This window comes from Lactuca serriola, chromosome 5, assembly GCF_051521515.1.
Source record: "Lactuca serriola cultivar US96UC23 chromosome 5, Lser_US96UC23_V15, whole genome shotgun sequence".
NCBI lineage: Eukaryota > Viridiplantae > Streptophyta > Magnoliopsida > Asterales > Asteraceae > Lactuca > Lactuca serriola.
Window position 1 is genome coordinate 49,836,189 of NC_136412.1, and position 72,089 is coordinate 49,908,277.

At 38.0% G+C, this 72,089-nt stretch overlaps 3 protein-coding genes and 1 pseudogene across 3 annotated transcripts; 3 read left to right on the top strand and 1 right to left on the bottom strand.

Annotated features, from left to right (window-relative positions):
- The first annotated feature begins 12,199 nt into the window (after positions 1–12,199).
- On the top strand, positions 12,200–12,317 carry LOC145056253 (5S ribosomal RNA; annotated as a pseudogene).
- A 24,350-nt stretch (positions 12,318–36,667) lies between these two features.
- Positions 36,668–38,595, top strand: LOC145052455 (protein CANDIDATE G-PROTEIN COUPLED RECEPTOR 2-like). Its single transcript, XM_079000282.1, has 6 exons — positions 36,668–37,193; positions 37,354–37,545; positions 37,632–37,791; positions 37,892–37,994; positions 38,069–38,150; positions 38,246–38,595. The coding sequence occupies exons 1-6, from the start codon at positions 36,909–36,911 to the stop codon at positions 38,321–38,323; spliced, it is 900 nt and encodes a 299-aa protein (XP_078856408.1). The 5' UTR covers positions 36,668–36,908; the 3' UTR covers positions 38,324–38,595.
- A 3,131-nt stretch (positions 38,596–41,726) lies between these two features.
- Positions 41,727–55,273, bottom strand: LOC145052456 (U5 small nuclear ribonucleoprotein helicase). The gene is made up of 47 exons (XM_079000283.1): positions 55,089–55,273; positions 54,928–54,989; positions 54,424–54,592; positions 53,906–54,344; positions 53,750–53,815; positions 53,561–53,665; positions 52,974–53,276; positions 52,779–52,895; positions 52,632–52,691; positions 52,475–52,546; positions 52,283–52,399; positions 51,983–52,210; positions 51,735–51,887; positions 51,577–51,660; positions 51,226–51,300; positions 50,995–51,126; positions 50,850–50,915; positions 50,236–50,301; positions 49,870–50,142; positions 49,557–49,769; positions 48,959–49,114; positions 48,646–48,870; positions 48,458–48,559; positions 48,284–48,364; positions 48,122–48,202; positions 47,798–48,001; positions 47,594–47,710; positions 47,373–47,495; positions 47,186–47,275; positions 46,945–47,070; positions 46,749–46,811; positions 46,588–46,676; positions 46,405–46,495; positions 46,167–46,316; positions 45,883–46,074; positions 45,723–45,788; positions 44,919–45,074; positions 44,675–44,818; positions 44,516–44,583; positions 44,263–44,428; positions 44,121–44,183; positions 43,671–43,766; positions 43,412–43,579; positions 43,143–43,310; positions 42,309–42,449; positions 42,038–42,169; positions 41,727–41,958 (listed from the first exon to the last, which is right to left on the bottom strand). Exons 1-47 carry the CDS (start codon positions 55,196–55,198, stop codon positions 41,878–41,880), a joined length of 6,249 nt encoding a protein of 2,082 aa, XP_078856409.1. The 5' UTR covers positions 55,199–55,273; the 3' UTR covers positions 41,727–41,877.
- Positions 55,274–58,580: 3,307 nt separating this feature from the next.
- Positions 58,581–59,066, top strand: LOC145049503 (dehydration-responsive element-binding protein 2A-like). Its single transcript, XM_078997898.1, has one exon. It carries the CDS (start codon positions 58,581–58,583, stop codon positions 59,064–59,066), a length of 486 nt encoding a protein of 161 aa, XP_078854024.1.
- The last annotated feature ends 13,023 nt before the right edge of the window (positions 59,067–72,089 follow it).

Below are 72,089 nucleotides of genomic sequence, written 5' to 3' on the forward strand. Positions count from 1 at the left end.
TTCGTCTGACATTCTTTTGTTGTCTTCTTCAATCTTTGGAAAACATACGAATTCTTGGTTAGGTTGTTTTCAACAGTGCTTTGATTCGAAAAGAATCCTTCGTTTGACATTCTTTTGTTGTCTTCTTCAATCAATTTTTTAAACTATGGCTTTATGTTTTTAGCATTCCCAGTAGTGACAAATACTTGATTTGGAAAAACTACTTCATTTATGCATGTAAAATTTGGATACACGACACTATTAGTTTCCAAATAGTGAGCACCTTTTTCATTCATCGCTTTGTCAAACTTTTCAGTTCCTCCATAAACTTGTTCAACAACTCTTGGAATGAACGTTTCATTTGAAACATTCTTTTCTGACTTATTATTACACGAAACTTTGACTTCGTCCTCCTCGTCATCACTACTATCTGTTTGACTGTCTCGCATCCCTACATCATCAAAGTCACAAATATTCAAAGTAGAGGGTTTTCCAATGTCATCCTCAACTATCAAATCATTAACAATTTCTTTACCTTTGATCTTAGATGTGACATTAATGATAGCTAACTGAGAACAATCAATACTTTCCTCTTCTTCAATTTCACTGATTTCACTAGCATTATCCGAGTTATCATCAATATCAGCAAATTGAATTGAGAGTCAAGTTTTGAATGTTAATTCTTTTCAAAATTTTCACTTGTTCATCTTTTGTCAAACTTTCATTCACAATTTCAACAAGTTCATCAGCATTTAGAAATTCATCTATCTTAACAATACCATAAGCATATATATCATCTGGCACTTTGTTAAAATCAACTATGGTGTTTTCACAATCATACGATATGATATCAACTTTTTCTCTCTCATAGACAAGAAAATGTAACAACTTACGATGTTGTTCTTTGCTAATCTCAGATGGATGATGTAAAGCAGTTAATTTTGCATACAAACGCTTAGCTGAATTACAATAGATGTTTCGTTGAGCAAGTAACATCCTAACATGCTTATCTAGATTTTCTCTATCAGTATTAACACTCTTTAATTGTAATTTTAGATACTCTACTCTGCTTCGTTTCGTGTCAAGTAACTTTTGTGTCTCTAGCAGTTGATTATTAAGTTTCTTTGCTTCGTTACTAGCAGACACAATAATAGCATCAAAGTAAGCAACAATATCATCAAAAGCAATTATTTCAGAATCATATGCTTGTAAAGGAATGTTAAATGAATCAAGAACAGAACGTACCTTTGTTGTCATTGGATATTTGTCACTCGACTTCGTCATGAAGCATCGACCAGTCACTTCTTCTTCTCCATCCTTAAACTTAGCAAACATGACACCATGAGTGGGATGTCTCATCTATTCATCATCATATCCAGATGACCAGATCTGATAAGTGCCATCATCTTCATTTGCTCCTCTTGCCACAAGCGACATTCCTTTAGCCTTCGTACGAACCTCTTCAAGCTTCTCATAGTAGTACGCTTTGTCCTTCACTTTATTCGTCTTCTCATCTTTCTTACGAAGCATATAATCATTCACAAGATGATTGGCCCCATTGCAATAGTGACAATCTATTCCAAAATCACCTTTCAATTTCTTCTCTATCTTGGACTCTTTCTCTTTTTCATCATTCTTCTCAATATTTTCGAATTTCTTCTTCTCATCCACACCAGACTTCACAAAGCTTCCTTTTCCATCACTTTGCTTCCCTTTATGATTAAAAGGCTTCTTGAAAAACTTTTTAACTCGATTGTTCGAGTAAAAAGCTATGGCTTCATCATTAGAGTTCATGAGAAAACCTTCTTCATTCGAACCCTCTTTTTCAACAGTCTCCACCTCATACGCTTTAGAAACCAGAGCTAGAGGTCCTCCTATGCCATGTTTCTCCTCTTCCATCATTTCTGAAACTTCACTTTCATGTGTTTTCAACTGATTGTACACATCATTTAGAGATGAACAGTTGAAACTTTGTTGATTTTTGATCATCATATTCACACTCCTCCACTCCTTACGAAGTCCCATGACAAAAGTAAGATTGAAATCCATTAAGGACCTTGTGATTCCATACCTATTGCATCGGTAAATCAGCTCATTTAGACGATCATAATAACTTTCAATTGTTTCATTTTCCTTTTTTTTGAACTCCTTCAGCTCTACCAAACATTGCTTAACTGAATTGATCTTCGTCTTCTCACTCCCCTGATACTTCTCCTTGAGAGTGATCCAGATATCCTTAGCAGTTTTAAAACCACAGATGTAGTTGTAAACAATAGGTGGCAATCCACCTCTCAGCTCTCTCATATAACGTTTCTCATTGTTTTCCAGCCTTGTGGATTGATTTTCACCAGCAAAAGTTGTTGTAGATGAACCAATGTTCTAAACATTTGTTGGAGGTTGAACTGTTCCTTTGATGCAATTCCATAATTCCTCATCCAGTCCATTCAGATAGTCTTCCATACGATCCACCCATTGATCGTAATACTTTGGAATCAGCATCGGAATTTTTGTTGATGATCCAAGTAGATGAGAATAAGAAGTCATTGTATTCAAGTTGAAGTTCGCCATTGATGAACAAACGAGAAAATTCAGAAAACTTGATGAATTTGAAATTTGATCAAATGAATTGATCAGAAGCTTGTAATCGATCACTCGATTATACAATTCAAATGCAGAATCTAATCAAATCTGTAGATCAGACGAGATTTTCAGAACCAAAACGTGGAAACTTTTTGAGACGAGAAATAACTCAAAAACAAATGATTCAAAATGAAAATCAGATCATTGCAGTTTGATTCCTGCTCTAATACCAATTGAAGTGGAATTGTAATGAGAAATTGAATAGAATCAAAGTTAAACAAGCAAAAGATCAATTAAGAACACAGAATGTAAATAGAATCTGGTTTTAGCTCTTATTACTCTCAAATGAACAAGAGTACAATAGTAGACAACATTCCAGGAAAACTTATTATCTAACTCTATGTTCAGTCCCTATTTATAGGAAACTGAGAGTACAAAAAATACTAAGTCTAAGAGTTACGCTTCGAACATGAAAATGACTTAGTAAATATATTACATACGAAATACAGTACACACTTCAACTCTTTACAACAAGACTTCGACCCTAACAGCTCGCGGTCGATCATAGCTCCGAATCGACTCAACCAATCTATACCCACAATAACACAGACATCACCCATCGTGATCGGTACCAGATCTATCGGAAACTCAACTTTGAAAATATCAAGCACACATACCCGGATCACATCAGTTGCAAACACTGCATGCTCATCGGCTATAGAGACTCTCAGATGTTGACTCAACGCCTCTCGTCGCATACCAATGTGGCGACTAAATGCTAAAGATACGAAGGATCGACTCACACCCGAGTCAAACAACACCAAAGCAGGTACAGAACTCACAAGAAAAGTACCTAAAAATTATCACAAATAAGCACCATATATAATCAAAAGAATGAACAAAAGATCACATACCAGCCACAACGTCGGGTGCTGCGCGGACCTCCTCTGCGGTCAACTGAAAGGCTCTCCCGCGAGCCTTCGGTGCCTCGGTCTTCACTGGCCGACTCTCAGTAGCTCGGATAGCAGCAGGTGAAGATCCATGTGCTGACCCCTACAATAGTTGCGGGTATTCGGCCTTACGATGGACGGTTTGGTTACAGTGAAAACAGACTGTGAACCCTTTGGGGAAATCCTTGGCTATATGCCCCTCATTTCTACACTTGTAGCAAGCACCTGATCGACAGACTCCCTCGTGACTCTTTCCGCACTTTCCACAAGTGCGTCCCTTCTGGCCTCGCGATCTCGAATCAACGGGCTTTACCCGCTTGGCCGCCAACTGAGACTGTGTCGGCCACTTATCCCTCCTCTGAGACTCTGCCTCCTCCATGGCCTGAGTCCGTAGCTCGATCTCCCTCTTCCGAGCATTTGCCTGGAGCTCAAAAAATGTTTGGTACGTCGAGTTCGTCATGAACTCACGAATGTCTCTCCTCAATATGCTCATATATCGGCTCATACGTGCCTACTCGGTAGACACGTGCTCAGGGTAAAACAACGCCCTCTCATGAAACGTCCGCGTGATCACAGTCACAGACTCAGTCCCCTGCTTGAGGGACAAGAACTCTTGGGCCAACTGTTTCCTTTCCACCGGGGGAACGTACCCGTCTCGAAACATAGCGGTGAACCTCTCCTAAGTCACCACGGTAAGCTCTACTGCAGAGAAATCGGCTGTCACAAACTTCCACTAGTCCTTCGCTCCCAAGCGAAGCGGGTTCAGCGCGAACCGTACCATCATATGCTCTGGACAAGAACATGTATAGAAGCATCCCTCAATGTCAGAAATCCATCTCATCGCTGCTATCGGATCCTGAGTCTCATCAAACTCTGGTGGCTTCGTGTTGCTGAACTCCCGGTACAGCAACGAGTCACCCCCTGTGGCCTAGCAGCAGCAACGGTTTCGGTGGTCGCAGCATCGGTAAGAGCAGCGTATCGCTCGTCAAATGTCTCCATCAGCGTGGTCTTGATAGACCCAAACATCTCCGGTATCTCAGCCCGAATAGCTGCAACCACCTCATCATGAATCATCCTGCGAATCTCATCATCGCTAACACCGCTGCTCTCTGGAGAGTGGCACGTACCCACCATGATGCCTCTAAAATACGACATAAAATAATCAGAGACTCGACCGAGATTACTCACATTTGATCAATCGTTCCTACTTGTTCCTTAGCACCCTAAGGATTCTTACATGGAATGCTTACCGATCCGGTGCTTTCAGTAGTATGGGCCCAATACTACCTTCCACACCGTATGCGTATCCACACCAAGTCCTCCTCCTAGGATCCCAACTCGCAAGTACCCTATACCACTCTGAATACAGCCCACTCTCTAGCATACTTCTCACATGCTACTCTGTGCTACCTACATGCACTCAAAGCAACTCACAGCAGCAGAAATTACTAGGCTAAGGCATCACATATTAGGCCACTCTAGTCCTAAGATATGAATTACTTAGCCTACTCTAGCCTGCATAACACATCGCATAATAACATAACACATAACGTAAGGGTATTTTGGGAAATCACCGTTCGGGCGCTGGCTGATTGTACACACTGCACTTTTTTGGAAATCCTTTTCTCTTTTTAGAAAAATTGTTTCTTTCTAAAAACTTTTCTCAAATCCTCAGTTTGAGTCCAGATATGCTCGAAGGTGTATCTGAATCCCTCAAATCAAGGCTCTGGTACCAACTTGTAACAACATGATTTTTCAAATAAATTTTTCATTTTTAATTTCACAAAACACATGTCATTTTATATAAAACACCATAATAGTCAACAAAGTTTTCTAAACATCATATCAAATACAAGATCCACAATCATAGCTCAATGTCCCAAGTGTGTGTACAATCACGCCGGTGCCTTCCCGTGATCCTCTGAGGTACCTAAAACACATAACACATAACACGATAAGCATGAAAGCTTAGTGAGTTCCCCAAAATACCACATGCATATAAATTAGCCACTCGAGGCTAAAGCTCTATGATGCCTTCCGGCCAATGTGTCTCAGTGGACCTTCCGGCTCCACAACTCTGGTAGACCTTCCGGCCCTACCATCATGACCTTCCAGTCCTGCTCTGTTGACCTTTCGGCCCAACTCGGTTGACCTTCCGGCCCAACCATGATGACCTTCCGGTCCAAGCCCGGACTACCTTCCGGTCCAAACCAGACAACTCATAACATAGCATATCACATATAAACACCTACGACCTTCCAGTCACACATAATTACCACTCTAGGTAAGGTATAGTGAGAAGACCCACCTCGAACTATCTTGGAATAATCTCGGACTCTAATCTCCGGTCTAGCCTCCGTCTAATACACATAAATAGAAATTCTTATTGAATAACAGCACTCATTAAGCTAGACCACCCCCCTAGGCTCTCACAGAAGGGTAAAAGACCATTTTAAACCTTCTTGAATCCAAAAGTCCATTTGTTGACCGAACCCTAAAAGTCAACAAAAGTCAATGCTTGCGAGTACGCTACACGTACCAGATTTCTACGCTGGGTGTACTCGTCCACTACGCTGATATCGGGTTGATTGCACCCTACGCCTCGCATATTGGGATTTACGCTCAGTGTACGTCCCAGTTTCACTATCTCCTCACTTATAGTCTTAATCAGTTAAGACCTTGGCTCAAAATGCAGATCTAGACCCCCTACAGCCTCCTAATCCATAAAGTTGAAGACTTTACGCCTTTGAATGGTTGGTTTGGCCTTAAGCACTCAAAACCTTCATCCATTTTCTTTCTCAATCCCATATACCATGCATGGTTAGCTCTTAATGACCAAGATTGGATTTTTATGACTTTATAACACGAAATACACTAGCAAGGGACATATCTAGGTTCTTAGAGCTCATCAACTCACAAAGCCATTAACTTTTGGGACAAAAACCCTAAAACATCCCATATAAGAACACATAATAGAAAAAGTAAGAAAGTTTGAAGCTTTATACCTCCAAATGAAGCTTCTCACACTGCTAAGCTCATATCCAAGTGCTTGGGTTCTTACTCCTTCTTCTCCAAAGCTTTCTTTCCACTATTATGGCTCAAGAACACACCAACAAGCTCTCAAGGGCACTCTCAAGCTTCAAGTACGAGGATTAGGGTTTTGGATGGGCAAGTCTCTGGAAATGGTGGCCAACAATGAGGCCATATTGTAACATCCAAAAATTTACAACCAATTTAAACTTTTCAAAAACAACCCATATTCATTAAGTTATTACGAAAAGGTTTTCAATTCATTTATTATCAGAGTATCCCATAACATCAACAAAAAACTGAGGAGCGTTACGATCACGCCTTCGCCTTGCCACGATCTCCTGAAGTACCTGAAACAACACACTGAAACTGTAAGCCCGAAAGCTTAGTGAGTTACCCCCAAAATACCAACCACAATACCATACACATATCATATCATATCATAAATAGAACAGCCATGCATATCAAGTCTACAGTGTGACTGGTCCGCCTACACCAGGGCTTCAGTCCACCCGCTCCACTCTCTCTCCGAGTCTACAGTATGACCGGTCCGCCTGCACTGGGCCTTCAGTCCACCTGGTCCGCTCTCTGAGTCTACAGTATGACTGGCCCGCCCGTACCGGGCCTTCAGTCTGTCTGGTCCACTCTCCGAGCCTCGGCACGTCCAGTCCGCCCTCTTGGGGCCTTCAGCCTATCCGGATCGCTCGTCGGGCCTTCGGTCTAACCGGTCCACCCTGGGTATGTTGGCCTACAGCACAAAGCAGCCCGCCTCAACCCAACCCCAATCCAACAACCATGTGCACATAAACATATAATCATATAACATCTCACAACTAATCAAACTGATCCAGCATATCACATAACATAGCAACATCCTAACCAGGATACCGACCTAACCGGTCACTAGTATAACATCATCCTATATACTAGGATACCAACCTTAACCAGTTCTCTAACATATACCATCCTAACTACCAGGATGCAGACATAGCAAAGCAATAACATGACAACAACTACCCGGATTTCCATCCGATAAAGGGTCGGCCTTGGAGCCTTAGACCCTGTTGATATAGTGAGGATAACTCACCTGCAACTGCCGACTTGAAGAAATAAGATCATGCTGCTCCGACCACCAACACGAACTTCACCACTGAACATTACCAATTAACCAAATCCAATAAACACCAATAATTACCAAAATACCCTTGGAAGTCAAACTGGTCAACCCTTGGTCCAAGTCAAAGTCCTCAGTCAAGGTCAACCTTCCTGGTTGACCCTACTCGTCGAGTTCCTATGCTCAAAAACTGTCATGCCACGACTCAACTCGCCGAGTTGCCCCAAGACTCGTCGAGTCCAACAAGCTCTGACTCCCTTCCTTATCAACTCATCGAGTCATCCCTCGACACACCGATTCACAACTCAACCAGAAAAGGTTAGGATTCCACGACCAGAAACGCCGAGTCCAAGCACAGACTCGTCGAGTCCAAGGAATTCTTCAACAGACTCACCGATTTGTTCTTTCAACTCGCCGAGTCCAAACGTGACATCTCCATTCAGACGATTTCAGGCCATCTCATTGCTTCCAATACATAGATTTGGACTCCTAGGGCCAGATTCACACGTAAAGTTTCCAACTTTAGGTGCATGCAAGGCTCAACAAGCTCCAACCAAGCTACAAGAAGGTTTTGGGATAAATACACTCTCAATCAAGCCCCATGGCTGATGCTTTCTGCCCTCATGGCTCCAATACAACCTAGATCTGAAGTTGCAACCTCATATCTAGTCTCTATACCCAAAATAGATCTCGATCAAGCTAAAGAATCCCAAAACAACCACCATGGATGAACAATAAGGAAAAACGCTTAAGGAGGTGACTTCTTACCCCAAAGATGAGTCTAAACTGATGTAGACTCCAGATCTACCCAAGCCCCTTGATGATGGCCTCCAAATCCCCAAGCTTCTTACACCAAATTTCTCTTCCAAGCTCTAATTCTTCATCAATGGAGTCACACACATGAGATGAGAGTTTCTGGATCTTAATTGGGTAGCAAAGAGGCTGAAGGTGGGTTATAATGTGCTTTATATAGGGCACATTAAGAACCCTGAACTTGCACTTCTAAACTCGGGGTGTTACACATAACGTTCTTTAAATAGAGGACTCACTTAGAATTAGGGTTTCATTATGGACCTGGTACGCCCCGCGTACTAGGCAACCTCCGCATCGTGAATACGCTCAAGAGTACGCGTGGCGTACTCTATATTACGCCCAACGTACTCGATCATCACACAAACTACTCAAGGGCTAAAACTGACAGCTTTAGGAAAGAAGAAGGTCCAAGGAGTTATACCTGATTTCGGGATGTCACATACTTGGTGTGTGTGTGTGTGTGTGTGTGTATATATATTGTGACAACCCGAAATTTTCCATCCAGTACAGTCAAACACTTCAATAAAAGTCAAACTCAGTGCTATTATCTTTTAGCACAACTAGGAGTTTGTTTACGCGTTCTGAGCCTTGTACACTTAAGGAATAAGTGTCGGGGTTTATCTGCTAAATCGATAGCTCAAAGATCAAGTCTGGAACACCTTGACTAGGAGTTCACGGCCACCACATAGGATTTTACGGTCGTAAACTCCATGTGGGCCGTAAACTCCTCCTATAAGGTCAAGTTCTGGCCACTTTGTTCATTCTTTTCCTCCTCTTGGCCCAAATGCTCTCAAGTATCATCCCGATCTTCGTCCCCGATCTTCAAAACTCGTAAGCTTATTGTCTTAACTAGTTGTTATCTTGCATAAACCAGTAATATTACATGATTTCATCCGTGAAATCATTCCATTTTGTAGATATTCAAGTTCCACCAAGAACACACACTCGTGTTCTTGGCCAAAACCGACCATTCAAGCTCCTAGATCGTAAGTACTCTTGATCCAACTCATTGTACACTAGGTTTATCATGTTTAAGGCTTAGAAATCATAACAAATCATAGGATTCAAGGAGTTTACGACCAAGGCATGTTCTTGGGATGTAAACCCCTTTTAAGGGTGCAAATGACACCCTAACACTTTAGTGAGCCTTGTATATTAGCATAGAACCTTACACCATTGAGCTAAGGACTTCATTTCACGAAATGGAACTCCTTAACATGAGTTTACAGCTGTAAACTCATGGGGGAGTGGTCCCAGGGCCGTAAACACCATACAAGGTCCAGACTCGTCTTATATTCTGATTATGCAATATGTTGTTGTATATTATGAAAGAACCCACCTGTAATTAAAATTATACTATTAATTCAATGGATGATGTTGTTGCTTGTTTACTACTTTACATTGTTGTGATACACTACATGACGTCCTCCGCCCCAGAACATTTCCGCCGTTCTCGGTTTTGTGGTGTGACAGATTGGTATCAGAGCATTGTTAATAATGAATTAAGTATATCAACCTATAAAAGATATACTAACTATAAATACAATGGGATTAAAAATACTCTGACCAATAGTTTATACTTTAAATAATAAAATATTTGATTGAGTATACGTGTCTGCATTCATACTAAAATCCGTGTCACAATGACAAGAACAAAAGTATTACGATTGTTGAATATCACATGTAAGCTCGGGGATGTAAAGTCAGTCTTGGGAGTGGCATAGCCTGATCAACTATGTTGGCCCAAGGAGTGATTAGCACATGCCTAAGAATGGTTGTGATATGGCAACAAGTCTAAAAACTTACCAACACTACCACAATGAAATACCATAGGGGTATTTGGTTTTACTATAAGTACTTTATACTTGAGAACTAAAGAAAAAGAGATCTTCATTACTAGGTCAATAGTTGCTAAGTGGATACATTAAGGTTATATGTAACTAGGATGATATAGACTCAGAATCTGTGAAATTTTGCTTTACCCCTGTTCCTCATGAATTTGGAGCTAAGGTCACTTATTCGAAGGCCTATCCTCTATGATTACATATAATCAGTATGCACTTTACAAATAGTGACGTAACTAATAAAGATCTTCTTATAATTATCTAGTTAATTCATCTAATAACTACTTCTTGGCCCCAATTCTCGCGAAGATAACATGGCTGGACTCTATCCCCACGGCAACCCGTATCTGCCGAAAGAAATCATTGCTAGATGGTTTGGAGAAGAACCAGAGAATGATCATTCGATCCCTTTAAATGATCACCATGATGAAGACCTTTTGGATGGTGCTAACTCCGAACCTGAAGTTGAGAACCTGCCCAAGTAGCTCCTATTCCAAATCCTAACCCTCGTCCGGCTTTTCATGGTCCGACGCCTCCTTGGGTAGAATGCTTGGAAACATGGAGCGAAGATCAAGATCATCCTATGCCATTTAATGGAGACCGAAGCTTCTACAACGTAAACGAAGGGAACTCAGCAGACAGAGTTCTACCAATCCTGATCCATAGAGTTGCCCGAAATGAAATTCATGGCTGGACGGCTCTCCAACGTATCGCAGAGGTTGAAGCCAACGCAGGGATGCATACCATTCGCACCAATCGCTTTGAACACACTCACGAGAGATCTGAGAGAAACCATGAAACCTTGCTGCAAGCTCTAGCTGAAACTTGAGCTGAATTCATAGAGCTCCGAGTACGTCAAAGGGTGTACGAAAGACACCTACTTGATATGGAACGTCAACTAGCTGAACTAAGGGTTCACCATAGGGGTGACCGTCGCCATCAGGAGATACTTTACTTTCCTTCTTTGTTTTAAAGAACCGTGTTCCTGCCTATGTTCTGTGTAGCACTTTCCTATGTGACTACCTTGTACTGTAAGTACTTTTAATTAGAACTTTATGCTGTCAAGGACTTTTTCTACTCCAGATGTGATGTAAGACCTATTACATCTTAAACATCGATGATATTGTCAGTCGGCTAACTTATGTGTCACTCTTTTGTTCAAATTCTTTCATCATACCTTCATTGGAGTCTATCTGAAACATGCTTTAGTCAAGTCATTGGACTATAGTAATTTAACTCCGGAGACATTTCCAAGTCTCTTTCAGTGGTTGGATCACATTATCCACCAACCTATAGTACCTCGGCGCGAACGACAGATGTCTTAAGACCATTCTATGAACTTACTTCTACTCCTTACTAAGGACTGCATCATAGGGATGTAGGTCAAACCTTCCTAAAAATACTTCCATTCCGTACTAGGACTGCATCATAGGGATGTTGGTCAAACCTTCGAGATCATACTCTTACTTTTTCACAGAATGATCGACGTACATCCAAGGTCAATAGTAGCCTTTACTAGGAAATCTTAGTTCATCGAAAAAGATTCGTAAGAAGATTATGATTATGACTTTCCTCGCTTATACATTCCCCAGTTATATATAACGAAGACCTGGTAGACAATAGAAGGTGAGATTTCTAACTTAGTTTCTTTTCCTCGTTAGGATGTGGGACTAGAGTAGAATCACACATTTTATTATCCGCCCCGTCTTAGTTATATCATAACGTGTATAAGCTAAGTTGTCATGTATAATAACTCCTCTCTTGGCCTGAATCAAAATGATACAAGAACCGCCCGGACAGTTTAACGACTACTCAGCAACAGAATGAAAAGACCAAGTGTCTCACCTTTGGGAGCTCTGGTCTTATGCTTCAAGAAGACAGAATTCAGTGGGTGCGATCATACCAACACTAATGCACCGGATCCCATCGGAACTCCGTAGTTAAGCGTGCATGGGCGAGAGTTGTACTAGTGTGGGTAACATTTGGGAAGTCCTCGTGGTGCAGACCTCAACAGGACTTCCATTAGAAATCATCACTATCTGCCTCGCATAGATGAGACGGTTGACCAACCGCAAGGAACTATTTACCTTTCAAAAATAGACCTACGATCCGAATATCACCAGTTCCGAGTGTTTGTGAAAGGTGTCCCGAGGACAATCTTCCAAACTCGATGCGGACACTGCGAGTCCGTAGTGATACCCCTCGGATACGACGAATACGCCCATGGTATTCATGAACGTAATGAATAAGGTACGCCATTCTTGCTTGGATCAGTTCATCATTGTCCTTGTAAATGACTTATTTATCTACTCTAGTAGTAAGAAAGGGAAAGGAAACATACACCACTTAACCTACCCAACGAACTTAGTAACGTACATTTCACCCTTCACGTCTCAAACTTGAAAATGTACCTTTCCTTCAGGACTCTCATAATCCCACTCGACGAGATCGAGATCAACGAGAGCCTCGCATTCGTGGAAGAACCGTAGTGACCATCGACTGAGAGGTCTAGCGGACGAAGCAACGCTGCCTCCCATTAGTGAAGGTTCGTAGAGATACCAACCGAGGACCCGAATTCACTTATGAGTGCGAGAACCAATCAATTAGGAAGTTTCCTCACCTCCTTGCTCGATTATTCATGCCTACTCCTTTACCTAAATTCTAATTTCGGGAAGAAATTCCCTCTAACGGGGGGATGATGTGACAACCCGAAATTTTCCATCCAGTACAGTCAAACACTTCAATAAAAGTCAAACTTAGTGCTATTATCTTTTAGCACAATTAGGAGTTTATTTGCGCGTTCTGAGCCTTGTACACTTAAGGAATAAGTGTCGGGGTTTATCTACTAAATCGATAGCTCAAAGATCAAGTCTGGAACACCTTAACCAGGAGTTCACGGCCACCACATAGGAGTTTATGACAGTAAACTCCATGTGGGCTGTAAACTCCTCCTATAAGGTCAAGTTCTGGCCACTTTGTTCATTCCTTTCCTCCTCTTGGCCCAAATGCTCTCAAGTATCATCCCGATCTTCGTCCCCGGTCTTCAAAACTTGTAAGCTTATTGTCTTAACTAGTTGTTATCTTGCATAAACTAGTTACCTTACATGATTTCATCCATGAAATCATTCCATTTTGTAGATCTTCAAGTTCCACCAAGAACACCAAGAACACACACTCGTGTTCTTGGCCAAAACCGACCATTCAAGCTCCTAGATCGTAAGTACTCTTGATCCAACTCATTTTACACTAGGTTTATCATGTTTAAGGCTTAGAAAGCATAAGAAATCATAGTATTCAAGGAGTTTACTGCCAAGGCATGTTCTTGCGCCGTAAACCCCTTTTAAGGGTGCAAATGACACCCTAACACTTTAGTGAGCCTTGGATATTAGCATAGAACCTTACACCATTGAGCTAAGGACTTCATTTCACGAAATGGTACTCCTTACCATGATTTTACGACCGTAAGCTCATGGGGGAGTGGTCCCAGGGCCGTAAACACCATACAAGGTCATTTTAGGATCTTAAACCCACCCAAACACTTGTTTAAAGCCTTGGAGCACTTAACCACTTAAGCCCTTAGAGTTTTAAGCCTCTTTTGGTGACCAATTGAGAGTTTACGGCCAGGAGTAAACCCCCTGGGCCGTAAACTCCAGCAAACATGGTCATTGGACCATAAACTCCCGTGAGAGGCCTTGCACTCCTTTGTTGCAACCCGATAGCCTCCTAGCACTTGACCAAAGCGTTTTCCTCGCAATAGGATGTTTATACATGTTTAATTAGTGTTATAATCACTAATTGTTTATATACATATGTCTTCATATGTAATTAGGATCATTGTGTGTGTCTAAGTCTTCACTTGACACCAAGCACTTGTCCGACACTTCCTTCCGATCCGCTCACTGCAGGTGAGTTCATACCCCCTTGAATGAACCTTTTAAATGTTTCTAAATGTTTTTAAATGCTTTATGGGGGGAATACAAGTTGAATCATGCTAGTTATTATATCAATCGCATGTGATTAATAACTAACATGCAAATGGATTTACTATACGTTAACTGTTTTACCAAACGGATTTCTTCAAATGATTTTCATAAATGTTTTTTATGTTTAGAACTCTTTATTAAACTGTTTATTATACACTGCATGTTTCATTTCAAACTCTTTTACAATTATGTTTCAAACAAAGGTTTCTTTATACTTAAACTGTTCTATCAAACAAATACTTTCAAATCGTTTTATAAACTGACATCAAGTCGATCTTTTCTTAGATATTAATCTTTTTCAAAGGTTTTACAAAACTTCTTTTATGCTTTTATATTATCAAATGCATGCCCATATATGTATAGTTATATAAGTAATGTTTAAAGGACTTAGGAAGGCTAACTCACTCTGTTTCCTTTTCCTCGTTGGGATGTGGCTATGGGGTATCGGTTATTCATCCGAATGCCATCTAAATATTAGTTATATATCATGTATACATATGTATACATAAAAGTTTCCTTTCAATCAGTTTACTACCTTTGGGTAGTAAAGGTATACTTCAGGTTATACACGTACATTATTAGTAACTATTATAGGTATAGTTAGGATATACTACTTACCACTCCAAGTACAAAAAATCATCACAAGAGTTAGTTCATTCATGAGTCTATGCTAATATATTACATGTTACATGAGTACGTTTACATAGATACGCTTACATGAGTACATTTACATGAATACACTTACATGGATACACATACATGGATACACTTACTTGGATACACTTACTTGGATACCTTTACATAGATACTTTGTTAAAAGCATGCCTGTATATATGTATAGTTATATAAGTAATGTTTAAAGGACTTAGGAAGGCTAACCCGCTTTATTTCCTTTTCCTCGTTAGGATGTGGTCTGGTAGGGTATCGGGTATCCGTCTGAAGGTCGTCTAAATATTAGTTGTATATCATGTGTACATATACGGACATAATAGTTCTAGTCAGTCAGTTCAGTACCTTTGGGTAGCAAAGGTATACGTTCATATACCCCTAGTAAGCTATTATAGGTATAGTTTGGGCTTATATATGATTTGGTAATAAATATGGATTTCGACCTAGCGATTAGTTGTGGAAGTCACCTTTAGTTCCAAATGGAGAATAGGGACTACCAATCATATAATTACTTAATTACAGTGGGTCTCGTGAGAAGACTACTTACTTACTAGACAGGACTAACCATTCCGGAACCCAACTGTTAGCAACAGAGGTAATGCACATCTACGGATGTCTACGGTTGATACCATTATAGGTATACTTTAACGGACTAACTATTCCTACACCCAGTTGTTAGCAACAGAGGTAAATGTACATCTACGGATGTCTTCAGTTAACACTGTTAGTTATCCTAGTACAAAAGGATAATACTTGAGTTATTTATATTATTATTACCTTTATCTTGTGAGTCATTCATATAACCTACGAGGTGAATTATATTTGAGTATCCTAGTACCAAAGGATATAATGTCTTATATTTATAATAATAGTAGTACAGTCGGGTCTTGGTAGAAGGCTACTTTCAAAACAATCCAGTCTTGGTAGAAGACTACTTTCAAAACAGTCGAGTCTTAGTAGAAGGCTACTTTCAAAAAAGTTATGTCTTGGTACAAGATTTCATATTTACTAATAGGAATCATAGGGATTGCTAGGGTTTTTCAAACGCTTTCAATTACTTACAAACATTTCCACACTTATACGAACTTTCTTTCAAAACAATGTCAGGTCTTTCATTACAAGTTTTACAAATTAAAGACACATTAATACTTATGAATTCACCAGCTTTTTTGGATGATACTCGCTTTTAAAATAACTTGTATTCTCAGGTCACAAATAGATAGGTACGACGACCAGGTTTTGTGAAGACGGAGCAGTCCAGACTCGTCTTATATTCTGATTATGCAATATGTTGTTGTATATTATGAAAGAACCCACTTGTAATTAAAATTATACTATTAATGCAATTGATGATGTTGTTGCTTGTTTATTACTTTACATTGTTGTGATACATTACATGGCGTCCTCCGCCCCATAACATTTCCGCCGTTCTCGGTTTTGGGGTGTGACATATATATATATATATATATATATATATATATATATATATATATATATATATATATATATATAGCTAAGATCGAATAGACAGTAGACTGTGTGAATCTGCTCTAAGCCCACAACCAAACAAGGAACAGGAAATGAAGCGGAAAGCACACATCCTACTGCCTGTAAGATCCTATTAATATATATCACTAATGTATCCACTAAGGAATCATAAAGTTAGAATTATACCCCCCCTTCCTTTTTTTACTAAATGTTCATGTTACTAGGAAGGTTATACGGTGCTGTTCTATTGGTTAGGAAGACTACTAGAAGTATTGAAATCCTGTACTCTAAACGCCTCAGTCGATACTGTTGTGAGTTTTATATATTGCTATGTTTTATTTACTATTGTCCGGTACTTTGTAGATGCAATCTTTTTAAATAAAATCTGGTACTTTGTAGATATACCCCATATATAACCTGGTACTTTGTAGATGTACCCCATATATATATATATATATATATATATATATATATATATATATATATATATATATATATATATCCTTATACCATGTGTATTATCATATTTTGTTTTAAACAATGAGTTAATGATACGTTCCCTTCCTAGGTTACTGGGAGTGTAAAGTACAAGTACGTGAATCATGTATTGTTCCTCTGTTCTAGAATATAGTATGTACTGAATCCCTAAACTATACCTATTATAGTTTACTAGTATGTTTTCTTGAACTATTCCTGATTTGTAGAAAATACTCAATTAGCTACTGACTTAAACATGTACTTTAAAAATGGAGTTTTATAATCAACAAACTAACATATTTAAAGAGTTTTTGAATTTATTTGATCACTTACAAAAGCATAAGAAATCCTTTAATGTGATGGTTATCACAGGTAAATATTAACACAATTTAATTGTGCTCAACTTGTATCCCCCCCCCCCTTAAAAGCATTTAAAACCATTTAAAAGATAGATTATAGGGGTATCAACTCACCTTATGTGGGTGATCCATTTGAAGACTCGAATAAGGATGATAAGTTCCATGAATGAAGTCCTGATGCACAAACGAGTCCTAAATGACATATAATGATACATATTGGAAATTAATTAGTGGATCTAACAACAAAGGTGATTAGGAAACAACCTAGGATGCAAGAATAACTCACCAAAAGAGTGTTGGAAGCAAGTTAGGAGGCTGAAAGGGTGTTCACGGCTGGTCTTGAGGTGTTCACGCCCCAATTTGATGAATGGTTCACGACACAACTTGAATGGTTCACGGCCCAACTAAAGAACACTTGAAGATCTTGGTGTTTTGGAAAGTGTTTGAAGATCCTAGTAAGCTTCTAAGGATTAGCAAGGAAAAAGGGTGTTTAAGAGTGAAAGATGGTGTTCTTGAGGATGATACTTGAGAGAGAATGGGTTGTTTGCGGCCAGGAGAATAAGAAATGAAGATAAAATGCGTCAAACACTTATATATATATATATATATATATATATATATATATATATATATATATATATATATATATAGCGAAGTGATTGAGGCTGAGGAGTTCACGGCCGTGAACCGAGGGTTCACGGTCCGAAGGTCTTCACGGCTTCACAGGTTCACAGCTCGGTAGTTCACGGTCCGAAGTTCTTGGCTCCTTTCATGGCTGCGAAGCTTTGGTGGTCAACGCGAAGGATCTCTATTCCTAAGGCTTTTTCCCTCCAAACACCAACACACTAATTACAAGGCTTTTGCACTCATAGTTCACTACTCCATCTAATTCAAGATCATGAGAGGAAAAAGTTTGACCAACGTTGACTTAACTAGAATAAAATTTCCGGGTTGTGACACATTTCTTCCATACAACTTGTCGAGTTGAGGCCTCCCAACTCGTCGAGTTGGTCACTTAAAACACGCAGTCGAAAACATTTCAACACGATGAGTTGGGGCTACCAAATCGTCGAGTTGCTCTACAAAATTGAATAATTTAGAAGTTTAAATACATACCAGAAACCAGTCATTACAATTCCCCCCCACTTGTCTCAGACTTCGTCCTCGAAGTCCGCCTTCTCGAACAATCCTGGGTAATGCTCCCTCATTTCCTCCTCGGGCTCCCAAGTCCACTCTGACCCCTTGTGGTGCAGCCACTGCACCTTCACAAGCTCCACCACCTTGTTCCTCAAGGTTTTCATCTTTCGATCTAAAATCACCATAGGCCACTCAACGTAATTCAGGCCGTCAGCCGCCAGAATATGCTCTAAGGGTACAACTGCAGAATCATCCACCAAACACTTCTGCAGCTAAGAGACATGGAAAGTGTTATGAATCTAGCTGAGCTTGGCTGGAAAATCTAGACGATATGCAACCCAGCCCACCCGAGCCAAAACCTTAAAGGGACCGATATATCTAGGACCCAGCTTGCCCCGCTTCTTGAACCGAATGGCACTTTTCCAAGGTGAAACCTTCATAGGAACCATATCACCCACCTGGAACTCCAAATCTGACCGGAACTTGTCGACATAGCTTTTCTGCCGACTCTGAGCTGTCTGAAGTCTGCTCCGAACCTGCTGGATCATCTCAATGGTCTTGAGCACCACCTCAGTACTCCTCATGACTCGCTGACTGACCTCGCCCCAACAAATTGGGGTCCTACATTTCCTCCCTAGTGCATCTCAAAAGCAGGTCGATCAATGCTAGCATGATAGTTGTTGCTATACGAAAATTCCACTAATGGAAGATAAGTATCCCACCTCCCACCAAAATGTAATACTCACGCATGCAGCATATCCTCAAGAGTTTGAATCATCCGCTCACTCTGCCCATTGGTCTACGGATGAAAAGTTGAACTCAAGTGGAGACGAGTACCCATCTCGTCATGAAACCGCTTCCAAAATCTAGAAGTAAATCGAACGTCTCGGTCTGAAACCACTGATACCGGCACGCCATGACATGCCGCCACCTTCTGATAACAGAAATACTCTCTTGGATCGGGATAAAATGTGCGCTCTTGGTCAATCGATCCATGATGACCCAAATAGAATCCACTCCACGTGTTGTCCTAGGGAGCTTCGTGATAAAGTCCATCGTGATGTCTTCCCATTTCCATATGGGAATCTCCAATGGCTACATCTTGTCTTCCCATTTTCAAAGAAAATTTTCATTTTTAATTAACCAAACACATTTCCATGAATCAAGAAATTCCAAAACAGTTGTTTCAAATCCATAATCATTACAACTTTATTTTCAAATATCAGAGTGTCCCATAAAATCGCCTGAGAGAGAGTGCACGTCGCGCCATCAAGCCTTGCCCTTGCCCTTGGGCTCAGATGTACCTGAAACAAATCAACAACCTGTAAGCAAAATTCTTAGTGAGCTCCCTAGAGCATACCACACACAATACACATACACATATCTTGTTAGCTAATGAAAGCTACACACATATCACATAAGCCATGCATACATAAAACCTGTAATAATGTCATAGGCTACCCCACATGGTTTTTTACCTAGGACGGCCATGGGCTACCCCACATGGTCTTACATCCAATGTCATGGGCTACCCCACATGGTATTTACCTAGGATAGCCATAGGCTACCCCGCATGGTCTTACATCCAATGCCACAGGCTCCCCCCGAGGTCTTCCATGCAAAACACACATTCACATGACATACCAAAACACATAACAACTAATACATATATCATAATCATATAATGGGTCGGCCTTGGTGCCTTAGACCCATGGGTATGGTCAGAAGACTCACCTCTCAAAGGCTGAACTAGCAAACTGAAGTTAGATATAACCCACGTTGCTTCTCCCAAACTGCCTATAATCAATGAGTAAATAGCTCAGCCTAATCCTATAAATACCCTCAGGGTCAACGCTGGTCAAAGTCAAGGTCTATACTCAAAGTCAACAATCCATATTGACCTTGAATTGTCGAATACAATCAGTCACTCGTCGGGTTCCCTGCTTAACTCATCGAATCGCCGAGTCACCCGAGCGACTCGTCGAGTTCCTCGATGTTTACGGCCGTAAAATCCCAACCAAGCACCCTTGGCTGTGAACCCTTGGTCGTGAACAAGGAAACCCTCTCGACTCGCCGAGTCTCTTGCACGAATCGCCAAGTCCTCTTAATCCATTATGTTTACGACCTTTTCTAGTGGGACTCAAGGTCCCAAACTTCAGATCTATCCTCTACTAGTGTAGATAACACGTAAAGTTGCAAACTTTACGTGCATGCAAGGCCTCACATGGCCATAACACCAAGACTAACCTTCAAAAAAGGTTCTCATGCATGGAGAGGGAATAAGCTTAATAAAAGGTGCAACTTTATGATATTTGGAACCTAAGGAGGTCTAGATCGGGAATCATATCCTTGTGATAGGTCCAGATCTAATTTTGCTTCCATCTCCTCAAGGTTGGCCATAACCTCAAAAAAAAAATCAAAGCTTAAGGTAGCAGATTAATACCTCAGACAAATGCCCAACACGAAATAGATGCTTGATCTAACACTTCTCCCTTGATACTTCCTCTTCAAACTTGGAATCCTCCCCAAAATCTCAAAGATAAGCTCCCAATTGCTCTTACTTCACACACTAGAGGGTTTGCGGTCGTGAACGTCCTTCTATGGTGCTAAGGGAGGCTACTGGTGTGGATAATGACGTTTATATAGGGGCAAACCCCGAAATTAGGGTTTTCTCTAAACAGCTCTGACTCGCCGAGTCGGGCCCTCCGACTCGCCGAGTCAGTTCCGACCCTCGTCCAAGATGTCACGACTCTACTCGAAGAGTTGGACTCCCAACTCGCTGAGTACATTCATAAAATGCCCCTTAAATGGTAAACTCAAGCCAGTCTTCGAAATAGATGTTACATTATATATATATATATATATATATATATATATATATATATATATATATATATATATATAAACGCTTCTCATTTGAACCCTAACTAATGGGGGAACCCTTAGGGGATTAATTTGCGACTGGAGGTGCAGCTGGAAGCTCTGGAACTCGTGGAACAACACTAGACTTCAATTTTGAGAAGATCAAAGGAAATTTAGGTTTACTCTTTACTTAATCTTTTGTTTGAACTATGTGTAAACTATTAGATTTCATTTTGAGCTACTTTCTGCTGTAATCATGAGCTAAAACTCATATCTTCTGTTTAGGGTAGATGACTTTATGACTATGATTTGATTTTTGTGGTTGGATTAATTGAAATTGGTGAGTTTGTTTTGTTAAGCTTGTTAAAGAACCTTATGTGTTAATTACAACTATTTTCGGTTAATTAACCAGCATATTAATATGCATGAACATCTCTTAATTGCTAATCACATATGATTTGTGTGAAAACATTATTATATGCCTAGGAATAGCGAACGTGAAACTAGGGTTAACTAGAAAATAGGTAAATTAATGTGTGAGCCTTGTGTGACAAACCATCAACAAGAGTTTAATTGAATTAGTAATTTGATTAGCTAATTACAAGTCTTACTTAACCCGAATAAAAAAACTAGGAAATTTATTAGTTTAATCACTTGATCACTGCTTGAATTGATTTGTTTCCTAAGGATTAGTAATAGCGAACGTGAACCTAATCACACTAATCGGTAGCCAATAACAATTAATCCATTGCACTTGCCATAAAATCAACCATAGGAGTAAATGAGTCGAATCTAAACAGAAGTCTTCTCCATTATTGAATTTAGTTGATTGTTTATTTGCTTTAGCTGTTAGTTGCTTAGTTTGTGTGTTATTTGATTGCTTAAGTATCTAGTCTTGCAAAACTAGAGAAAAACCCTTTTCTATTACTTATTTTATTTAGATAATATTAGCATTTATTTTAATTGTTTATCATTCCTTGTGTTCGATACCCTGCTTGCTTGAACTATATTACTAATCGATAGGTGCACTGCCTTTCGTGTGTTTATTTTGTGTCTAGTTTAGTAGGATTAAAACTAGTTCGTTTAAAACACATCAAGGTCTCTCCCTACAACGGTTGGACTCAAACAAGAGCTGCAAAATAAGGCTAAACCTAACCTTCTGAAATCATTTAGTACTCGTAATATGTAACTTAGCGTATTTGTTTACTAGTTAGCTAAAGATATCTAGAACTCCTAAAAGCACAAAGCAAGCAGCATTCGAGCATTGAGTACCCATAATCAAGCATATCCTAATCAGGCCATCATATCACTAACTAATAAGTACTAGCATACTGTTCAATAAGCTCATTCAATAGGCATACAAGGCACCCTTCCTAGATCCTTAGCCCTAATCATGTAATTCACATATTCGTAATTCATATCATAATATAAACATTTATGGGTAATTTGGGAGAACTTACTTGAGCTCGGCTGATTGCATGCACAACACCCTTTTCTCTTTTCAAAATCCTTTTTATAACAAAATGATTTTCTTTTGAAAATTTTCATACCAAGTCCTCAGTTTGAGTTCGGACACACCCGAGAGTGTGCCCGAATCCCTCAAACCAAGGCTCTGATACCAACTTGTAACATCCCAAAAATCATGGCCAAAAATTTCATTTTTAATTATTAAATAAAACCATAGTTATCAAAATCATCTCATCAAAACATAAGTAATAGTATCTCATATCAAAACATCTGTCAAATATATCAGAGTAACATCCCAGGCTAAAAACATCATGGTGTGTGTATTGCAGTCATCCCGAGCTCTTCCCTTTGCTAAAGGAAGTACCGGAAACCAAAACTGGAAACTGTAAGCATGAAGCTTAGTGAGTCTCCCCAAACTACCACATACCATACACATAATCACATATAAACATATCGCGGGCCATGCCCCTTCATCGGGCCCCGCCCGGCATCGTACAATGTCGGCCATCAGGCCCCGTCCGGCATCGAGCAGAGCTCGGTATACATATAAGCATATCAACAAATACACATAAATAATCACATAACATAAACATATAAACATTCCTCGGGCCCCGCCCGACATCGGACCAAAATCCAGAAACATACAAACATTCCTCGGGCATTGCCCGGCATCGAACCGCAATCCGGAAACATACAATGCAGACACATGTAAGAATCATGAAGACATCAAGCATACAAACATTCCTCGGGCACCGCTCGACATCGGATCGAAATCCGGAAACATATAAACCTACATCGGGCACTCCCCGACATCGGACCTTAGTCCGGGACATACTAACATACATATATGGTCCGACATTGGTGCCTTCGACCCATTCATACAAGAGGAAACTCACATCGCAAAGTTGAATGCATAATCTCACGGTAAGGAATCTCCAACGGTTGTCCCGATGACTCCCCGAACTATCATTACCAAAATAACACTTAGTCAAAAACCAATAATCCTTCTTAGGGTAAAATGACCATTTTACCCCTGATCTAATTTGGTATATGCCTAAGGCCCAAAACCATAACATGAAAGTCCCAATACTAGGTAGACTTCCCAAGCCCGCTAATGGCCCACCATTAGCCCAATTTTCTAAATTGGGCCCAACCCTTCTAATGTGCCTAACCCAAGGCCCAAAATAAGACATAGTCCATTAAAGCCCAAATGATGATCTACTAAGGCCCATAGTAGCAAAGTCCAAGAAAATGGCCCAATCAGAAAAAGCCCAAACCCCAAAACCAAGTCCAAGGCAAAAAGGTCTGAAGTCCCACTGATGCCCCGAACGAACGACGTTCCCTGGTGGAATGTTGGGCGTTCGCCACCGAATCAAATCGCGGACCCAAATTGGAATGCAGGGCGTTCCTCAACCCTACGCGGCACGTTCACATGTTGGTTCCAAAAATGCTTAATAAGCACTTAATGCTTAAAGCCTTGCTATCCAAACGTAGATCCAAGCCATCTAGGACCTCTAGAATCATAAAGTCACAAACTTGGTGACTTTGCATGCTGCAAAGTCCCAATCTCAAGAAATAGCAATCAACTTCCATAAAAGGAGCTTAATCTCATGCATGAGCTCATCAAGACCCTCAAGTTGGTAACTTTTCTGTCTTAGGGACTCAAATAGCACTAAGGGTGGCAACCCTAAGCCTATAAATGGATTTGGAACAACAAAGCTACATTCTTGGGACCAAAAAGGTCCAAAAACCCAATACAAAAGATCTAAGTATTCATGAAGCAAGTTTTGAACTTTTTACCTCAAGTGAGTACTAAATGATGATGATAACTCAGATCCTTAAGCTCAAGCTACACAACTTCTCCTTCACAAACTTCCTCTTCCTTCTTCCAAGGCTCCAAGCTACTAAAATGGACTTCACAAGATCAAGATCAAACAAAGATGATGAAGATTAGGGTTTTTAGGGTTTTTGAGTTAAGGAGGTTGGTAATGAGGCTGAGGTATGGGACATAATTTTCTTTATATAGGTCCCAAACCCTAAAAGTTAGGGTTTACATTCTGCATGTGAACGCAGTGCGTTCCTCAGGGGAACGCCCCGCATTCGGGCTCTGCCTCCAAAGTCCCGACTTGGCAGAAACAGTCCCTCCTTCCTTCAAACTTGCTAATTACAAGGTCCAAAAGCAATAGTTCAACATATAAGGGACCAAAATATAAATAATACCTGGATTGAGCATTACACCAGACACCCTCGAAGGTGTGTCCGAATCCATCAAACCAAGGCTCTGATACCAACTTGTAACGTCCTAAAGTTCAAGACCAAAATTTTCAGTTTTAATTAAGTAATTATGTAACACCGAAAAATTTTAAATTTATTTTATTCATATTTATTTCATAAAAATGCACATTTTTCTATATAAACACTTTTTATTTAAAAATCATCAACAAGGTTTTCAAAACATTATGAAATTCCAGGATCTGAATTCATCACTCTTTTCTCTTGTGTGTGTACAATCGAGCCGCCGCCTTCCCGCGATTCTGAAGAACCTGAAACACATAAAACGTAACACGGTAAGCACAAAGCTTAGTGAGTTCCCCAAAATACCACATACAACACATACGCCACTCAAGGCTACAATATGACCTTTCGGTCGGTGTGTCTCAGCGGAACCCTCCAGTTCCGTATCGGTCGACCCTCCGGTCCGGTCTGTATCGTTGGACCCTCCGGTCCGGTCTATATCGTTGGACCCTCCGGTCCGGTCTATAAACTCCGCATAGCATAAATCACAAAGACATGATGCATAGCATATCACATATAACATAATACTCAATGTAAGCACCTAAGACCCTCTGGTCACACATAACTACCAATCAAGGTAACGTATAGTAAGAAGAATCACCTCAGATAATTCTCAAAAAGTCTCGAACTCGAAATACTGATCTAGCCGCCGCCTAATCACATAAATAAATAACTCTAAATCAGCAGTGGCTCTCAAAGGCTAGACAAGTCTCGTACTATGCTTCCCAGAAGGGTAAAAGACCATTCTACCCCTCCCCTGGCCCCATAGTCCACTGGTTGACTAAACACTAAAAGTCAACGAAAGTCAACGGTCCAACTTTGACTAGACTCGTCGAGTCAGGCAACGACTCGGCGAGTCCACACGCGTAATCAGATTCCTCACAAGGTCTCACTCGACTCACTGAGTCACCCAACCAACTCGTCGGGTCTCCACTGATCACGAAACTTGGGTAAACTCGATCCGACTCGTCGAGTCCTCCAATGGACTCGGCGAGTCTCCTCCATAACCAAACTCATCTGACCTTCTGAGGTCAGGTCTGCTTCACCAACTTGTAGATCTATCCTTCTAGCACCCACAAATCACGTAAAGGTCCAAACTTTACATCCATGCATCATGATTAGAGCCATAAATGAAGAAATAGCCATCTAAATGGAAACTTAGGCTCAAACTCTCTATGTGACTGCATAAAGCTGAACATAAGGGACTCTCTGGACCTCCCATGGTCCAGATCTAAGGCTTATTCCACATTGGGACCTCAAACATTCCATAAACCTTTAAAGAGAAAGGCTAAGAAACCCTAGATTCATGAAATCAACATCAACCCCCTCTGGTCCCTCTTGCTAGAATCTCATATTCTCTTTAGAAATGACACACCAAAATGCTCAAAATGGCTCTTCTTTACTCTCCAAGCTCTCAAGGATGATTTAGGGTTTCTCCAGGGTAAGGATAGCCGCAATTGAAGACCCTAACACTCTTTAAATAGGTCCCAAACCCGGACAATTAGGGTTTTCCTCCACAGCGCCGACTTGGCGAGTCCAAAGCTCGACTCGTCGAGTCCATTCATTTAAACACATCACCTGAGCGCGCCCCTACTCGACGAGTTAATCCACTAACTCGCCGAGTCCCTTTGATTAAATCAAAATATATAGATAATATACCATACCCAAGAATCTGGATGTTACAAATTATAAAACCAATAGTATGAAAACATCCATAGTGTCATCCCATATCAAAACCAATATGTCAATAATCAAAACGTATCATAATAAAACAACATCAGAAAGTCCCATAGATCTCATGTGTGGAAATCACGGTGTGATGCGCTGCGATCATGCCGTCTCCTTTCCTTTCGAAGAAAAAGTACCTGAAACCAAAATTGAAAATCGTAAGAACGAAGCTTATTGAGTTCCCCCATCATACCACATACCATATAATAAACATACTACCTAGCATATCCAAGTGCTGGGCTAACCGGTAACTGTCTAGCATATCAGGGTGCTGGCCTACCCCTTTGGTCTCTTTCAACCGGTAACTACCTAGCATATCAGGGTGTTGGCATACCCCTTCGGTCTCTTTCAACCGGTAACTGTCTGGCATATCTGGGTGTTAGCCTACCCCCTTCGATCTCTTTCAACCGGTTACGGAGTCTATTTCACCCACTACCACTATCGCATAATATCCTAGCATATAAGCACATAATCACATACTGCCTAGCATATCTAGGTGCTATCCTGCCCCTTCGGTCTCTTTCGACCGGTTACGGGGTCTACTTCACCCCTACCACTACTACGTAATAACATAGCATACAAGCACATAAGTCTCAATAGATATTGGCATACCAGACAATTATCATAAAGACAATCATCTCTATTATAAAAAAAACTACTAGTGGGCCGACATTGGTGCCTTCGAACCACTCATACCGGGAAGGTAACTCACATCGAATGTTGAAGCTCCCTGCAAGAAATCCTTAGTTGCTGCCCTAACAACTCCCCGAGCTATCAATACCAAAATGTCACCCAATTAGAAATTGGGTCCCAAACCATGATCCATAATCCATAATTGGGGGTAAATCGACCATTTTACCCTTACCCCAATAAGATTCATAACCAAGGCCCAAGCCCAAACCAAAAAGGCCCAAAATTATAAGATCCATAAAGGCCTACCAATGGACCAATTTTCCAAATTGGGCCCAATCCCATATGGGTCTTATCCTAAGCCCATATTCTCCTCCAATACACCCCAGGTTACTCCAACACCCACTAGGACAAACTTGGTCAAATGCATCAGTCAAAGGTCAAAGTCAACGCCAAAGTCAACGGTCCAGGTGACCCAACTCGCCGAGTTGGTCCTTCAACTCGTCGAGTTCAATTTCAATTCAGAATCTCAATATTGTGATCCAACTCGTCGAGTTCCTCTGCTTTTCAATAGACTCGGGGCAACCCCAACCCAACTCGCCGAGTTCACCCATGAACTCGTCAAGTTCTTCGATCTGTCAACCCACTTAATCCATTAAGCCCTTTTTCTTGAATCCAAAGGCTCCAAACCTCAAATCCCTATCCATAGAGATGTCTAGGAGGATAAAGTTTCCAACATTACTTCCAAGGATCATCCATGATGCTACAAACTCAAACCCTAAGTCCTTTAAAGGAGGTCTTGACCCATTAATCCCTTAAACTCCCAATTCAACGTCCCAAAACACAGATATGATGTCTAAGGGTGGACAAAATCACGTAAAGTTTCTAACTTTACGTCCATGCATGCTTGAAACGCTCTCTAAGGTCCATTTTAGGCTTCATAATGAACATATGGCAAGCATGGGACATAGGGACCAATAAAGCTTGAAACTTTAAGCTTCAAGAGGTCATTTAGGGGTCAGATCTGCCCCCAACAACCCCTTGGAATCCTCTTCTTCTTGGATAACTCGGTCAAAGACCCAAAACCAAGCCAACCTACAAGAGATGAGATCTAATAAGCTACATGTCAAGGTTATGACTTTATACCTTCAAGATGTAGCCTTTGGTGTAGGGTTTCTAGATCCAAGATTACTCCTCCAAGCTTGATGTTTCTTTCTTAAATGCTTCCTTCAAAGATCTCCAACAATCACTCTAAAACTCACAAAACTTAAGGAACAAGTGGAAAACGGTCTAGGGTTTCTTCTAAACAAGGGAGGCTGGTAAGAAGGCCAACTCTAGAAGTTAATTCCTTTAAATAGGGTGTTATACTCGAAAAATTAAGGTTTCTCTTCCAGCGCCAACTCATCGAGTTGATCTTCCAAAACATGTGTGCCACATATTTACAACACGTCAAGTTTATGTCTTAAACTTGACGAGTTAACCTTTAGAAATAAGGTTTTATTTCCAAAATTAACCTTCTAATTTATGGGTGTTACATCATTTGGACAAAAACAAGCAAAAGAACGCTAAGATGAAGATCTAAGCAACCACAAAGCAAGGTTGAGACTTTTTACCATAAAGATGTCGAAAATGAAGCAAGGATTATGGATCTAGCAGCTCCTTCTTGCATCTCCAAGCTCCCCTTACGGTGCAGCCACTGCACCTTCACAAGCTCCACCACCTTGGTCCTCAAGTTTTTCTTCTTCCGATCTAAAATCGCCACAGGCCTCTTAACGTTCAGGCGGTCGTCCACCAAAATATCCTCCAAGGGTACAACTGTAGAATCATCCACCAAACACTTTCGCAGCTGAGAGACATGGAAAGTGCTATGAATCTGGCTAAGCTTCGCTAGAAGATCTAGATGATATGCAACCCGGCCCACCCAAGCCAAAACCCTAAAGGGACTGATATATCTGGGACCTAGCTTGCTTTGCTTCCTGAACCGAATGACACATTTCCAAGGTGACACCTTCAAAAGAACCATATCACCCACCTGGAACTCCAAATGTGACTGGCGCTTGTCGGCATAGCTTTTCTGCTGACTCTGAGTTGTCTAAAGTCTACTTCGAACCTACTAGATCATCTCAGTGGTGTTCAGCACCACCTCGGTACTCCCCATGACTCGCTGACCGACCTCGCCCTAACAAATCGGGGTCCTACATTTCCTCCTGTAGAGCATCTCAAAAGGAGGTTGATCAATGCTAGCGTGATAGTTGTTGTTATACGAAAATTCCGCTAACGGAATATACGTATCCCAACTCCCACCAAAATCTAATACGCACGCACGCACTCAGTCAATGGGCTTTCGCACTTTGTGCTTCGAGTTGGGCCTTTCTATTAGGCCCGGGTGTTTGGGCTCTTGATAGCCCACTGAGAACAAGTGTTTCCGACTGTGGATGTTTGAATAATCCAATTATTTGTGAAGTGAAACACAATAATAACCTAATTAACTATGGTCTCAAAACTATTGAATATAAATAAAACTCTTATTATTTAATCACCATATTAATTATCCTTTATTCATTGTATAATGTTTCGAGTAATCAACTAAACTCTTGAATTAAACATTAGTCATTCCATGTTATAAACATGTGTACTATGTTTCTCTATTGTCATTGTGACAACCCAAAGTTCGTTCATCGTAACCCGTTCCGTCATTAAAAATTCGTCATTTCGAATTGTTTTCGTTTCGTTTCTAAATTAATTCATTAATTTTGAGTTTGCTATTATGACTTAATGGTTGTCCAAACACGCTAGAAACTCATGAAACGCCCCAAACTATTAATTAGAAAAATTTTAGTTTCGACCATATCGGGTTACGACAACTTAATCGAGTGCGACCAAAAGCCTCGCTTAACATTAGTATAGGGTAGAATTCCACCATGTCCCAAACTTTAACCATATATAAAGTGGAATGAACCTTATTTGAAGCTTTTTCCACTCTCTCTCCTCCAATCTAAGCTCTAGGTCCAAAATCATCAAATTAAAGCTCCACATCATCAAGGTAACTATCCTAGCTTCTAGTATAACATCCTTAACCTTCAAATTCGTGATTAATATGTGAAATAGGACCATAAACATGTGTTTACGGCCCTGGAACACCCTTAGGCCGTGAACACATGTAAATGGGGTTTTTGAGCCATAAAACCCTTCCAAACCACATTTGGAGCTTAGATATGACTTAGGGGCTTACTAAACTGGACTTAGAACACCTTGAACTTATCATTTGGGGAGTACACATGAGTTTAATGCCCAAGAACATTCTTGGGACATAAACACCAATTCATGGGGAGTAAACTCATTTTATAGTGTTAAGATGCCACTTAAACACACCATAAGCCTTGGAATAAAGTCTAGAAGCAACCACAATCAATTTAAGGGCCTTAAACATGCTAAAAACTACTCCCTTAGGAGTTTACGGCCGTAAACCCCTCAAGGATGGGTTCATGGGCCGTAAACTCCTATAACATGGTCAAATGATGCCCTAAATTCATCCCAAGGCTTGTATAATGGCTTAGAAACTCTTGTGATTGACCTAGGACCACCAAAACATCAAAGGAAGGTGTGTGTGGGAGCTTACGAATGTAAACTCTTAGTTTACTGCCGCAAACTCCATTAGATGGTCCATATGTTGGTTTAATCCATTCATATACCCTAGATTTGATCCTAGCTAATTTTCCCAAGTGATATAAGATCATTTAGCACCCTAGAGTACCCCACCATGAGTTTACGGCCGTAAACTCATGGGGAGTGGGTCATTAGGGCCTTAAAATCTCTTATGAGTTTACTCTTGAAGAGTAAACTCCATATCCAAGCCATATACGTCCATAGATGTCACCCGGGTTACTCCAAACACTTGAAATGAAGTGTTTTCACGACTAGAAGTGTATATCCTCAACTAATTAGTAGTTCAAAGCCTAATTAGATACAGATGTGTATCTTTTCATATTACATAGGAACCTCGCACGCGTTCAAGCCCCGAACTGACGTTTAGCATCCAATCAGGCATATTCTTCGATCGGTGAGTTCATACCCCTACTCTTTTTTCCGTGTTTTTCAAATGTTTTCAGGGGGAATACAAGCAAAAGTACAAGGAAATCTTGTACTTAAACTTATTATTTTCAGTTCAAATGTTTCTTAATTTTTATGCTTTTAATATCAAAAACCGTATTAACCAATAGTTCGAATTGCAGAGTTAGTCTCCAGACTAAAAGTAGATTTCTTTATAAAATGTTATAATCTATGTTTCATTTTATAATCTTACGAAAGATTTGTACTAATCATAAATTAGGATTAATACTAATAAGATACGAATACGAATATGAAAGTACAATTAGGAACGAATACGAATACGAAAATACAGTTAGGAACAGAACGTATACGAAAGTACAGTTAGGAACATAACGAATACGAAAGTACAATTAGGAACGAATATGAATACGAAAATACAGATAGGAACAAAACGTATACGAAAGTACAGTTAGGAACAGAACGAATACGAAAGTACAGTTAGGAATAGAACGAATACGAATACGAATATGAATACGAATACGAATGCGAATACGAATACAAAAGTACGCTTTTGGAAGTCACCATAACATCGAATATACCGTCAATGTACGTTTCTGAGTGTATCCAAATATTTGAAAATACGGCTAAGTAGTGTAGATACTTGACATTCGTGTGTAGAATAATTAAGATATCAGAATACTTAACTAATACTACAAGTATGGTAAATATTAGTACATTATGTAACGAATAGATAACTAAACTATTGGGAAAATAAGGGATTTTCCTAGGATAACATAACAACACGAAATCGAATTGTGTAATGAATGGATAACTAAACAATTAGGAAAATAAGGGATTTTCCTGGAATAACATAACAACACGTAATCGAATTGTGTAACGATTGGTAACTAAACTGTTTTTATAAGAAAATATGGGATTTTCTTGGATAACAACTTTTTCAGAAAACCAAAGGAAACTCATTCTTATTCAAAAATGAACCACTTATGAACTCACCAGCTTTATGCTGGTTTTCAAACTGCTTGTATTCTCAGGTCCACATTAGACAGGTACACTGCAACCTTTTGGAGAAGACGAAGCGTATAGAAGACTCATCTTTACTTTTGTCCTTATGATATATATGTCTAACACATGTAACTCTTTCAAACAAATGTAATAACTCTATGTAATGTAATGTTTTGTATTTACTATGCTTACTATGTACATTGGTTGTGATATTCATGACGTCCTCCGCCCCGGAACGTTTCCGCCTTCGGTTTCGGGGTGTGACAGTCATTCCTTTATGAATAGATCGATTTGACACTATTCCAATGATGCTCATTTCACAATTTCGAATTCTTGTTACTACTAAATCTGTTATAATTCAACCTTACATGCAATATCCTTTTTGTGATGTCGAGGCTTCAAAGTCACAGAGACTTTGCCAATGATATCACAAAATGTTCCATTGGACCTTTTGTTACTAAAACAATTCGTTGGTAACGAAGTTTCAAATGCAAGGTACACTCCTTGAATACCTTCCTTGCATTAAAGTTTCTAACTCACATATGGATTTTAATAAACAATTCCCTCCATGGAAACATTTCCATATTCCCACATGACCATCAATTCTGAACAAGAGTCACGTCCACTCAGAATTATGTCAATATGGTTCGTCCAAATTAATATTATACTTGCGTCTGTCCACAAGCAACCAATCCTCTAGTATAACCTCAGAATGTCATTGAGAGTTGTTCAACAACTTTAGTCACATCCAGCTCTAGTCCTTTTCCCTCTCAATTTGGAAAAATCAGAACAAGCGAATATTATAGCATATGTAATCAATCATATATCCGAAGCATATGAGACTCGATTAATAATGTCTTGCATAGAGACTTGATATATATTCAGTCTCTATTGCTATAATACTTCCATATGTTGAACCAATTCAACACGATATTTATATATGTCCAAGAATAAGTTCTTTTAAAACTTTCAATCTAAACTTTTAGATTTGAAACGAAGTATGAGTGCCCTCTCCCCTAACTCATTTTATGGCGAAACAATTCCCAAACTTTGCAATTTGTAAATTTGAAATCTTTGTATCCTAAAATTAGTATTACCAACTTGCAACACTTAGCATAACAACTATGTTCCTAATAACAGAACAATTATTCTCCCACTAGCTTTGACATGTTATCTTTCCCACCCTCCCCCTTTATCTATCTGTACAATAAAACACACTTAAACCCTCGTTTTTCCGGCGCCGGCAAGGACTTCATCGGTGCCACCCATTTCGTTTTCTCCTTTGAAGGCCATCATCACCGTCTGTACCACCATAACATGTCAAAATCACCACTACCATAGTTCAACACAACCACAACCATCGATTTTCTGGAAAAGACAAAAACTCACTCAATTTTCCAGCAAAGACAAAAAAAACCCTCCGATCTTAAAACACACTCATCTTCATCCCCCATCGTCACCGGAGCCATCAAACTCTTTCTCTTTCATCGGAACCGTTAGAGGCGTCAGAGCCTTCGATCTGGAAAACCTTTGATATGAAAAACCTTCATCGGAGTCGCCAACACTGTCACCGCTTCAATTTGAAAACCCTTCGATCTGGAAAACCCTTTTAGAAAACCCTTCAATTTTAAAGCCTTCGTCACCTAGAGAAGAACCGACGGAGAAGAAGAAACAAAATCTAAAAGATCTAGGGTTTTTGGTCGGTGGTGGACAAACCGAGAAAGGCAACAAATGAATTACGATCGTGGATAAGGACATTGCAGTGCCGCCGATCTGAGCGAAACATCAACATGAAAATAGAAACATAGAATATGTGGAAACATCGATATGAAAATCGACCACGACGAAGATGTGGATCTAAGGGTTTCTTTCTTCGCCGAATTTGTGCCTCTTTATCTCCCACCTACGTCTTTCTCTATCTCCCTAGTTTTGGTTGTGTCTTTTCATCTCCCTCTTACCAGTGACGATATCAGGTGATGGTGGTTGTGCTACCAGTGGTGGCTTATGGTAGTTGTGGTGGTGATTGTGCTTCACCGGTGATGTGGTGTTAAGGGTGTTCACAAAGATAAAATAAGACAGACAAAGGGAGGGTGTTTACATTTTTTTTTATTTTGTTTAATAAATAAAATTAATAACAAAAACTAAAAAAAAATACCAAGGACAAAATCGACATTATAAAAAAAATTAAAAAGAAAGTGGTCCAATGGACATACCACACGAACCATTTGCAATGTTTTAAAACTCGGGTCGACCCGGACGGTTCAACTTGTTGGACCGTGACCCGGGGTAGAAGGCGGGTCAACTGAGAACGGTTTTTTGTAAAATTACGGACCGAATCGAACCGGCCGGGTTTCCCCTAAACCGCGGTTCGACCGCTTATGTTGAACCGGTTAAAACCGGATTGACCCGTTCTAATAGGGTTTGGATAGTTGAATACAAGTAGCGAACGCCAAAACAACGAGTCGTTTGCGGTTTCTTCAATTTTTTTCAATGTTTATAACTTTGTGGACATCAAATTATTAGTTTTATATGTTTATGCATTATGCACGAAAGTAAAAATATATAAAAATAGAAAAAGATCATAAACCTGGTTGACCCGGCGGTTCAACGGGTTGAATCGGTTGACCCGTGAACCGGTCATCACAGCGAGTCAACTAAAAACCTAGGTTTTAAAACATTGACCATTTGTGCAGTTTAATCAATAAAGATTTGGTAAAATGGATAATGACTTAAGAGGGTAATAACGTTTCATGTTTGTCCATATTAGGTCCTTAACGTATTTTTTGTGTGTATTACACCATTAAGGTTGTTATAACCGTTTAGAAATAATCTTTTACCGGTTTCTTCCTGTTAAAAGGACTATTTGTAAACAGTTAGAATAACCTTAATAGTGTAATACGCACAAAAAAAATATGTAGGTACCTAAAATGGACAAACAGGAAACGTTATTACCCTCCTAAGATTTTTAGTATTTATTATTTTGAATCTATATTTTTAAGATTTTTAGTATTATTTTTATATGTGTATTTCATATAAAGTTGTTGAAATTAAAAAGAATAAAAAGTAGAAAAGTTTGGATTGGATTGGATTTTGTAACCACATCATCTAGTTAACCTCTAGCAAGGAGCTAGAGAGAAGAACAAATTAAGGTCGGATTGGATTTTGTAACCACATCACGGATAGGGACAAAACGGTTCCACCTAGTAGACATACTACCCATAGGAAGCATCATATCATTAACCTAATTTTGTGTTGATTTAACAGTAAAGATATTCGACGATTCAAGCTCCCAAGACCACTTATCCGACATTTTCCCATATGCGAATAGGATTTAATATCTCCACAAGATAACCAAATTGGGTCTATTCAGCCCCTCCTCTAATCCCCTGACACCAATGAAAATTCCATCCCCCCGAATCTCATTATTCACTTACTCGAGCATCTTGATTAAAGACCAAAACAAAGAGCCTCCCGAACTGCTCCCTAAGAGAAATATCCAAGCACCAAACATCCTTCTAGAACCTCGTTTGAGTCTCATCCCCCACCACTCTATACATGGAATTAAAAGGAATACAACCATTCTCATGGAGATGATTAATGGATCCTACAATCTTTTGCCAAACACCCCCTCCAGTTCCTATTCTCGAATCGTCCGAAAACCACCACCTTCCCCATGACAAAATTTGATAATTTAAACCCAAAGAGCTCCCTTGTTATTAACAAAATGCCACTTCCATTTATAAAGAAGGCCGATGTTAAAAGAATTCAAACTACCAACCCCAAGACCTACAAGTTTCTTATTTAAAAAGTAAAAATTTATTATAGGGGTTTATAGTTTCATACAGGGATAATGACTTAGGAGGGTAATAACGTTTCCCGTTTGTCCATATTAGGTCTCTAACTTATTTTTTGTGTGTATTACACCATTAAGGTTGTTATAATTGTTTAGAAATAATCTTTTTTACCGGTTCTTCCTGTTAAAATGACTATTTGTAAACGGTTATAATAATCTTAATGGTGTAATATGTACAAAAAAATACGTTAAGAACCTAAAATGAACAAATAAAAAACTTAATTATCCTCCTGAATCATTATCCCGCGGTAAAACCATAAAGTATAACTTGGTTATCATTTTAAGTCAAAAATGGTTTAAGATAATCTATTAAATTTGCGAAAGGAGAGTCATAGTTGGTTATCATTATTGGAATATGATGCCGTCGAATCTGTGTTAGCTGTCGATCGTTTTGGTTGTACAATTCCGAAGCTTCTCCGTTCCCAAAACCTCTTCTCGATCTATACCCTCTCTCTTCTCAAAATTTAGGGTTTCTCATTTCTTCGATTCTCCGATTAATTCAATCAGGAACACGTAGGATTAGGGTTTAATTTTGATCTATGTCTGCAAAAACCAAATTCCCCTTTTCGTGACAAGAATGGGGTATCCCCCGATTCCAAGCGTTCCTGCCATAACCGACTTACACTACCATCAGGAATCATCATCACCTTCGTCCAATTCGTATTACAATCAAACCAATTGCCATGGAATATTGTACACCGCGGCGCTGTCGATCCTGGCCGCATTGTTTGTGCTCTACTTAGGGTTTCATCTCAAAAAGAACATAAAGAAGCTCAATCATCGTCGCTCCCATGTTATGATTGCTTACTATCTTCTTCTTTGGTTCTCTGCTATACTCAATCTCACTTGGTGCTGTCTTCAGGTAACTTTTGGTTTTGCGTTTTGACGATGCTATATTATCGTCGATAATAATATAAAAGTGATTGCAGAAAACAGCAAAACAACTTGGTTGAGCTGGCTAGGATTCGAGTGTATTAATTTTTGAATAATGTGATTCTGTTCCCAAATTTGTGTTTGCGCAGGCATGGCAGTGCACTCCAGAGAAGAAGATTTCTTGGAATTTATTGTCATTGGTAACAGAATCTGGAACACTATGTCTAGAGATCAGCTTGGTTGCTTTCTTACTTCAGGAAAATTATGCAAGTGGGTTGGAAACATTAGCTCATACTTTCTCCATATCAGGGCTGATTGTTGGAGCAGATATACTCCTTAAGGTGATAATACCTTTACAGAATTGGAATTCAATATTCCATTCCAGTTTATTTAATCTTTATTATTGGTCATTCCATTCCATTTACAGGCGATATTTGTGTTTGGATTTCATGTGCCACTTTTCATGGATGGTGAAACTAGCAATGGTGGAAAATGGGGGATGTGGACATTCGATGAACTATTGCTAACATGCACCTATGGATATATTCTATTTGTTCATTACTCAAAGTGGAGAGATAAGTTACCTCGTGAGTCAACTCATTCAAACTCTGCACAGCTTCATAATTCACATTTTTTTTGTTATTATATTTTTTCTACAAATGACCACCATTTTTTTTCCTTATGCAGCAAGACCAGCATTTTATAATTATGTTGTAGTCATGTTCATTGTTAACAGCTTGGCATTGTTGGCTTGTGCACTGGCTGCCAGTGGTGTTGGATTTGGATTTTGGTATGAAAAAAACATATTTTTTTTTTCAAAATAAAGAAACATAATAACTGTTTCCATTTTATATATATGTACAGGTTTTATAGTTTCATAGGCTTCTGCTACCACACTCTCTACCTTCCCTTTCTGTACATTACTTTCCTAGGAGATTTTTTCCAGGTAATCATTTCTTCATAATGTTTTCTCACCTATTTCCAGGTTTTATATACCAAATATGCAAGTTTTTTTTTTAATGGTTGTATAATTTGTTACAGGAGGAAGACTTGCTTTTAGATAATGCTTACTACTCTGAGATGCGAGATGCTGGATTTTTCGATGCAGACTGGGAATAATCGTGCCAAATTCTTGAGATTTTATGGAAGAAATTCTGTAAATAAGATAGATATGTAGCATGCTCAATAGATGTAGTAAGACTCATATTTAGCTTTGCAGTTATGTTTGTTTTTCACTCTTCTAGTAAGATTTAGATAGCAGTGTATGTGACACTTATACAACTTGACTTGGGTAAAACAAGTAAACATCTTGTTATTGTAGTTTCTCGTAATCATGATTTGGACATATTAATAGAGAAAAAGTCAAATCTAGCTACTTTGGTTTATGATTAGCCACAATGCCCACTGTAAAAAGCACTATTTGCTGTGAAATTGGCCTGTCTATGGTTCAAGGCGTTTTTTGTATTAAAAAACTATGATCTGTGCAATAATATGAACAATTTCATATTTTGAAGAACAATTTTACATTAAAAGAAGAAAAGGTCCATACATAAAAAGCCTATTTGCAGTAAGCAGTGAATGTTATAGTATGTAGTTGCCAAATTGATATTTTGAGGTATAAGACAATTTTTTAATTATTTTGTGGCAAATTGTAAGTTAAAGTGGCTAGATTTATTTATTTTCTTTTCTATGATGAATGTGTTTGTAATTGCTAAATGTTTAAAGAGGCAATTTAATAAATAATTTCGTTAACAGTTCGTTAGATGACATGGTGAATACGTTCAAGTAATGCATGCTTCCAACTAGTTGCTTCTTTTTATGGGGTTTATTTCATAAAAGACTTTTTGTTGTTTTTCTTTTCTTTTTTCTAGTTTTGCCTTATTCTTTCTTTTTTTTTTTTTTTTTCAAAATAAACTTTACTTTTACCTATTATGTTTTATTTTATTAATGGAGCCGATTACCATTACCAATAGGTAACCATATATCCTCCTAACTCAAGTGTGTCCTAAACGTCGATCGCCTAAAAGAAGATTACAAAACCATAAGTGACGTTTCTGTTGGTGATTTTAGTGTCACCATGTCATTTTAAGTAACTGGAACTAACATGTGAGCTAAGAGGCTTCATGATTTGTACTCTAATACATGTATGGGGTTGTGTGGAGTGCACGCATGTATAAGATCGAGTCAGAAGCCGGTTCGATGACTAGTCGGGGCTCCGGGGGTAGCGTCCCCGGGTCCGGGGTTTCCAAAGGGGCAGCGCCCCTAGCGGGGTCCAAGGGGCAGAGCCCCTGGCTCATGAAACTCGTTAGTTTTTGGTAACCCTAATCCGGATTAATATTACTTGCTTCCAAAGCAACTAATGACGGTCTAATCCTAATGAAACCCTAATCGTGTTTAGTATATAAACAACTCTTCCTTTCCAGAAGGCAGACGTTCTTTAGCTCTCGTTTTTCATCACACATTCACAGAACCCTTTAGCAAAATAGTTTACGTTTTCTGTGCCTAGAAACGTAGGTGTCCGCTTGGATTATCCTAGGCTGAATTTCTTGTAACCCAGGCATAGGGTAGAAATATCAGTTCGGAAAGTGATATCACGATCCAAGCTGATATCCAGATCTCCACCGCAAACCCTAATATTCCCAACAGTTTCTCATTATTCTTCTTATCCACCACATAGGATCCCCTGAAATGGCTTCATCCTCAAGCATCACGAACGAAACAAAAAACTTAGTATGGAATGTTAAAATAGAATTATTTATTGTTAGGATGAAGTTCCGATATTACTATTAGAAAGAGAGACATCAATGACATACAAATTCGTCGATAATCCATTGTTAAACGCTATAAATTTGCTAGAGAATTATTCCCGTCACTAATTTCGTAACTAAAAACCTTGTTTCTAGTAGTATATCTACCTCATGTCTCAAGGCTATTTTCACAAAACTGTGTCTGTTTTCGGAGGTTGTCCTAAGAACCGATGGTTGGATTGGATACAAAATAATCGAAAATGTAATTTGCAAGAACCAATTACCATGCCAATATAAGGTCAATCAAACTTGTAACAAAGTAAACAAAACAATGTAAGTACATGTGGAAAAAAAATGTTCAGGTCAATTGGATTTATAAGAAAATAGTTATGGCAGTTTAAAGTGAAACAATTATTTTGGTTCGGTTCTTGGAACCAAAATAAATCAGATATGCAAATAGATATTTTAACGGTTTTGTATGTTTGATATATTCAGAATGTTAATTATATCTAGAATGTGGAGAAAAACTTGTAAATAATTTATTGTAAGTTTGTAACAACTAAAGAAATATCATAAATGTTAATAATATGTAAACATGTGTTTGAAAGTCTCAAGATGTTCAATATAAGTAGAACTGTAGAGATGCTTAAGACCCGCTAAAGATTTTAGATTATTCAAATATATTAAATGCATACAAATACAAAGATATTGAAAATAAGTACAAGATTAAGATGTTTGAAACATATAAAAGTAAATACTGAAGATGCAACAGGATATACGGAGGAAAGCCCTTTGATATTTTCAAGATCTTCAGCATAAAACCTCAAGAAGTGACATGACAAAAGTCATTATGCCTTAGAGTTTTTATTAAATGAAGACGATTACACACACACACACACAGAGTTTTGGTGTATTGTGTTGTGTGTTATTAATAAGTGTATAGAATGTGTGAAATGATCTCAACTCCTCTATTTATACATATGATAGCTGACTAAGTCTCTTACAAATCCGGGATCTTCCTTTATCTTCTCTCCTGAGATTCTTGGAGACCAAGCCTTTTCCAACGTGTTTTGTTCATGTATTGCTCGTGTTTCTTTATGAGATACTGATTTGACCAGGTATATAAGAATAAAATATAGAATAGTAAACTATCCAAGATCATGAACAACATTTTTACTTTGAATCCTACAAAAGATGTTTAGTCATAAGTTTTCACCAACAACAACAATTTGGTTTCAACCGGTTCCGACTTTGTTTCTCAGTCAAAACGCCCATCCTTAACACTATCAAACCTTACGAAAATAGCCCTAGAACTACTTTTGAAAATGTAACCTAGGGTTTTAGATTCATTTCTTTAAGATGATTGATGCTTAAAATGCATATGAGTTAGAAGGATATTGGATTACTTGCTGGTAACCGGCTTCATTAATGAAATAAAAAAAATGTCAAAACTAGTTTTATTTTGAAAAAAAAAATAGGTCTAAAACGGAAAAAAAAAAAAAAAAAGGTAAAATATAAAATTTTTAATTTAATAAACCCAATTTACCTGTCGTTGATAACCGACTTCATTTAGAAAATATGTAAAAATTAGGTTTTTGTAGAAAAAAATGAAAAATAAACCATTTTTTATGGTATAAGAAACATATTCAGTCAATTATTATTTTAAGAAGTGTACTTTCATCAAAGATGTAGTCACTTTGTAATCAAATGAAAGATAATGTTCTCGAACATGAAATTAGTCACCAACAAGAAAAGTATCTCGCTCAACATATCCATATGAAAATGTGAGATTTTGAAAAGCTTGGAAAAGTAGGGTTTTCAAATGTTTACATTCACTATATAGTTGTACTGTTTCATGTCCATATGATTAATTTGTAAAGCTAAGGTATTTACTATTTACTATGGTGGTGTCCAGCATTCCAGCTGCTAAGACTCCATAACCTCTTCAATCGAGTATTCTTGATCAAATCCAAGATAACAATCTGATATCAGAAACAACTTCATCCCCTACCAAATAAAAAAATCATCCACATAAGCAAAAAGGAATAAGAAGAAGAAAAGGTGTAGGACAAAAGTAATTAATTACCTGAATATTGGTTGCGGTTGGTGGCAACTTCATGCGGGTAACCACATTGTTTGTGAAGGAAACTCTTTTAAGAGCATGTAGTTCAGAGGTTGAGGAGTTCCCAAGAACCAACCACCATGCTTCATCTTTCAACTGAAAAAACAAAGAAAGAATGTTAGAGAGGACGAGCTTTCTATGGGCTATCTTTGATGACGAGGATGAGGGTGTTAAGATATCAAATAAATTGCGACTTTTGTCACACTACAATACATGTCAGACACATTGAGTGTACCTTTGGGAAACGAGGGGTAAAAGCTCTTGATGATTTTCTACGATTGGAGTTGGATCTCTCCAAACGAATATTAAGAGACGCCCCAACATCCCTTCCTTGAATCTTGAGTTTGACTTGAATTCGCGGGAAATGTTGTAGATCCTGAAACCATAAATATAAGACAAGACATTCATGCACATAATTAATATACCACATTTTAGTCTCTGTGGTATGTCAAAAGTTATGATTTCTGTCCATATGTTCTATTTCCAGTGTTGTGCGGGTGGTCTTTAAAGATTAGTTTTGTTGCAAAGTTTGTCTGAAGAAATGACTATATTGCCCTCATCTTCATTGTCTAATATTGGATAGAAAAATCTAAACAAATCCTCAATTTCCTTCACCTAGAAATAAACTATAACAAAAAGGAAAGCAAGATCTAAATCAGAAGAAACCCAAATATTCACCATATTTTATTTATTTTAATGCAAAAAAGAAAATCAATACGGCTTCATCAAAATAACAAAAATGGTAAATTTGTGGGTTTCTTTTAATTTGGATCTTGATTTTCTTAGTTATGATATATTTGTGGGTTTGGGTTTGGGTTTGTTCTTAGAGTTTAAGATGAAGATTGGTGATTTTGTTAGGGGTTTAACCGAAGAAGATCAAGATGAGGGACAAATAGTCATTTTTCTTTGGATTTAAAAAAAAAAAAAAAAAAAACACTTTTTTAACACGATAGTGATAGTGACAGGGACGAGCATTGCAATACATCTAGATGAAAACAAAACCATAGCGTTTGATATATATATACCACAGGGACTAAACTTGTAATTTGCTCTAAATTATTTTTAATACCTGTTGTAGTCTTGAAGCGCTGTTTCCAAATCTAGATTGCATACTCATTTTCGGGAGATCCAGTAACTGTTGTATATTTGAAATTCCTCCTTTTTGCAATAAGCTGAAAAGGTCTTCACTCATGCATGGCAACATCCATAGGGGTGAATCCCTCTCAAACCACATACCCTGACATCAATCACATGATATACATATATAACAAAAGTCAAAATTAAAAAAGCTGACCATACATGCAAAACAAAATACAAAATGGTTGGGCATAATAATACCTGCATGACCATCTGGAGAAGATGCATACAAGTAATGGAACTTTCCAGCCATCCACTATTTGCACATATATCTATCATGGCTTGAATAATACGTATACTTTGATCCAGCACTGACTTCAAGTCTGTGTAATAGTCGCTGATTGGCAGTTCCACTTGAGAAAAATGCGCCTTTGGATTTAAAAAAATAAAAATAAAGTTTAGTAAAAGAAAGAAGTAGAATTTTTTTCGGTTTTTGAAAAGTGTCTGAGATCATGCTGACCTGGAAAAGCAAATTTGCTTTAACATGTGGATCATCGAGGCGATTTTTGTCGACTGCATATGGGACTTTGGCAGATAATGCTTCGTTATAGTTCTCCTACAATAGAAACAATCAGGTTAGAACCCAAAAAGATATTGCATGTCACTGTCTATATCCTTAAGGTTGTGAAATTTTGTATTTTTTTTTGTTCAAGTGTATGAAAATTATGTTTTTTTGTTGTTGATGTGGCAGATTTACTGAAACAGTTTCATTAAATTATAATCAAGTTTCAGTTTTGTTCCAATGTAACTGAGTTGTGACATTGTCCCTTCAATGTTTCAACATTTTCACAAAAATGGAACTTGATCACTATTTAATGAAGTTATTTCAATAAGCCTGCCACATCATATGTCCACTTCAGCAACAAGTTGAGCCACGTCAGCAGAAAAATACAGAGCGTAATAAAATTACCTCGTTATGACGGACAGGAAGTTCATCGTATTCGGAAGCAGCCGAAAGTACATTAAGGAAAACCTGAAAGTAAGATGATATACTGTAAGAATAAATATCAAAATGATCATAATGATAAAACTTTGGTATAAGTTTTACTTACTTCAAGAGAGGTATCTGACTCTATATTTGAAGCAAACATGGAAATTGTCATGTATTTCAGATAATATTGTGATGCTATTGAACCTAACATTAAAGACTCCACATTTTCTTCATCCATCTTAATGCATCCACCATCTTCTAAATCTTCAAATGTGTTCTGCACTAGACTGCAAGCAAAATTGTGTATTTAGTACTAAAAAAAATGAAACAGGTGATATTTTGTTAATTTAGTGAAGATATAGTACGGTTTTTACCTTGATAGGTAAGAATTTAAACTTCCGGGATCACAATCCTCCAATCCATAATAAGCTGGATTAACCATCTGCCACATGTGTAATAATGTCAAAAAAATGTAATATTCATGGAAATGATGACACATGTTTAATCAGTTTTAGGGTTTAAAAAAATATTACCAGTCTACGGAACAGATAAGTCCAGGTCATATAATGTACAGCATCTTGCTTATGAGAAATTGTTCCAGAAACTATTTCAGCATTGATGTGATCATGGAGCTGGTCTCTAAGACTGCTTTCAACTGGAAATGGTTCATAAAGAAACTGCAAAAGAAAAAATTATATGCACGTCAGCAATTGCAACATTGTGTGTATATCATATATTTGTTTTTTTTTCTCTTGCTTTATAATTTTATAAATTGACCTTTTTATAGAAGCTTTTTTTGGGTTCATGTACAAGAATGACGGCTTTCCCATGTTGATCATATTGAGGACGACCTGCACGTCCCATCATTTGCAAGATGTCTGTGATTGGAAAATCAACGTAACGCTTTGCTTTCCCATCATAATACTCTGTTCCCTGCAGCATGTCATAAAAACCCAATATCAATAACATAACATATCAAATCAATGACCCTCCAATCGGAGGTTATTTTATAGCTTTTGACTATTTGATTTAGGCTTTGAAAGGGTTTTTACTTTTTATCATTAGAATACAACGTTTTTTCTGTCTTTTACTTGACCACTTATAGCTCTTTAAATGCTTATTTTATTTGTGTTTTTCACATTTAAACCCTTTCATCCAGTAATATTTCATTTACTTCCCTAATCATATTTAACTTTTGATCTTTATTATCTTCTGACTTACTAATCTATTTATCAAATATTTCATGCTACTCCCCAAAATCAATGTTAAAAAAACATAGCAATAATATAATATTTTTATCGTTTCATATTTTGTTAACGACATACGTGATAATTCTATCATCTTTCAAGTGCTGAAGTCAAGTAATATTCTTTTTAAGAAATATAAAATCGAAAATTTTGATGATTGGGCTTTATAGAAGATTTCAAATAGAGGTGAACAAAATAGTTGTTTTAAAAAAAGGTTTATGCATTGGAGAAGGTTTGTGATGATAGGGTTTAGTCAAATAAAGGTTAGTAGAAAGCTGATGTGGCAGAAATAAAAAATTCTTTGATAATTGTGGATGCTAAAAGTTTGACTAACCTTTATTATAACCAGATGAGCTGGAAGATTTACCCCCCAAGCTAACGTACTTGTGCAAACCAAAACCTGAAACAGTAATTTTCCATAAAATGTAGATGAAAAAGGGTTTTCCCAATCATGGGTATTGATATTTTTTTCAAAAAAATAATACAAGTCCTACCTGAATCTTGTTGTTTGCAAAAAGTTCCTCAACAAAAGATCTATCTTTGTCGTTTAATCCTGCATGATGTAATCCGATACCAAATTGTAGAGTGTGCCTAAGATTCTGATCAGTGACCTGAGAAACAATCATCTGTAGCGCCTCCTCAGGCATGGCAAGAAACTGCCTTGGATGTTCATCTGAAGCGGCATACTTCATGTTGCAAAAGAAAATAAAATATGAGTTTAATGAATAAAAATAGTATGTAACACGAGCTTTCATTTCAAGAAAATTAATAAAAATACCTGAATGAGTTCTAATGCAGTGAGCCTTGTCTGCCGACGAGATGAAACAAATATTAAAACTGGTTTTGTTGGTGAGTGTGTACATATGGCAGCATAGGTTGGCTTATTCATGCTATTCATTCTTGGACAGTAGAATTTCCCTGGGTACCCCTGTAAATTGAAATGATTAATTGTTAATATTTGAAAACTTCTTGTGTATTTCAGACTTTTATACAAGTGGAAAAGAAAGTCGCCTTGCCTGTATATGAACTTCAAGAGGCACAGGTCGTACACTTGGCTTGAAATTGAACAGACCAATCTCCTCAACTCCCAACCAGTCAGCCAGATTCCTAAAAACATTGTAAAATTGGAGCAATATGAAAAATATATATATATAATTGTTAAAACATATAAATGTGATGAACCAAAAAAAAAAACTCACTGGGCATTTGCTAAGGCTGTTGACAAACCAACAAACCGAACGGGTCGCTCCGTTTGTGATGATATGTATCTCATCCTTGAGACGATGACCTGGCGACCAATTTAAAATCAGTAAAGAATTAATCCCAAAAAAGCATATCTGCAGGGTAACATGACATGTACCTCAAGTATAGGTCCACGATCAGCTCCAAGTAGGTGAATCTCATCCAAAATCATGAGGCCAACCTGCCAAAAGAATTGAAGACAATTTTCAACATAAAAATATATAATATGCAATACTTTGGTTATAACAATAATAATAATGATATGTCATATTGTCATTGTTGTTATGTAACTCTGAGGTAAGTAAGAAAAGAACCTTAGTGACATAGCTTCGACTGTGCCAATTACGACTAATACCATCCCACTTTTCAGGAGTTGAGATTATGATATCTGCTGACATCAGAGCCATCATGTCTGGAGTGTAATCACCAGTCATCTCAACCTGATAGAGCACCATGTGTAAATATCAAATCATGTTTCACATGTGATAGATTAAGTATCCCAGTGTTGATCTACTATATTCCATGTGGACCCACAAAAATTAAAGGTACACTTACCATCTTTTTACCAAGTTTAGAGACAAGGCCATTCTTCCAATCATTCATTCGTTCTCGAACTATGGCTTTTAATGGTGCTATGTAAATAACCTGTAAATTTAAGTGAGCCATAAACAAGAACTTCAGTTTTTAAATATATGTGAGCCACTGGACATACTGATCTCAAGATAAATACTGTAATTTGTACCTTCATATCAGGGGCTGTATTGAATAAATGAAGCATAGCAAGCTCTGCAGATATAGTTTTCCCACTTCCAGTAGGAGCTCCTAAAAGAACGTTGTTCTGTGTGTGATATAACACATGAAAAGCCTGCCAAGTACCATCAAAACCATCAGTGGCATACAACGTAATTAGTGATAACAACATGGCTAATATAGTAACAACATCCACAATCTAGGAAGCCATACCTGGGTTTGAATAGGATTGAAGTGTGAAAATCTGTACAAAGCTTCGTAAGCCTTGTTGCCAAGTGCAGTCACAGGAAGTGGCTTCAGATCTAGAAGTTCAGTGTGTGTTGTATGGCTCTGAATAAAAAAAGGAATACCAAAATCAACTTTACAACAAGAATTGCCAATCATAAACATGTCTGAATGTTAATTTACTATAATGACCTCTGGTAGGGCTAGATTCTTAAAAGAGATAGTATAGAAAGCCTCAGATTGCAACCAAGAATCAGAAACAGCACGAATGTAGTATTGAGGAGGATGTGGTTCAAAAATCGGCACAGTGAAGGAAAGCTTCTGTGGTTCCCCTTTTGCTGCTCGTTTGGTCAATGTAAAAAGCTCCGAGTGGTAGATATGATCATTCTCTGAATCCTGCATGATTTTTTTTTTTTTTCATAAAAGGTTCCACATTAATACAGTGCACTTGTGACTTGTTACTACCATTGAATTATTAAATGGCAAATTATAATCCACATAAACATAAAAAAGAACCTCAACAAGAATCCACCAACGTTGTGCAGCACCATGCCAGCGATCTTTCCATACAAAGTCTGGAGTTAAGACCAGATCTACCTGAAACAAATCTCAATATCAATATGCTGTATATAAAATATAAATACCAAACTCCATACTAATGGTTATCAAAAGAGTTACCTTTAAAACAGTTCTAGTGATCGGACTTATTGTGGCAGACAACAAGATTGATGGAAAGAATCCTATATATTGCTTCACTACCTTCAAAATCAAAATGCATCCAAATAAAAACTTACACAATTGACATTGTTGGGAGATTAAACTATAGGACACCACTTAGTACTTAGTACTTACTCTTCCTGCAGGTGCATAACGGATCATAGCTCCAATTTCCTTCTCTTGCATCTCTAGAAGATGACTCAAGTCAATCTCTCGTTCTTCTAGCTTCCGAATTATCTGAAATAAAATGGAAAAAATAAATAAGAAAAAGGATGAAGAAAAAGCATATGGAAAAATAGCAACATGGAGATGGTTAGACAAACTTCTGGTGATATATCTCTGTCAAATTGTCTGAGAGGATGCTGGTGGGGCCATATTTGACGATCTACAGCTTTGCAATACTCCAACATGAAGGAAGTCATCTCACACCATCCTCTACGCAAACAAATTTCAAAAAGGGCCCGCATTATACGTGCCAAGCTGGCACTAATGTATGCCGCATCAGAAATTAAGGAAAATGCATCGATAGACCCTCGAGATATGTATAGCTGCAAAGAATCAAAATGTTATTAGATAAAGGCAAATCATATAAACTTAATTGTCGAGTACTTATTCTTGATCTTTAATAGGCTATACCTGAATTAAAATAGATACTTTTCCATGTTTATTTGTGGGACCACCCTTGACTTCTAAAGGACAGACAGTGCGGGCTAAGGTTTCCAATTCATTTTGCTCCTCCTCTCGAACAACAATATTTTCAAATTCAGTAGAGTGAGCAACCATGTCGATTATCTGCAAAAAATTAATACCAATCAAATACCAAAGTAAGGAACTGTTTCTTTTTGAATTAATGAGCTTAATTGGTGAAGCATTTAATCTAGATAGCTATACATGGTTGTTTCATTTTTACTTAACCTTAGACAAAACGACTTAATGGGTTAATCCAAAAAACGTAATTTATTCATGCACCGACTTTTTACCTAATTTTCCATGTTTTTCCCTCCTAACTCTCCTTGCAATAATTTGATGAATATCATGAAAATTGTTTGTTCGAATGTAAGAGTAAAATGATCATTTAGCTCAGTTAGGCAGTTTATTCAGCCAAGAAAAGAAACATGCCTTGTGTATACATCACTTTATCCAGACAAACATCATTACACATTCAGCCGCTTTACCCATACAGGAGTTGGACAGAAAAAATAAAGAAACCGCTAAATAGACAAGAACTTGTTACCTCACTATCACTCATATGGCGTCTCAGCATCTCATTGTATGTCTCCACACTAGAATATTGAATATAAAAGTGACTAGCAATGCGACCAAGTTCAGTACAATAGAAGTTCCCACTTTTTTCATCAAAACGCATCATTTTAGCTTTGTCAAGTGCACGTGCAGCATCTGAAACAAGTGATCTTTGCTTCATACTCAATGAAGGATCTGCAATAACCTATCATAATGAAAGCAATTATCACATAAATAATAGTCATAAGCTTGATAAGTAATGTAAATCAAACAATAATATACATGTGCCAAAAAGTTAAGTATACCTCATCCCATCCAATACCATATGCCAGAGGATTCATCTTCATTCTTATAAAAAGGTATGTGTATCCAAGCCATGCACAAGCTTCCTTCACATTTGTCACAGTCCCCAATGTGACCTCTGCATTTAAGTTATCTTTCAAGGAGGTAATGAACTGGCTTTCTATGGGAAGTTGACTAGTCAAAAGCCGCAGATAGTAGGCCAACTTATCATGAGATGTAATTATAATGCCTTCACCACTTTTATCAAACTGAGGTCTTCCAGCACGTCCAAAAATCTACATACAATGAAGAACACAACGTTAGAACTTAAATAATAACTTTTTTTTAAAAAAAAACAACAAATAATTTAATGAAAACATTGATGACACCTGCATAACGTCCAGCATACCCAGATCTCGCCATCCACCAGCCTTTGGATCATACAACTGAGTCCCCTGTTTCAAAGGTAGGTGTGATGATTAATAAACATTGGGCAAATTGCAAGGAATAGCACTATATAAGCAATTGTATTCTAGTTTTTACTCATGATAATAACCTGCTTATATATTTTTTCCCATGAAACAATGTACCTTATTTTGTATCCATAATAGCAATGAACTTATACTCTTTTTACCCATAATAGTGGTGTAATTTCATTTCGCTATTAATATGAGCAATGTACTTTATTTGTTGCATATTATTGTTATTGGTAAAGAAATGTATGTATGTTGCTATTAGCCTATTATGCATAACAGTTGTAAGTATATTGCCATCATGTGTAAACAAATGTAAGTACCTTGCTATTACCAGTAATAAAGTTAAGTATGTTGTTATTATGGGTAAGATGAAATGTAAGTACAATGCTAATATGGGTACAAAATATGGTTATGGCCTATATTGATAAAAAAAGAATAAAGTGTGTTGTTATTTCCTGCAATTTATAAACAAATAACATAAACCAATACACACACACACACACACAGGTATTCCACATTTTAACAACCTTAATTACAACAGTGTGTGCAGGTAGATTTACTCCCCATGCCAAAGTTGCTGTACAAACAAGGACCTGAAAAGAAATGGTAACACATTGAGTGACATACCACAAAAATTAAAGAGAAAAGCCAAAGGAAGAGTTAAATAAACACCTTCAGCAATCCATCAGAAAAAAGTCGCTCGGTCAAACCTCTATCAGCACGTAACATTCCTGCATGATGGATGCCAACTCCTGATCCAAATAGCTGAACGAGCTCTTTGTTCCTAGACTTTGAGACCTCCATCTGGAAACAAATAAAGTAGGTGATGGTGACACCTCAAGTTAGATCATGATATGACTGTTTCCGGATTGTTCCAAGTCTGACAATGTCCTTAGTCCTTACCTTAAGCAACTGAAACTGAGGATGTTCATCATTCCTGAAGAGGTCTAGCTCATCATACTTCCGGGCAAGTTCAACCTGTACAATACACCATGTCAATGTATTGAAATCATCAATAAATGTGACAAAGCACTTATTTCATCCCCTGGTTGGCATACTGAATGGTCCACAAACATCAGTATGCACAAGGGCCACTAGTTCACTAGGCATATTACTCTTTCCGGTAAAGGGTTGCTTTGTCAATTCACTATCATATGATTCCGAATCAAATGAGTCCAATAATCCTTTGGAATAAAGTTTGGAGATGCGCCTACTAACAAAAACACAGTCTGTCTTATAAATACGAATTATTACCAGTTTATCAGCTGTTTTCCCAGTGTCCTTCCGTGAATGAACAAACACCATAGCTTGATGCCCTTGCTTTAGTGATTCAGAAACCTGGGAATAAGAAGTTTTAGTGACCAAAGATAGTACAAAAACGGGTAGTCATGAATGAAGAAAAAGAAAAAAACCTTTTTGTAGCAAACTTCATTCAACAATTCATTTCGTGCTTGATAATTCGTCTCTGTAATTCCAATATATTGCTGTGCAAGAGGCACAGGACGATAGCTAGAATCAAAGAAGAAGAGACCCGCCTCAGTGTTAACCCTCAGAAATTGTGCAACCTGAAAGTTGGGGATGATGTCAGCAAATCAAGCTACACAGCACAGAGGTAAATCAACCCTAGTGTTCTGTATATCAAGGAGGATAGAAGATCAACCTCGAGATAATTGGGAAGAGTAGCTGAAAGGCCTACAATACGGATCATTGACTGTGTTGACTCCACCTGGCGAAGTGTGCGGGCCACTAATGCTTCTATTACAGGCCCTCTATCATCATTCAGCAGATGTACTTCATCAATAATCAAGAGCTTTACTAGCATGGACAGTGACATGTCACTGCTTTTACGAGTAATTACATCCCATTTCTCAGGTGTTGTCACAATCATCTGTGAGAAAATATTCCAATATTAAAACTCAAACACCAGTTGTATAACTTAATTTCCAAAGTTGTAAAATACCTGAGTTTCTTCGAGTTCATTTTTGGAGAGTTGCATGTCCCCAGTAAGTTCTTTCACAACCATGTTCAATGGAGCTAATCGATGGCTAAATGCCTTGGTAACTTCAGCAGCTAATGCCTAGAGATTGCATGTCCAAAAGAGATAGTAAGAATTAAAAAGAATAATGGGTTTAAATGATAATATCAGTTGTACCTTCATGGGAGCAACATAAACTATCTTAAACTCTTCTTTATGCAAGTAGCCATCTTTGAAGTGCTGTCCAATCTGTAAACATCACTTGGTATGATTTAATTTGAAAATAAGTTTTACAGGAGAAATCAATCTCTATGAGATCAGAGTATTTGTGCACCTCATGTAGAACAGCAATCATAGCTATATTTGTTTTCCCAGCTCCTGTTGGAGCACAAACCTGGAAAACATGATGGTTGCTTGAGGACAAAGGATCTTATTTCTTGGCATCATATGTATTAATGAACTTATTCAATTTTGGACTGACCAGAATGTTCTCATTAGTGTTGTAAGTAGTATGGAAAATTCTGCTCTGAATACGGTTGAGTGATTTGTAGCCTTGAAAAGCAGCTTGTGCAAATTCATCCAACTCAGTTATTTCAATCTAAAAGAACAATACAATAAAAACTATAAATCACTACACATGATTTATTATAAATTAGAAAAGGAAAAAAGAAGGTACCAGCTTCTCTCCAGGCTTCATGGGTGCAGTTTGTGTTGGAGGGATGGAAACTTCTTCATATCCCTTATGATGTTTCCTAGTTGTTCCCTGAGGAAGAGCAGTAACTGCTAATGTGTTTGACCCTTCACCATGTCCAATCAGATCATCAAAGGGGCTTTTCTTTGCACTTGCTTGAAGTAAAGAACTAAAACTCATAACAGACAACTCGTTATCAGCCCCATGATCAGTTCCTCGTTTATGTTTCTTCTCCTCTTTGCGTCTTAGTTTATCAATTTGCTTTTCTGATTCTGTTTGAACTGTAACCTGTATCAATTGTTGTGTAACAACCAAACTTTTAAGAGTTATTACCTTGTAAATTTCAATGTTTTTGGTAAGCAGTTGTGTTGTATGTGTGTATAAAGTAAGGACATTGGGAGAAATGTGAGGTCTTTAGTTGAGTTGTAAGTACAATGCCAAATGAGAAGTGTAGGCATTTATTATCTTTGGTTGAGTTGTAAATACAATGTCATAATGGACTGTTGACAACCAACTTTCATGCATGTGAGAATAACAACAAAACTACAAAGAACAAATGAATAAATTCATACCTGAGTACCATAGCTAGGCATGCGTGGTTGAGACCCAGAAACCACCTTTTCAGATTTTAAGTTCAGCATCCCATGATGAATGGCTTCCACGAGTTCCTTCCTATGCTGAATTGGAGAAATATAACAAGAACACTGATGATAACTGATAAAAATGAGTAAATAAATGCAACAAAAATGTTCGTTTCTCACCATGATAAGATCTTGAACAGTTTCAAATGCACTATCACCAACTAGATCCAACAAATCACCAGCTATCTTCAAAACAAAAGTAAAAGCATTCGGATAACTTAGAAATCCAAAGGAAAAAAACCTTTCAAAATCACAATGAATTGACCACTTCATTACCTCATCACCAGCCTTGTCTGAATCAAGTACCCGACAAATAGCCATTGCTAGTTCATCTTGAGGAAGCTGAGAAGTACTACTTTTTACTATTTTATTGCATTCATCTCTTAACCATCCTAAATCAAAAACTCCACCAACAGGATGGTGATTAGTGACCTCATTGTTATCATACCAGTCCCCATGAAGTGAGGTAGAAGTTACATTTGAATCCTCCCCCCACATCTCTACATCCTCAATAGATTCATCAACCAAGAACCGGGCTGGGTGGTGAAAAACCAAGTTTGCACCAAACTCTTGACCATCATCACTGGCATTGACTTGGTTTTCAGCCAATTTGTGGTTGTCTGGCTGCAACTTGGAAAGACTTTGCACAGCATTAACAACTTTCTGTAGCTTTGTATCCGAAACAGAATAACCAAGTAGTTTTTGTAGTTCAGATCTGCAGAAACATAAAGTGTTTTAAGATAAATATTGTCTGTTGATGAATGTATTTACAGGTAAAGGCAAGAATTTTTTACTTCTTTTCAATGATCCTTCTATTCTCTTCTTCCTCTTCTCCATGAGTACCAAAAAGCCTGTACACTGCCAACGCCACCTCTTTGAACTCCTCATTGATCACTACTCCATCAATCAACTCAACCACAGCCCCAACAAATTGTTTGTATGCTTGGCGGACTTCAATAGAAGCTACACCAATTTCAAGTACCCAATAAAAATATGAACTTAAAATGTTTTCATATCATATAGTTTTAGTACACACCAGGTAGTTTTAAATAGCAAAATTCATGATAAAAGTCTATTGATAGTGTTTCATTGTCTCCTATAAAGTTTTAACGTAGCTAGCAAAACTTTAGCTAAGAGTCTACGATTGGTCAATTCAAGTTAAACATCTGCGCGTTAATCTCTCAAATCCATCCACGCCTCTATTTTACTTGAATATTACGAAAGGAGTGATCATATATTTTGCATAATAGCAAATGTAAGTATGTATATAAAACAATAGTGCGAGTTAACGAGAGTACCTTCATCCCATCGATGAACAATCTTTCGAGCAACTTCGAATTCGTCAACTGACTTTGCAGAGCTGATTACAGCCAATTCAATATTCAGTTCATTAGCATAACAAATTTTACAAATTGTGAATAAAACAGTTGCATATGTGATAGGGTTTGCAATCAACTACCTGCGACGACTGTTGAATGATTGAAGAATGGATTTGCGATTGATATAAGCTTGATCTGCGTCGAATGGATCCCTCAGGGAGTTGGTTAATCGAGGCAATTCGAGCAACATTTTTCTTCTTTGTGATGGCGGGAAGACAGTCAGTCCGGTGGTAGAGGAACGGTGAAGAAGTAATGTTCGATTGTTCTCCACGGCATGGACCGGGTCGGTTTATTGTTGTAATTCCTGTCCTGGATCTGGATGTGTATTTCGGATTCGGGCCGGACGGGGTTGCAGGCTTGGGCTTTAAGACGGGTTCATTCAATCATGGATCCTCTTGTTTTATTGGGGCTAAGCGCATCCATATTTCCATAGTGGGCCTCATTGTTAGTCGTTTTTGGTCAAATAAGTTTGAGAAAGTTAAAGAGATTTTGTGAAAACCTTTTTATTTTATTTATAAATTTGCAAGCTTCTTACGTAAAGTTTTTCTTTCATATTTCAGTTATATAGGTCCGATTATAATAATAAAATTGTAGAAGCATGGGTTAAATACAATCTAATAATAATAGTATTTTCTAGTCTATGATCTTTCATTAAACCATAGGTAAGTGAGACAAAGGGATAATGATTTTAAGGGTAACAAATTTTTGATTTTATTCACATTTAGTCACTAAACTTTTTTTCGTTATCTATTTGTCACTAAACTATTGAAATTGTTCATAATTTACCCTTATGACCGATTGTTACCGGTCATAAGGGTAAAATGTGAACAGTTGCAATAGTTCAGTGGCAAATAGATAAAGAAAAAAAATTAGTGACAAAATGTAAACAAAATCGAAAGTTCGTTTCCCTCTAAAAAAATTTGGATTCAAATGGATGATTTCATATTAGCATATAGCATGATATTCACTTAGAGTACAAGTTTGTACAATAACTGATGTTTACATGGGAATAGAATTTCCTAGCTGAAAATGCTAGTTGTGACAATATAAGGAGGCAGTGGTATCATTAGGTGATATACAGGTCGGTGAGCGTCTGAATTATGTGGAGAGACCAGTGGATGTTCTAGAGAGGAATATGAAGGTTCAACGGAACAAGGAGGTACCTTTGGTAAAGGTACAGTGGGGGCACATGAGGGGATCCGAGTGGGCATGGGAGCCAGAGGCAGAGATGTGGGAGCACTACCCAGACTTGTTCACTACAGCAGACTTCGAGGATGAAGTATAGTTCAAGTGGGGGAGAATTGTAACACCCCGACTCCCAGGTACAAGTTTAAAGCATTATACGACATATTTATGGACCTACTCGACGAGTTGGTTGCCCCCAACTCGTCGTGTAGAAGCGGGTAAGCCCGCGTGGATTATTGGATCTACTAGACGAGTCGGAGGACCCGAACTCGATGAGTAGGAGTTAGGAGATGAAACACTAATTTTTGGGGTTTTCACCCTATTTAAAGGACCTTAAGTCCCTTCCTCCAATCCTTTACCACCCCCTTGACGACTAAGAGAAACCCTAATTGATATCCTATCATTTTAAGAACCAAAACTAAGAGCATAAAAATTAATAACTGCTATAACTACCTTTAACCACCCTAAGACTGATATAAGCAACTTTATCCTCCACAACCACAATCTATAATAACCTGCAATGTTAGAACAATTAGATACTCGGATTTAATGAAGTTATAACATCTGACTGTACATAGTTTCGTATGAAAACTATGAAGCACTTTAAAAAAATCAATACTAACATAAATATTTTGAAAAAATTTATGACCCAAACATATACTTACTCTGGAGAAAAGGACTTCTTCTTTCTGTAATCTTCATTTCTTTCACATTGCCAAGTGGATCCAACTTCCTTGCACAGTCCATTGGTGGCTGTCTGCAAAAGAATCAATAAACCATAAATACATAAATTACTAAGTTATCCATCTAAAGTTAACATAGATTGAAAAACCCTATAATTGATGGAACCAAATCTCAGTGTGAAACATATAACAAAAAAATATCAGTGTGCGTGTAAAAAAAGTACAAAATATTATGAAGTACCTCATCATGAAGTGGCTTTAATAGGAAGGTCTCCTCTTTAAATCATTTTTATGTAGACAAGTAAATGTACCTATCAATCATGCTTCCTGGCTGAACAAAGCTAGATGCATCAGCAACATGTATCCAGACTTTGATACAGGGCTTGCATGTTGTAAAAATGCACATTAGTAGGGGGTGAATTGCTTGCATGTTTCAGATGTTAGAGGAGGAGAAGGCTGTGAATCTTGCTTTTCTTCAATGTTATTAGCGGTGGTGATGATCAAGCGCTCCAGTCTTTAACTTTTGATGTGATGGGTACAAACAAAAGTTGTACGAAACATGATGATGCTTAATTACAATCTTCTCATTCTTGATGATTGTTAGCAGATTGAAAAACCAAAGCTCGCAGCTTCACCATATCCCTCTCTGCTAATATTAGTAGAAAGCAGAAGGTATTCTAGTCTTTTCATAGATGGCTACCACATCTGCTAGGTGGACCGATGGTCTATGATTATCTTCACTGTTTTGGCCTCCCCCTCTAGATACGCAACAACATAAGGTATAATCAGTGCCTTTTTTTGCAATTTGAAGTTATACAGTTTTTAAAAAAGTGTTATTATATTTAGACAGTGGTTTTATATTTCATTGTGTTTCATAACCAGGCACAAATTACTGCATATGTTGACTACTTTGGTCAATTTACATCAGAGCAATTTCCTAAAGATATAGCTAAGGTATTTATTTTCCACCTTTTACCAATCAACCTCTTTACTAATGTATAATTACTATTCTGACCTTGATATATACTTTCAGTTGGTTCGCCACCGCTACCCCTCACAAGAAAAACGCTTGTTTGATGATGTCTTAGGTATTTTTTTTTTCATATTTCATCATTTACATCACTTTCACATTTCATGTCTACAGTATCATATTATAAAGTATAAACATAACTTCTAATTGAAAACTCAAAAATATAGTGAACAAAAAAAGGGAATATTTTGCTTACTCTTGTTCTCCCATCATCTACATCAATGTACACTGGAGTAGTTTGAAATGATATATAGGTGTACAAGATCCTCAACTTGAGAAACAAGTATATAAATAAATAAATAAATATTATCATGATTTAATTTAAACAATGAAATAAACAGTTAAAATATACAAATGTGTATGAAAAAAGGTTTTACCTTCTTTTTTTGAGTTGCAGAAAAGAGAGCAGTTTGCCTTGTCTGCACATTAAAGAGAACCAAGTTCAGTTCACTAATGATACAAAAGTTAACTACCACAAGGGTAATATGGTCAGTTAGTTGAAGTGTTTGAAAGGGAATCAAAATGCACTTTTGGTTGTAATTCTTCTCTCAGGCATTTCATCATACAGTTGGCAAGCCCTAATTTGAGAAAAAACTGAAATATAAGAGATAAATAGAGAAACTACCGACTTGTTCAACGGAAATTGGAATGAAAATAAACCCATAAACACACAAATGGTTCATTCTACTCAAGTTTCTTCATCAATGGAGTCCTCCAGAAAGAAAAAATCACGAACTAGACATGAAGGCCCAAAAGGGGTAGCAGAAACTCTAGCGAAATGGAAGGAATACAACAAGAAGATCGATAAATTAGATGAAAAAGCTAAACCAACACGTAAAGTTCCTGCAAAAGGATCAAAGAAAGGTCGCATGAAAGGTAAAAGAGGACCTGAGAACTCGAGGTGTAATTTCAGAGGTGTAAAACAACGAACATGGGGTAAATGGGTAGCTGAGATTCGAGAATCCAATAGAGGTAGTCGATTATGGCTTGGAACTTTCGGGTCAGCAGTTGAAGCTGCCATAGCTTATGAAGTTGCCCAAGTCATGTATGGTCCTCGTGCTCGTCTCAATCTGCCAAACTGTCGAACCATGAGCGAGTATTATTCTGAATCAATGGTGGTTCCTAATGATGCTTCAAGTTGCGACTCCACTACAACGTAGCCATTCTGAAGACTCCAAAATGGGTCGGGTAGTCAAATGGTCAAAGATGATTGTGAATCGAATAGCAACGAATTTGGTAATCTGCCATTGATGACGACTGTTAAACAAGAAGTTGAAGATGATCAGGAAGATTACGACTGGTAATAGCAAGCCCTAATTTGAGAAAAACTGAAATAGAAGAGATAAATGGAGAAACTATCGAGATGAAGCAGGTGAAATCATAGCAGAGATGAAGCAAATGAATGGAAATTAGAAGCCTTTTTTCTTGATTGAGATGATGAAGTCGAGAGATGGAGATGAAATCGTAACCTTGGATCTGTGATTGAGAAGTTGCGCGCACAACAGTGAAAGCAAAATGAAAGATACGTCAAAACGCTTAGGGCAAAAAGGGTAGCAGGCTTTTCTTTTCCCGCTTGTAACTAAGGTACGCGTGTTCATAAAAATTATAAAGCGACACCTACAGAGGAGGCCCATTTAAGATACAGCGCCCTATGTGTTTTTAATTTTTTTTCTTATGACACTAATTTAAGGGCACGCAATAATGCGTGACCTAAATCCTTAAATTTTCTGAAGAGATGACACTTTTTTAATGTCACTCTCGTCTGCGTAACCTAAATTAACGAGTGTCGTGGTTTACGTGTCGTAAAAGGTTGTTTTCTAGTAGTGATTTTGGGTTTAGGGCTGTCTTTAGCACATTTGGGAGTCATTTCGAGTATTGGGGCAAGATCTAAAGTTGTAACTTCACATCTAAACGCCCCTTGGTCCCTATAGCTATAAAGTTATGAGATTTGGAAAGCTAAGGTCCTTCCTTTTGGGTTAAACATTCCATTTCACTTGGTTTTGACATTTAGGACCATGCATGCACGTAAAGTTTGCAACTTTATGTGGAAACCATACCCTAGGACGTTAGATCTGCATTTTGGGACTTTAGGGTGGCTTAAAAACGTCTATACGAGAAAAAGACTGAAGGGACTCGACGAGTGCATAAGTCAACTCGACAAGTCGAAATAGGGTTTCCTGTTTTTGGTTTCTGCATGGACTCAGTGAGTCAGTAAGACGACTCGACGAGTCAGTTAGGGTTTTCCCGACATTGGACACGTATGGACTCGGCGAGTTAACTGGGGTTTTCAATATTTCTCAAGTTCTGGAAGGACTCGGCGAGTCAGTAAGCTACACTCGACGAGTTGGGTCAACATGGACTGTTGACCTTGACTTTGACTTTGACTAAGGGTTGACCAGTTTGACTTTTAGGGGTATTTTAGTAAATAGGAAATTTAGGGAAGTGGTCTAATGGTAAATATAGGTGGTGGAGTTCGTGGTTGTGATTCGAGAGTTTAAACTTATCACTTCGGTTCAACATTTGTGAGGTGAGTTTTCCTCACTATACTCAAGGGTCTAAGGCACCAAGGCCGAACCTTTTGGATTGTTATCCTGATATGTTATGCTAGTATGATCTGTTAGATCAGTATCATACTAACATATAATATGATCTGTCAGATAGTGTTAGAGTGTAGTAAATCTGCGGGTGTAGTTGTAACATTCATTAGCAGCCAGATAGTGTTAGAGTGTTGTAAGTTTGCGGGTGTAGCTGTAGCATTCAGTGGCAGTCAAATAGTATTAGAGTGTTGTAAGTCTGTGGGTGTAGCCGTACCAATCACTAGTAGCCAGATAGTGATAGAGTGTTGTAAGTCTGCAGGTGTAGTCGTAGCATTCATTAGGTTGGTAGATAGCATGAGTGTGTTGTAAGGACGCAGAAAGAACAGTAGTACCCACCAGTTCGGGTGCAGCAGTGAGGATATGGAAATCCATGGATTGGATTTTGGATTTACCCAAATGGATTAGATCTGGTGGGGACAGTGATAAGACTGTAGGAGCGCCACTATAGTTATGGGATCAGGGAAGCAATGGACTGTATAAGATTGATTTTTATATAAGGTTACCATCGGTTAGGTGGCAATCACTTTTAGCCTTGGATTTGATGATGATAGGATTCGACGTATGGACCCCATTGGTTAGATTAGAAAGTTGATTAGAGCCACAGTGGCATGATAACTAGTGGCAACTAGTTCCAAAGAAGGATTCCGTTTAGTAGTCATGTGAGGCGACTAAGTAGGGAGTCCTTTGGCTTTGCAGCTGGGCCAGAACCCGATATTTCAGATGATTGGCGAACGATATGAGACCAGGTAGGTCTCGGAAGATTTCGGAAAGTAGCCATGAGGTAACCTACTGCTTCAGGTAGTTCAGTGTTCGGACAGTTCAACGTTTGGGCAGTGTTAGAATTTGTGTTTAGGTTGCAAGTACGGACATAATAGCTAGTTGATTGGGAAGTGACAAGCCACTCACAGCAGGATCAGTTTGTGACAACCCGAAATTTTCATTCGGTCAAACCCTAAAGTCAATCACTTCAATTTATAAGTCAAGTTCATTTTCATTTGTTTTTGGCAAATTTAAAGTTCGTTTGATTATTTTAATAATTAATCTTTAAACAAACGGGTGAAAGGAAGTGTCGTCTCGAGTCTTGAAATTCCAAAACCGCAAGTACCACGTAGTTAAGAGATTCACGGTCAAACTTTTATGTTTGGGCCGTAAATCCCTCCAAAAACCGTAAACTCATGCCTTAAGCATGAGTTTACTCCCCGAAATACTTCATTTCTTACTTGCAACCTCAATAGCAAACTCCAAACACTCTCAACTACCATCCCGTCTTTCACCCGATTTCCCGAAAACATAAGTACTTCTTGGCTTGATTTGTTGTTATATCATAACAACTAGTGATTATACATCTTTTGATCCATTAAATTTCATGTTTTGATTAGATTTCCAAAACACCAAGAACACACACTAGTGTTCTTGGACTTTTAGCTCATTTCAAGCTTCCATTTAGTAAGTACCTCTATCCAAGAGTCTTATAAAGCTTGTTATACATCTTTACATCAAGGAAATGTCCCAAGAACACCAAGAACAAGGTGTTCACGGTTTTGGGAAGCTCCCAAAACCGTAAACACCAAGTAAGGTGCAAAAGGGTGCCTTAGGGTGCCTTAGTCCGTTCACAAGCCTTAGGGACATGTCTAAATCCTTCCTTGATGTGTTTATCACATGAAAAGCACAAAAATCTCTCATTTATATGTGTTTACGGTTTGGGGAGCTCCCAAAACCGTAAACACCCCAAAGTATGTATAAATGACCCATATCCTTTCCTATGCCTTAGTAACTAACAAGGATCCATTCTTTGATGAGCATAGGACTTGAAAACATGAAAATACCACTTTCCATATGGGTTTACGGTGGTAAAACCAAAAGGAAATGGCCTTGGGGCCGTAAACTCCTCAAAGGAGTGTAATGATGCCTTAATCTCTTCCAAAGGCCTAACCATCAAGTAGAAATGCTTCAAAGGACTTGTAAAACCTCAAAACAACTTATGGTCAAAAAGTGAGGAGTTTACGATTGTAAACCCTTGAGTTTAATACCGTAAACTCATTGGGTAATGGTCATGAAAACCATAAACTCCAAAGGAGTTTACCTTTGAACCCCAAACACAATAGCAAGGTCCTTTAGCACTTAGATGCAATCCTTATGACTTGTAGCACTTATATAAGGTGTTTTACATGCCTTAGGATGTCTTAACTTTGTCAATTAGTGTTTTAAAGTCTAATTGGATACATATATGTGTGATTATATGTTAACTAGGATCATTTGGTGTGAACAAGTCTTCATTTGTCACCTAACTATCCTACATCATTCAGTTCATCCAAACCACCATCTACAAGTGAGTTCATACCCCTTAATCAATGTTTTAAATGATTTTAAATGTTTTACTTGGGGGGGGGGGAATACAAGTAGAAAACAGCATGTTAATGAATCAATCACATGTGATTTATAACTGTGCTTTCATCCAGTTGATTTCACATACTTCAAAATGTGATGCAAAAAATGGTTTTCTATTATAAAAATACTTTGTTATCAAATGTATTACTTTTGAAATGTTTATTGAAATGACATCAAGTCATTGTTATATATTGTTTGTTCAAAACTCTTAAATGTCTTACAAAACCATTTTTCATCTTCTTGATTAAAACTATATCTATACACTTATGTTCTTATATATATATATATATATATATATATATATATATATATATATATATATGTGTGTGTGTGTGTGTGTGTGTGTGTGTATTGATATGATAGTTTTCATCCTTCATTTAGTTTTCCCACACTCTTGTGTAGTAAGAGTGTATAAACCTTCTTGGACATCAATTACCTTCCAGTAAAACTATTATAGGGATAGTTAGGAGATACAAAACATTATTTCTATTACAAGGAATTACACCAGAGTCAGTTCATTCATGAGTCTATACTAAATGTTATATGAAGAGATACACTTACATGGATACTTGTACCTAGATACTATTACATATCATACGTGTAGTTTAGTTTTGTCTATCCTAGTACAAAAGGATACTATACGGGACTAACCATTCCGGCACCCACCTGTTATCAACAGAGGTAATGAACATCTACGGATGCCTACGGTTAATACTTATACTAGGGGTACCTTTACAGGACTAACCATTCCTCCAACCTGCTGTTAGCTACAGAGGAAAATGAACATCTACGGATATTCAAGGTCAATATGTTTCGGCAGTCGCGATGTCGTGTTTATCTTACTACAAAAGGATAATACTTATATGGCTATATTTCCCCTATTACTTTTATTTTGTGATACATTCACATAAACGATGAGGTAGACTCTATATTGTTAATAGTAGTCGAAAAAGGGAAAACCATCTTTGTTACAGCAAATCATACAAGTCTTGGTAGAAGACTACTTTCAAAACATTCGAGTCTTGGTAGAAGACTACTCATATACTAATAGGAAATATGGGATTTTCTAGGGTTTTCATACTTATATCAAATGTTTCATTCAAATATTTACATGACATTCATAACAGCTTTCCAAAACAGGGTAATGACACTTAAATACTTATGAATTCACCAGCTTTATGCTGATACTCGCTTTCAAAATAACTTGTATTCTCAGGTCACCAGTAGACAGGTACGATGACCAGGTTTTGAGAAGATGGAGCACAGACAAGACTCGTCTTTTATTTTGATTACATATTTTGGTGTCTTATTACAATGAAAGAACACACATGTATTAAAACTTTACTTTTAATGCAATGGATGATGTTGTTGCTTGTTTACTACTTTACACTGTTATGATACTTCACATGAGGTCCTCCACCCCTGAACGTTTCCACCGTTCTCGGTTTTGGGCTGTGACACAGTTGATCCTATGCCGAGTATAAGTGATCTGCAGGGATAATTAGGTCTATGAACCAGTTTTGCAGTGGGAACCTCGAGCTATCAGAAGTTGAGTAGCCTATTGAGGTATAAATGGACTAGATTCAATGATAATGATTCAGTATGAGTGTTCTGTCAGGGATTCAGACCATCTTGAGACAACAAATTTCAGACGAAGTAATGTGATCTTATTGCGAGGAATTTGTTCACTTGCGGATCTTAGGGCTATGCGAAGATTGGTCACGGCTACCCCGGAGAAGGATAGGGTGTGCCTAGGATGGTGACCATGTTACTTGAGTAGTTAGGCGTGTAAGGAATGGTAATGAATGATTTTAAGAACAAAATCTAATTTAAGTGGGGGAGAGCTGTAACACCCCGTTTATTTAATAAATAAATAGACGAAATTAATGAATGAATCGTAGCCCTAAAATTTATAATTATATAGCAAGGTGTTGATTTCGAAGAGTTATCTGTCATAATTTGGAAGTTGGAGGTTAATAGTGTAAGTTTCGGACTGGCTTTGTAAAATATTTGTGAAGGCAGGGACAACTTGGTAAATTATGGGGACTTAATTTGAATAGATTTTGGAAGCTAAGGGTTTAATGGTATCTTATGGACTTCATTTTAAAATAAATTGTATGGGAGGGGCTATTTAGTAACTGTTGGATTAATTATGAATGGAATTTATGGGAATCGAGGCTAAAGGGTAAATGTTGGACTTAAGTTAAAGAAGATTTTATGGGGAGGGACCAATCCTGCCAACATGGGACGAAGTTTGGATTGGTGCGGGGTATATAGCCATAACATCACCGACCCTTAAACACTAGCCCCAACGACATGAGCAGTCGCCACCCTTATAGATCCCTTCTCCTTCCAGCCGCCGCCATCGTCGTCAAAGCCAAAAGTCGTCGTGAGGTGTCATTGTAGTCGGGATTGTCGTTGTTTGTGCTGCTGCCACCGGCTATAGGCGCAATTGTGGTCGCCGTTCGCTGCCACCGTTCTCTTCCTTCTTCCTTTCGTTTTGTTGCCGATGGCCGCCACTTTATCGCCACCAACAGCCGCCATGGTAGTGGGGGACCGCAGGGGACTCTTTGTGGGTTGTCGTAGTTGCGGCAGTCTTCGGTGGGAGTTGCCCACCCTCTTCGCTCCTTCTCCCACTACATTCGATGCCGCTATCGTCGACTATCCCATTGCCGTCGTCAATGCCGCTTCTGCCGCCTTCCTGTGATGTTGCCATCGCCTTACGCCACCAGGTGGGTGGCGGGGTTCCTTTGCGAACGTGAACAATTTGTGTGTGTGTGATGTATGTGGTGATGTTTGGCCGGAATTCATGGAAAATCCACCACCACCATCTGTCATCGTGGGTCACCATAAGGTGGTTATGTGTGTGTGTGTGTTTATTTTGGATATTGGAATTGTAAATTGTGTGACAACCCGAAATTTCTATCCTGTACAATAGATTAATTCAATCAAAATTAGACTCGTTTTGCTATCTTTAAACACTATTTAGGGTCTATTTAAGTGTTATAAACCTAGTACAATCAAGGTAGGAGCATAGAAATGGAATAACACGATGCATATCAAGCACACTCGGGCCAAACACTCCAACACATGGAGTGTGTGGCCGCACACCCATTCCAGCCACACACTCCCACCTATAAATATGACCCTTAGTCATTTTTGAACACTTTTCCCACTCCTTCAAAGATGGAACACATTTCTCTCTCAAGTACCATCCAAATATTCATCTTGATCTTCATAAAAGTAAGTAATCCTTCCTTTGATTAGATGATACTTGAACTTATCTAGCCTTCTTCCCTACTTTGATCCATGAAAAACACATTTTTGGTGTTAGATCTTCAAAAACACCAAGAACACATACTAAACTTGTTGGAGTTTAACCATACTTCTAAGCCTCTAAATCATGCATACACTTATCGTAGCTTGTTATATGCCAACACTTGAAGATATGTAGGAAAAATGCCATTTCTCATAATCTCTAGGAGTGTACGGCCGCACACACCATGTGTACGGCCGCACACACCATGTGCAACCATACACACCCTTTTTAGGTCCTAAAATGGCAATAAACTCCATATAAGGCTAGAGCATGAAGAAAGAAACCTTCCTAGATGAGTCCTAAGGCCTTAAAATGCGTTTTAACACACTTCATAGGGAGTGTGCGGCCGCACACACACCCTGGCTGCACACACCATGTGCAACCATACACACCCTTTTTAGGTCCTAAAATGGAAATAAACTCCATATAAGCCTAGAGTATGAAGAAAGAAACCTTACTAGATGAGTCCTAGGGCCTTAAAATTCATTTTAACACACTTCATGGGGAGTGTGCGTCCGCACACACACAAATGGTGTATTTTGAACATACACTCCCTTGTTTAGCCATATACCCCTTATATACAATCATTTATGGTTGTAACACTTCAATATAAGTGTTTACTAGTCCCTAAGGTGGTCCCAATTCAATAATTAGTTGTCACTAACACTAATTGTATACATACATATGTCATTATATGGTTGATAGGATTCGTTTGTGCTCAAGTCCGCAATTGACACTCAACTTCCTAAACCGATCTTACAGTCGCATCACTCACTACATGTGAGTTCATACCCCTTGATTAACCTTTTAAATGTTTTTAAATGCCTTTATGGGGGGAATAAAAGTTGAATCACTTTAGTTAGACTATCAATCACATGTGATTTTATAACTATCAAGCATGTGGATTTACTATGTTTCTAACTGTTTTGTCAACAAAACTACTTCAAAATGATTATCAAACTCTTTTACATGTTAAACTTATCATGAAACTTGTTCTTAATTACCAAACCATTACTTTCACTTTGTTAAACTTATATACTGTAAAAAACCATGTCCAGTACATATATAGTTATATATGTAAGGTTTGAAGGACTTAGGACTGATAACTCGCTTTAATTCATGTTCCTTGTTTGGTTGTGGAGTTAGAGTACATTGTTGTTTGTCCGAGTGTCTTTTGATCCTTAATTATATATTATGTATATATGTATGGATATAAAGCTTTTACTTCGGTTCCAACAATTTTGGGTAGTAAAGGTGTATAAGCTTGCTAAGTCATTCAAACAACAGTTCTAGTAAACTATATTAGGTATAGTTTAGGGATATACTACTTGCTAATTTCTAGTACAAAGAAACATACAAAGAGTCAGTTCATACATGAGTCAATACATACTATACACTATGCAGAGAGAACATACTATACACTATAAAGAGGGATCCTACACTAGTACATACTATTCATACACACTATATAATATACGACAAAACGTACTATGATGAGAATCAGAGAGGACATACACTACACTAGTACATACAATACATACACACTATAACATAAGTGTGAGGCACTACTTCAGGGAATGGCATTTTTCATGGCTCGTCTTGTAAGCAGAGTCTTCTGAAGGGAGAGCATGGATTCGTGTATAGATTTATACTGGCCTAACCGTCCTACACCTTGTTGCTAGTTACAGTAGGACCTGCAGGTCTTCGGGTGATGATTGTCATACCATTTTGACGTCTTCGTGCGTCGTGTTTTACTAAGTCGATCAAGTATGGTTACAAATTATATCACATTATACCTTAATTAACAATAGTTTAAGGTAGTTAGTACAACAATAGTTACTATAACATAAAACTACAGTACTTATTATTTTCCCCATTACGTTTACTTTGTGATCTTCACATAAACAATAATGTACAAAATATATTTCACATTTGGGAGGAATACTCACTCTTACAATGAACAAACACACATCACGCTTGATGCCTTGGTAGAAAGCTACTTTTAGTAGAAAATATAGGATTTTCTAAGAGATACAAACAATTACTACAAACATTTACAAACTCATACATTCAAATGCTTACAAACATTTACATACAAACAATGACACTAAAATGCTTATGAACTCGCCAACTTTAAAGCAGATAAACTCTTTCAAAATAACTTGTATTCTCAGGTCGTCAATAGATAGGTACCGAGGCTAGCTTTTGAGAAGATGGAGCCTTTCAAGACTCATATTTTATTTTGATTCATTATTTTTTTGTGTCTTATAAACTGTACAGAACACACTTGTGTTAATTTATATTATTAATGCAAGGGATGATGTTGTCTGCTTGTTTACTATTATTCTGTGTTGTGATACTGTACATGACGTCCTCCGCCCCAGAACGTTTCCGTCGTTCCGATTTTGGGGTGTGACAAATTGTAACAAAAATGGAATAATGGAAAGAAAGTCAAAACCACCACCGGCCGCCGTGTTGGGTGGCAGTGTGTCTTGTTTGGATTTTGACTCGTTTGGAATGTTTGGACAAAGGGACTAAAACCCTAATGGGCCTAATAAACCCTAATGGTCTCAATAAAGCCCTAATGGACCTAAAAGCCCAAACATGTAACTAAGGGGCCTAATGAACCGTAATTGATCAGAAGACCTAGTTATTGGGCCTATTAGGCTAAGATGGGGTTGGAAACCCTAATTAGGGTTTAGAAAACCCGAATATTGGATTTATGGGCTTGGACTTATCGGGACCCACATTTGTGCCATTGGAATAGAATTGTATATTAAGCCCAATCACACCATATGATTTATTTAGAAGAGTGATGGACTTAATGGATTAAGTCCTTAATGGGTTAAGTGAGAAACACTTAACCCTAATCGGCATTTTATGTGAAACCCTAATTTCACCTGGGTTTATTGTTGGGCCTTCCTATTGGGCCTTGATGATTGATTTATTAATGGGCCATCCAAGATTAAGCAAATGGACTAGAATAATTAATGGGATTTAAGGTAAGGCCCATATGAGGAGTTGGGCCCAATTTGGAAAATTGGGCCATAGATGGGCCATAGTTTGAGCCTTTATGATTATGTGATATTGTTCCATTAGAATGTTGAATGTTGGACTGGACTAAATGGTTGGGCCTTATGGTAAGACCTTATAAAGGTTTGTGCCCAATTTGGAAAATTGGGCCATGTGTTGGACTTTGACCCATAGTTGACTTTTGGGCCTTTGGATTAGGCCTTAGGCTTGGATCAAGCTAAGATTGGGGTAAATCAGTCTTTTACCCCAAGCATAGACTTATGATTATGAGTTGGAACCTAATTATTAATTGGGTGTTATTTTGATTATTGACAGCTCAGGAATTTGTCATCTAACAGCTAGGGTTGGGTCTGCAGGACTTCAGCAGTCTGAGGTGAGTTACCTTCCAGTGGATTGATGCAATTCCATGAAATTACACTTTGTACCCTTGCTAAGACATTAGTGGAGCGTGTGTGGTTAGCCGACACACTAATTGGGTTCTAAGAAAAGGTGGGAAAGGGCGACTCATTGTTTGTCATAGTTCGATAGAGCGTGTGTGGTTAACCGACACATCAAATAGGTGATTGTAACAATGAGGGCACCATGTATATTTGCATGGTTATTCACACCCGCTTTGTGATCCTCGACATCCCAATCACAAACTTGAGGGGCATATCGAGATTTAAACATGCCATTGAAAAGTTCAATGAATCTCAAAAGATCTAGGAGTTTTCAATACATTTAAAACTTAATCTCTTTTTCGTTTTTCATGGTGGAGAATTAGTGAATCGTCATTCACTTATCTTCAAATTATTTACTTGTTAGATTACGGCATCCCTCTTCTAATTTGTAAATAATGTTGTTGGATCCTAGCCCTAATTTCTCATTTGGGTGTTTAATCGGGGATTCATTTCTAATCAAACTTTGTTCTTTTTCCTTTTCAGATGTCGAACTTCAACAACAATGCTTCCGGCTCAAATTCATCCAGCTCGTTCTCATTCTTTAACTTGTGTGGGAGAGTGATCTTTGATGGGTCCAATTTCAATGATTGGATCCGTAACATCCGAATGGCCACTCGTTATGAGGACAAAGAATATTTCATCGATGAGAAGCTAAAGGAAATCAAGGTCAACACTACCTCTTTTGAAGAGATCGCGGCCTTTGAGGCCCATGAGCGTGATGCTACGAAGGTCCATTGCATCATGCTGGCGGCTATGACTGCAAAACTCCAGAAGTCCTATGAGGACATGTATCCCTATGAAATGAATCAAGACTTGTTGGACCGGTACCACCAGAGCGCTACGCAAGAAAGGTACGAGATCATCACTTCGATGATCACTACCTGAATGGGTAATGGAGAGTCCCTTACCGCTCATATGCAAAAGATGCAGAGATATGTCGATCACCTGCTAAAGGTTAATGTTAACTTTGATGAAGAGCTGGCAATTGACATCATCCTTCACTCCTTGCCTCCCTGCTACAACCAGTTCTGCATGACCTACCACATGAATAAGGAAGAGGTCACTTTGAGCAAGCTCCAAGGCTTGCTAAGGACTGCTGAGAGCAATCTCAAAGATAAGTATGTTGCATCGACTCCAACTCCTGCTGTTGCCCCTGTCTTGGTAATTGGGCAAGGGAAGGGTAAGAAGAGGAAGGCTCCCTTAAAGAGCCACCACAAGGGAAAGTCCCAAGATGGTACCTCTTCTAGTGGAACCAAAGTTGGTTCTGCTAAACCCAACTCAAACCCCAAGGAGGCAGAGTGCCACCACTGCCACAAGATAGGGCATTGGAAACGAAGCTGCCCAGAATATCTGCAAGCAATCAAGGATGGGAAGATCAAGCCATCCTACGCAAGTATTTACACTATTAAATCTAATGATTCATCACATTCCATTTCTTGGGTACTTGATACAGGATGTGGTTTTTACATTTGTTCTGATTTGTAGGGCCTAAGAAGAGATAGGGATGTGGCGCATGGGAAGATAAATTTGATCATGGGGAACAGAAGATCGTCGCCTGTCACTAAGATCGAAGTTTACTCTTTAATGCTCAGTAGTGGATTAGGATTAGATTTAAATAATTGTTGCTATTCGCCAGATATGGCAAGAAACATCATTTCATTTCATGGTTTATATAGACAAGGTTTTAGATATTCATTTGATAATGAAAAGGGTTCTATTAATGCTTATCTTAATGGTGTCTTTTATTTTGAAGCATTGCCTTGTAATGGAATATATGAAAATGTGATGGTTTTAGATAACTTAGGAAATGATGTGTTGTGTATTGATTGGTGGTTGTCGAGGCCAACAAAATTAATAACCCTAATTATTACACACTAAAATAGCGTATAGTGGTAAAGGGATCGAATCCACGGAGATTGGTTCAATTTATAACTCTATGAAAAATCTCTTTGTAAAAATACTTGTAAAATAACAATAAAAAATAAAATGGTGGGTTTTGGTGTTTTGAAATACTTGAAACAAACTAGAATTAACTATGATTTAAAGAGACAATTTCAACAAAAATAAGAGTTTGATGTAAAATCAATAAGGGAGAGATGGTTGACTTAATGTTTCATCACTTTGACTTTTGATGAACATATCATTAGAATCCAATGGTGCAATACTTTGATTTAAATCCTTAATTTGGCTATAGTAATCCAAGAAGTTTGAGATTACCTAGACTTCTCTTAGTTGTTAAAATGGTTAGAGAAGCTCATAACAATTTCCTTAGTCAAAGTCACAATTTCCATTAATCATGTAATTAGTGAAAGTCAACTAGCATTAAGAACCAAAAAGTCACCAAATCCAAGATGGGTCAAATGCTTTCACCACCATGTTGGAGGAAATGTTTTTATGATTGTGTGA

What these genes read in the sequence shown, in the direction of transcription:
- LOC145052455 (XM_079000282.1), top strand. Translation starts at nt 36,909, where the DNA reads ATGGGGTATCCCCCGATTCCAAGCGTTCCTGCCATAACCGACTTACAC. An exon ending in TCACTTGGTGCTGTCTTCAG is followed by an intron (nt 37,194 to 37,353) that starts GTAACTTTTGGT and finishes GTGTTTGCGCAG; the next exon opens with GCATGGCAGTGCACTCCAGA. An exon ending in GAGCAGATATACTCCTTAAG is followed by an intron (nt 37,546 to 37,631) that starts GTGATAATACCT and finishes TTCCATTTACAG; the next exon opens with GCGATATTTGTGTTTGGATT.
- LOC145052456 (XM_079000283.1), bottom strand. Translation starts at nt 55,198, where the DNA reads ATGTTGCTCGAATTGCCTCGATTAACCAACTCCCTGAGGGATCCATTC. An exon ending in CTCTTGAAGTTCATATACAG is followed by an intron (nt 46,317 to 46,404) that starts GCAAGGCGACTT and finishes TTCAATTTACAG; the next exon opens with GGGTACCCAGGGAAATTCTA. An exon ending in CTCATCTGGTTATAATAAAG is followed by an intron (nt 45,075 to 45,722) that starts GTTAGTCAAACT and finishes GACATGCTGCAG; the next exon opens with GGAACAGAGTATTATGATGG.
- LOC145049503 (XM_078997898.1), top strand. Translation starts at nt 58,581, where the DNA reads ATGGTTCATTCTACTCAAGTTTCTTCATCAATGGAGTCCTCCAGAAAG.